This window comes from Elgaria multicarinata, chromosome 5 (genome assembly GCF_023053635.1).
Source record: "Elgaria multicarinata webbii isolate HBS135686 ecotype San Diego chromosome 5, rElgMul1.1.pri, whole genome shotgun sequence".
NCBI classification, from domain to species: Eukaryota; Metazoa; Chordata; class Lepidosauria; order Squamata; family Anguidae; genus Elgaria; species Elgaria multicarinata.
Window position 1 is genome coordinate 77,008,693 of NC_086175.1, and position 72,089 is coordinate 77,080,781.

Below are 72,089 nucleotides of genomic sequence, written 5' to 3' on the forward strand. Positions count from 1 at the left end.
GTTTAAAGCCACATGAGCCAAGAGATTATCTAAATGATTGACAATACGTTTTTACTGTTTTGTTTGTGCAATAACAGGTTAAGCAGCCTGAACAAAACAGTGTATGTCTGGAGGAGCTGGTAAACCATGTTGTGGATCACACTTTTTGAAATTTTAACATTTTTGTCCTGCATTACAGTCCTGATGAAAATCCCACACCCCAAACAGTTATATGCTACAAGAGAGAAGCTGTCATTGTCCCCAATAGCAGATTCATTCCTTTAGCAAATGGCACCTTAAAGGAGAGAGATTTACATCTTGTGGAGGAAAAGGGTCACACACACCCATCCTGCATGATCTGTTCCTGGTCCTATTTAATATAATCTATAGTTTGGCCCTGAATGTGGCACTGGAGCCCTGATGTCACCTGCACACGAAGAACCACTCCACAAATTGAATCACATTTAGGGCCTTGCTAGACGAAGCCTTAGCGTGCCTTCTGACCCGGTTTCTCTGCTGTGCGTCCAGATGACGCACAGGGGAATCTGGTGGCAGGCCGCGCTGAGGCCTCCTCCAATGCGCCATAAGCGAATTTGCTTATGGCACGCCTTTTCCCCAGCTCCTGCCTCAGGCCAGAGCTGGGGAACGTCTAGCAACTTCCGCGGCTTTTTGCGGCTACTCGCTTACTCACGAGTAGCCACGAAAAGCCGCAGACCTGCCAGGCACAGCGCTCATACGAGCGCTGTGCCCATCGGCCCGGGGGGGGGAAGAGAGGGGAGGGCGAAGGATGGCAGGGTGGGTGGCACGGGGGGAGGGCGGGTGAGATCGCGCCACACACCGCCCGAGCAAGCAGCCGAGCGGCGCTTGCCCGGGCAATGCCACCCCATGCCAGGCATTGCATGGGCAAGCGCCACTCGGCTGCTTGCTCGGGCGGCACGTGGCGCGATCTCACCCGCCCTCCCCCCGTGCCACCCACCCTGCCATCCTTCGCCCCCCCCCATACAACCCCCCCAAAAAACACTCACCTTGTCCGCCGTCTTCGGGCCGCACCCGGCCCCTTTAAAAAAATTTTAAAATGGCGGACGCCGCAGGGACCCAACGTCCCTACACGTCCGACGTGTGGAAGCCTGGGCGAGGTGCGCTAACGGTAGCGCACCTTGGCCCTGCCTCCCTGCCAGCATAAGCTGGCAGGTCTAGCAAGGCCCTTACTTTCCTTTCTCCAAATGCTCACAGTTTGGAGCTTTATTTGCCCAATTAGAATATCCCATGAGATATTCTCTTGTCTTCAGTGTGACTTCATGACATCAGTTAGATTCCTTTGCCCTGACAAAAAATTAGACGTTCTTCATAATCACCATTCATGTGTGGCTGAACAGCGTGTGAGGTAATAAAATTCACGTGCCAATAGGATATTCATCCTTCATAAATGTGTCCCAACAGGCGACATAGTTTTCTTCCAGGAAATCATCCACAGTTAGCTCCCAATAGGGTGTAACAAAAATTTGGGATCTGATTTTAAAAAAAGAAAGAAAGAAAACCACCAAGCTGCATTTTTTTGTTTCTTTGTGTCACTGACTATAAATCTGAATGGTTTTCAGAAAGAGACTTTGCATAAAGCCAAGGTTCTCTTGTGAGATGGGGAGGGAAACGATGGAGTTTGACAACAGTTGAGTGCAATTTGAGTTTTAAAATTTTGGATTGTTCACGTTCTGGCATCTGGACGATACGATTGTCCTAGCACAGTGCTGTTTGCAACTAGGGATGAGCAAATGAGTGGTGTTCAAGATCATCAAGTTTCACCAAATGTTGCCTCGCCACTCTTCTCATGCCTGATTCCCGTTTCCCTTTGTGATCACTGCTCACTCTGTGCAAGCAGGAAACTTGTGCAAATTGAGCAGCAATCGAACAGGAGATTTTTACAAATCTCTTCAAATTTGCACAAATTTCCTCCATTGCCTAAAGCAGGGCTGACTCAGTCTACTGAGGAAATTTGCGCAAATTAGGAAATTTGTGCAAATTAGGAAATTTGTGCAAAGCAGATTAGGAATCGGGAATGAGATGAATTCAAGCATGTGTTTGGGAATTTGGGGATATTTTCAGCAGACACCTCATGTTCGGGTCATGCTTGCATGTTTTGTGAGCAAACCTGAAATTCTCATACATCCCTATTTACAGCCACCATACAAGAAGCCACATAAAAACCTACTGTAGTGTACTGATCATGCAATGAGCTATCTGCATAGAACAATTTATTATGCAGATGGGGTGGTTTTACCATTGCACTTTGGAGCATGCTTTCAGGCATTTGGAATGGTTTGGTGGACATATGCACCACAATACATATCGAAGTGTGGATGTCATATATTCACATGACATTGCTTTCAATAAGATGGACATTTCCATCTGCATTCTGGTGCAGAATGAGGGAAGGTTACACCAACTGGGATTGTTTAGCTTGGAAAAAAGGAGGCTAAGGGGAGACATGATGGAGGTGTACAAAATTATGCATGGTGTGGAGAATGTGGATAGAATGTGGATACTTCTGAATAGTCATGCACAGGATTGTGCTGTTACTCAACATCTAAATACCTGTTTGTTGCAATTTTTGATTAATCACAAATATAAGTAAAATGATGTTACAAATCAATTAACATTCAAAGAAGGAGAGAAATAGTACAAGGAAATGAAAGAGTGGAAAGTAGGTTGTGGTGTTTTGGCTCTATAGCAGTATTCAGAGAAGTATGAAGATTTATTACAGAGCAATGGTACAATTAGCATCTTGCAAGCAGTATTCTTCAGCAATGTCTCAATTGTCATGTGAACCAGTGCCCAAAGTGATTCTTAACATTCAAGTGAAATTTTATTTATGCCATAAATTCCCACCCTCACATTACCTCCAAGGGGTAACAGAAGATCTATTAAAATCATGCCTTCAGCTATTGGGCGGTATAAAAATGTAATAAATAAATAAATAAATAAATAAATAAATAAATAAATAAATGCCTTAAAATTTATTTAATTGATGACAGCCTCCAAAAACATCCTGCAAGTGTATGGGCTGCATAGACTCTCACAAAATGAATTCTTGATGCATTTTGAACCCAAGCATTTTTCAAGGGGAAATGGCTTCTTAATTGTCTTTTATATTTCTATCTATTTCTGCACACACACACACACGCACACAATATCAATTAGCATAGAAGGTTTGAAACAAGCCAGAATAGTCACAATGTCTTCCTTCACGCACAGCCCAGTCCCAAATCCCCTTTCTAAGGAGAATACCAAATATAAGACAAAATAACTTTTCTTGAATGAGTGAGCAGATCACCCCACTTAATTCTACTTATGAATCCATTTTCCGTTGAGAGAAATACCAGGAATTTCAAGATGTTTTTTGTCTATGCATTTCATGGTGCTACTGCAGCGTGTGTGTTTTTTGTACCTTTCGCCTGGGGCATGTTGAGGGGTATGTAATATGTGGCGTGTGTGTGAAGAGGGGATCCTAATCTGCATGAGGGTTAATACTTCCAGATTAATCAGGAATAAAAAGTGTAGGTGTACGAATGAGACGGCCTGAGGATGGAAGTGGCTCTGCCGGGGCCCTGCTCGGAGTAGGCCGAGGGGATGGAAGGCAGAGAGGCCTAACTGGCGACTTTGCAAACGCAGCTTCCTTTGGGCCTTAGAGCAGGTTTTTCTGGGCAGGGGAAAAGAGCTATTACGGTTGTGATCGAACTCTGTGAGGGATTTTTCTCTCTCTTTCTCCCCCACCCCCTTCTTTTGGGTCTCCAAATCACAATTTGACACAAACTCCCAGTCTGGTTTATGGGGCTCCTGGTGTTCTCTTCTTTTGTTTTTGTCCCTTAATCCACAAGGCGTGAGTGAGGCCTAGTGCAGGGAAAGGTAAACATTGGCGTGGCAACGGGTACCAGCCTTGGGGACGGCATGGTTGGGGAAGCTCAAGTGCACCAAGACGTGGATTTTTGAATGATGGGTGAGTGTCAAAGAGACTAGGTTTTTTTTAAATTATTATTATTTTAAAATTCTACCTCACGGGACCCCAAATGCCCGCACGTGTGAAGCGACATAAGAAGCAGAACAAGTTGGCAGGCCTAGCTCCACATTCCCATACGGCTCCATTTGTTTCGTTTTTTAAAACGCTCCATGATCCTGGACATGGTCAACCACCCTCACTAGGGAAGGCACTTCGACTTGTGAGGCCTTTATTTTAAACTAAAGCTGTTTTCAGTCATGGGGCAGCCATCATGAGTGGTCCTGCAAAACAAGTGCAGGTGACCATACCTTGGCTGAAGGGTACAACTCTATCGTGTAACATTAAACAGTGGGAAACAGGTTAAGTGAATAAGGGCGCAATCCAATGATCACCAAAGATCACCAATGATCTTCTTACTGCCAAGTCTAAAGGCTTTATTCCATTCTTATTCTCCTTGATCTAACTGCAGCCTTTGACACGGTTGATCATGATCTTCTCTTAGACTCCCTCCATGACCCTGGACTTTGTGGCTCTGTCTATAACTGGTTTGCCTCCTATCTAGCAGGTCGCTCTTTCAGCGTGTTGGCTAATGGCAGCTCGTCTTCCTCCTTTCCCCTTTCAGTAGGGGTTCCGCAAGGCTCGGTGCTTGGCCCGTTGTTGTTTTCTTTATACATGCTGCCCTTGGGTAAACTTATTCAATCTCATGGCCTCCAATATCATCTGTATGCCGATGATACACAATTATATCTTTCATCTCCGGAACTTTTTCCTGATGTTCACGATCGTATCTCGGCATGTCTCTCAGATATCTCAGCCTGGCTGCTTCATCGTCGTCTGAAACTAAATATGGCAAACACTGAATTGCTTGTTTTTCCGCCTAAACCTTCTCCTCATCTTTCATTCTCTCTCACTGTCAATGATGTTACGCTTACTCCAGTCAAGGAAGCTCGCAGTCTTCGCTTCATATTTGACTCATCGCTCTCCTTTATTCCTCATATTGAGGCAGTAGCTAAATCCTGTCGTTTCTTCCTGTATAATATTGCGAGGATTCGACCATCTCTGTCTGTCTCTTCTGCCAAGACGCTTGTTCATGCACTGGTTATTTCTCAGTTGGACTACTGCAACCTTCTTCTCTCTGGCCTTCCTTCTTCTCACATCAGTCCGTTGGTTTCTGTCCACCACTCTGCCGCTAAGATCATCTTCTTGGCTCGCCGCTCTGACCATGTTACTCCACTTCTGAAATCTCTTCATTGGCTTCCAATTCACTTCAGAATCCAATATAAACTTCTCCTGTCAACCTTCAAAGCTTTTCATGGTCTAGCTCCTTCCTATCTCTCCTCTCTCATCTCACACTATTGCCCCGCTCGTGCTCTTCGCTCCTCTGATGCCATGTTTCTCGCCTGCCCAAGGGTCTCTACTTCCCTTGCTCGGCTTCGTCCATTTTCCTCTGCTGCCCTTTACGCCTGGAACGCTCTTCCAGAACATCTGAGATCCACAAGTTCAATCGCAGCTTTTAAAGCTCAGCTAAAAACTTTTCTTTTTCCTAAAGCCTTTAAAACTTGATGTTGCTTGGACTTTATACTGTTAGTTCTACCCTACTCTATGCCTGTTTACCCTACCCAGTGCTTGTTTGCATTCTCTTCCCCTCCTTATTGCTTTACTATGATTTTATTAGATTGTAAGCCTATGCGGCAGGGTCTTGCGATTTACTGTTTTACTCTGTACAGCACCATGTACATTGATGGTGCTATATAAATAAATAAATAATAATAATAATAATAATAATAATATTTATTTGTTCTATTTCTATACCATTAGGCAAATCTCTTTGGATAATTCACAAACAAAACTTAAATCTGTAAAATACAATAACGTAGTAAAAACATAATACAGAAATATTGTGTTTAAATCAGAATAAAACTAAGTGAAGACCAAGTTAATAGCCAGCAGAAGGTCTAAAGACACACACACACACACCTGAAGGACTACAAAGCCTTGGGGGGGGTGTCTTCATTTGGCACTGAAAAGGCAATAAGATTACAAACAATTTTCAAAGGCAACCCAACAGAGAGAGCATTGCAGTAGTCTAAATGGGATGTAACCAAGGAAGTAGTCCAAATGGGATGTAACCATGGTTAGATCGGACATCTTATCAATGGGTGCCATTGGCACACTAGCCTCAGCTGTGCAAAAACATTCCTAGCCACCATCAGAATCTGGGCATACAGCCAAGTCCAGGAATATACCCAAACTGCGAGCCTGAGTCTATGGGGGGGGGGGGAGGACCCAATCTAGCGTAAGTTGAGCCCCTGTTCCCTGATCTGCCTAAAAGTAACCAGGCACACCTTTGCCTTGTCTGGATTAAACTTCAATTTGTTTGCCTTCCTCTAGTTCATTACCAACAGCAGGCACTGATTTAGAACCAGCACAGCTTCTTTGGATTTAGATAGAAAGGAGAGAAGGAGTTGTGTGTCATCAGCACACTGGTGGCACTGAACCCCAAAACTCCAGATAATCTCTCCCAGTCATTTGAAGTATCCACTAAAGAGGATGGGGGATAAGATGTAATGCTGTGGGACACCAGAGGCCAATGGTCATGGCATTGAACAGGAGCCTCCCACCCCCCCCACCCACCCCCGCGGCAGCACTGGCTTCTGAAATTGCCCCTCTAAGAAAGCTTAGAGCTACTGCATAACATTGCCTCCCAATCTCATGTCAGGCACATGCCTCTGAAAGATATCATGGTTGAAGGTATCAAAAGCCACTGAGATGTCCAGCAGAACTAACAGGAACATACCTCCTGTGTGAAATTATCCAATATAGTGGGGTACAGGGAGGATTTTTCATTTATTTATTGGTTGGTTGGTTTTTAAACAAAGGTCTTACTACTACCTCTTTTATGCATGATGGAATCACATCTTGCTGTGAAGATGCATTCTCCACTACTCTTATTCAGCCATTCTCCCCTCTAGCTGTTTTTATAAGCCAGGAAGGGCAAGGGTCCAGGACTTAAGTGGTAGGCCTCACCTCTCCAAGAACCCTGTCCACACCCTTGGGCTGTACAAATTAAAAAGTATCCATTATAACTGGACAGGGTGGTGTAGTGGTTAGTGTTGCTGGGGCTTGGGAGACCTGGATTCTAGTCCTCACTTGGCTGTGAAGCTCATTGGGTGACTTGGACCAGTCACTGGCTCTCAATCTAACCTAGAAGGTGAATAACATGGAGGGGAGGATCATGCATGCTGCCTTGGGCTCCTTGGAGGAAAGGTGGGATAGAAAATTAACAAATAAATAAATCTTAAAACAGACACATGCAAGAAAGTGAATTTCAGCACATTAACGGTGTTGTTAGGACTGCCCCCTCCAAGTTAACTCTATTGTCCATCTGCACTTCCCTATTTATTCAGCTATTCTCTCCCCTGACTGTTTTTATAAGCCAGGAAGGGCAAGGGTCCAGCACTTAAGCGGTAGGCCTCACCTCTCCAAGAACCCTGTCCACATCCTTGGGCTGTACAAATTGGTCTGTACAAAGTGCCAGCACAGCATACAGAAATAGATGCATGGGATTCACCCCCAACAAATGTAGCCCTGCATCTGGACAAATGGTCCCTTTCTACCTGCTAGCATTCAAAGCTGAAGTGGAAACCCAGGCAGATCCTATGCAGGCATGTCCATAATGCAGCTAATGACCAATGCTCTAGTGGCCATACCATACAGTCAATCAGTGCCACCAGATCTGTGCTCATTAGTACTGTATATTTGTCCATGATTATCCAAATTTACAAATATTCCAAACATGAATAGATATACATGGCTTTATAAAGTCATGAAGTAATTTTGTAAAAAATTCTGTCACTGATTATAATCTCATTGTACAGTGGAGCCCATCCAACAAAAATATTCTACTGCCTTGTTCCACTGAAAACCATGTCTATTTAACATCTATTTTGCTAACAAATCTTCATCAGATGTTTAGCTGACGACCATTTGCCACCAAAATATACAGACATTTGCCTTTCCAGGACCACCGGGAAGGGTGAAATTAATATTTTACTTATGAAATATTTACTTAAATAAAATATTTTTACTTTTAAAAAATGCTAACATTCTGGATAGATTTGGGGGTGGGAAAAGTTAAACAATGGAGTGGCTTTCACAAGGGTTGCATTAAAAATAATAATAAGGGAAACTGTCAGTATGTCCATGTTCTTTGGGAATAAAGTACAGATCAATTAATCCAAAATATCTTGTTTAGCTTTTACCACTTGGAAAGAACTGATTTAAAAAAAACAAAAAACTAACAGCCTGCCCTTTATGCACACTATTAGGTACATCCAGTTGTTCCACAAAGACATATCTCCACTCACAGGAGGGTTAGTGATAGGGAAGGGGCGTCATTGCCATGACTCCCTGGGGGAAAGGGCTCCTCATCAGAGGAAGACCTTGAACCTTCAGAGCCAGATGTAACCAGGGAATAGGTCACCTTAGAGGACTACACAAGATGGCCAGGGCTCCTCAGATCTGCCTCCTTGAGAGGTGGAAAGCTCAGCTTCTAAGGCAGAGATAGATGCTGACCCACCGCCTAGCCCCTCGAGAATACCAGTGGCCAAGTGAAGGAGTGCCCACTTGTTGAAAAGGGCTCCTCATGAGTAAAGAACTCCTTTGATAGAAGCCTCTGAGTCCTGAGCTTGGCTCTGGAAGCTGTAGCATCTAAGCTCTCAGTTTAGCTGCTGGAACAACAATTTACCTCAGCACCTAATGCTTTGAACCCTTGTTTGTGATTGGTCCTCTGTGCTGTTGACCTTTGGACACCTGTTAGACTGTTTGGACTATGTTTGTGTTGGACTGTGTATCTGTGTTTTGACCTTGGCCATGCCCTAGACCCTGCTCTTGGACTTCTTGTAATAATTCCCTCCTCCATATTTTTGGCAAATGTAAATTCCAGAGTCATGGTGCATAATGTTTGCTTTATAACTAATGCTGTCTTGCACTGGTACATCTCACTGGTATTTTTGTTATATCCTGGGAACTATAGTGTTGACATAGTTTTTTTTTAATGAACTGCTTGTAAATTCTTATTAATTCAAGTGAAGGAGTCTGGAGTACCAGCAGACATTACAGTATTCCTAAATATGAAACACAGACTAAAGTAAACCTGGAACTAAAAGCTTATAACTTTTGAAATAGCCAATAAAGTACAAAATGCTGATTGAAAGAAAATTCTCTAATATAACTCCTTGCATAGATCTAGGGTACGTTCACCTAAAAATCACAGTGTGCAGGGACAAGTCGTCATCTGTGGCTTGAACACTATAGGTATTAATTATCAATACCAGGATGTTTATCAACAGTACTTTGTGAAGAGTGACTGTAATTATTCTAACACATCTTAGGTATAATGTAATTATAACTGTCTATATCTTACATTTTATACCCCTTGGCCTCACTGCTAACATATTTATATTTCTTCTCTTTACACCCATGTATATATGTATGCCAACTCAGGATGGCATTCCATGCATTGGAGGAAGAGGGCCCTGCCATGGTAAATTTGTTACCTCATTAATGATTACCTCATAAACAAGACTCTTTGTTGCTTTTGCTGCAACAGGCAAATATGGCTATTTTCTCTGGACTTGAAATGTGGAGCTTTTCTGTATCATACAGATAATTTAACCCGAGACAAAGCACTAAGACAAGAAGCCGACTATACCCAACTCCCATTGTTCCCCCTTTTCACACTGAAATATGAAACACGTGGAATTATTCTCTAAATAGAAAAACTCCCCCTTTCCAATAGTCTCTGTACATGTAAGATCACATATACATGCAGGATTCTTGTCTTCTGGTAGAATCCAGGTGGCCTCAAGTACTAAATAAAATGAAGTTCCCACAGTCTCCTTTAGACTCTTTCATTTGGTTTTTGTGGTTCCAGCTGCCTGCCAAGGGTCTTTACACCACCCAGTGATCATTTGGAATGTACGTTCTAAGCAGTCCACCACCAACTGAAAAGGATATAAATATTTCTGACCGCAAAGGGGCACAGTCAAGTACAATCTGACCTGCACGGAAAGCTCTGTAGCCTCATGAGGAGTGCCTCGTGTACACTCTCATTCTCAAGATCCATTTTATTTCCTTTGTGAATGAACCTCTTCAAAGTAATTCACACTCGAGTGATGAAGAAGAATATGATTTATGAATATGGTTTTCTGAATCAGCAAAATGTGAGCTAGCTAAAGTTCTCCAGATTAGATCCTGAAGCTCGTTCTGACTTGAGTCCGTATAAGATTGCTGCCTTTGGGTTTGTTTGTTTTTTCTACATGAAAATGTATGTGTGTTTTCATGCATACATTTCCATGTGCATCAATTCTGCTCATCTTTGAAATGCCATGCATTATTCTCCCATTGATTAAAGCTTATTTGTGTGCATTTTTCAGTGGTATTTTTCATATGCATGGATGCTGTCAAACACATTTGTGGTTTGTGTGTATGTGTGTGTCACATTGCAAGCTCAGAAATGTACAAACTTTGACTTCAGATTGCATCCAAGTCAGTGTTCAGTCCAGAATAATCCTTAATAAAAAACAAACTAAAGCTCATTCCTCAAGCATACCTATTTGAGAATAATGAAGCTGGCTAAATTGGTTAGTGACCAAAACACAAGAAGGAGGCTGAGATGAACATTTGAAAAGTTTAGATACTTAGGTTAACAGTTGAAAAGTGAGTTCTCAGACTACTTTCAGAAACAGTGCAAAATATAAACCATCCGCTATGGGGTGGTATATAAAATAAATAAATATTTGACTGGTAAAGTATATTAGGAACAGGAGCGGGATGAAGAAAGACCAATGATCTCTGATAATACTGAACCAGTGACTGATATATATTGTTATGCATAGTTTCACTCCTGATACTAGTTTGATAACATTATTCTGCTTCACTGGAACATCAACAGACCAAAGGAGGACAGAGGGCTTATGAAATAGCATCCCCGGGAGGAAAAGCTAGGCAACTAATAAGAGATATCAGTAGTGACAAGAAATGAGCAGCATGTCCAGGTAACCCATAGTGGGTGAGCGTAGACCGTTGGAACTAGTAATGGGTGAACTAGGGAAACACCTCTGTGTTAGAGCACCTACTTTGCACATAGAAGGTCCCAGTTCCAATCCCTGGTAGACCTGTGAAAGGCTTCCATCTGAAATCTTAGCTGAATCCTTAGCTGAATCTTCAAATTTATACAGGTCACATACTGGATAATGTAGGGATGTTGAACTTCTTTCAGCCTGAGGCTGAATTCCATTTCAAAGAAACTCTTGGGGCCTGTATTCCAGTGGTGGTGGGGCAATAATAATAATAATAATAATAATAATAATAATAATAATAATAATAATAATAGCATATTTTAGCTTAATGCTCTTACTACCAGTAACTAAGGGTTCAGAAAGGCATTTCAATCTTTGAATAGGGGAAAACCCTGCTTTTGTGCAGTGTTTTCCCCTATTCAAAGATTGAAATGCCTTTCCGAACCAACAGATGATAAGTGGCTGGAGAAAAGGGGGTGGGGGTTAAAAAAGCAGATGTTGTCATTTGGGTAACCCTAGAGGACCAGATTGGGACCCCAGTTCCAATTTGACCCCTGGGCCTGAGGTTCTGTAAGCCTAGTAGAATGGAAGGATCCAAGAGAGAATAAGTGGTAGGACTCCCAAACCAAACCATCTTCATTCTTATTTAGTTTCCCAGTGTTCTGTTGTGGAAAATAGTATCCTTGAGATACAAGGGATGACATATGGCCTGGTTGGCCATCCAATTTATTTGGAAAATGGATTGGCACAAGAAAGCCTTGATGTTGGGGAGAACAGTGAATGTTTCTTTAACCACAGTGCCACTTATCTTCTTCTGAGCAATAAATATTTGACTTGGTGCTCTTGGGCATTTTCCCAACTTGGAAGAAAATAGGTTGTTAAATTTGGAATTAGCATACTTCCTTTTGATGTGTCTTAATCTACTAATCTCCAAACACATTTTTAATTAGAAATGCATGATGAAAAGAATACAACAGCTTGGCCAACAATCTCAGAGTCATACCATTGCTGCTGAATAACATGTATGTTATTTATCATATAAGATCCATAACAAAATATTGTTGCTATTATTCTTTCATGATAAAATTAAAAACATGTGTTCTTTTTTCCTAGTTCATGGCAGCAGCCAAACCATCTATCAAGAAAAATATAGTTGGATGCGTCTGGTAGAACATGGACAGAAGATGCAGCAGTTGGCATGGTGTCTTCCATTCTTCTTGAAACTCTAGTTACCTATGAGGAAAGGTTCCATTCTGTAAAAAACATATCTGTTAGATGGAGGATCCGATTCACTGAACTGCCAAATATTCTAGCAAGAATTTCATAATGCTTTTTTGGCATAGTAAAGCACCACAAGGTCGTTATTTTCACATAGGATTGCTTGCTTTTTTTCCTTCCATCTTTAAAACAAGTCCATACCTAAGTGAGATCTGATATTTAAAATGTCGACATAAACTGGTTTCTCTAACATAATACATACCACCTTTGGCAAAACAATTTGTGTTTCAAGGTTATCTTATGCATGTGGTATGTAACATGATAGACCATCAATCAGCATTTTCTTCAGATTTGATATTAAAATCATGGATTTGTCTTACATTCTGAAAGGCACCATGCACATTGATGGTGCTATATAAATACCAATAAAATAATGATAATGGAAACCAAGGACTGAAGACGCATGATGCAACCTATTGTCTTAAAGAGTGCACAATAACGAAATGATCAGTGACTTGCCATGTCTGCCAATAGATTGCTATTGTTTTAGGGTTCTTTTGCTAAGGTCAGTCAAGATAAGGTGTGATATTTGATGATTGTTGTTGCATTGGATTTACCATTTAGAGGAGGGGTGGGCAAATTTTAAGTGTCCAGGTGTCAAACCCTGAACCCACCAGGGAACACACCCCTCCCTACCACAACCCAAATTGTTGCTGCACTACACTTTGAAAGAATGTGTATAGGACAACACAATAGTCAATGGTGGGTTAATAGTCAACTCCACAATTGATTATCGAGGGGGTACTCCCCACATGACATGATTATAATCAACTGTGGTGTGGATTAAGACCAGTGTCAAGTTAACTATTAGTCAACAGTGTGTTTGATTGACACATCTCCACCCTCTCTCCCCACCCTCAGTCATCCCACTGGTATCCAGCCATTGCAAGTTTTGCTGGCTAGACTAGAGTGGCAGCTACTGCTTTGGTCACTCTTGCCAGAGGACTCTGTAGCTGCTGAAAATAACCAACTGTGTTTGACAAAATAGTCAACATGATAAACAATGGATGTTCAAATCATCAACTCAGTACAGCTTTGGTTATTTGCATTGGTTATTTCAGCTGAATAACCAACTGTGGTGTGAAAAGGTCCCAACAGACAACCCAATAACCAACTGTTGACTATTAACCCACCTGACTATTTAACCCACCATTGGTTATCATGTCATCCAATCCTAGTCAAAATCTCCTTCTTGCATGGGGATGGGGGCAAAAGTAGGAGCTGCATAGAAGGGCAGGGGGCGCATGCAGCCCATGGCCAGATGTTGCACACCCTTGATTTAGAGCTACTTTAACAAAGGCAATGGAAAGTTTGAAAAAATGTACAAAAATACATGAACAAGAGGAAAAGTGAGGGGAATTCCCCATTCCTCTGACCCCAGAACATAACTTCTTCTTTTTTTAGGATTTATTTTTATTTCTCTCTCTGAACATCTGAGCACTGAAAATCAAATCACTCACATGAAGCAACAGCAGGAAATTGTGAGTTTTGTACCGAGCATTTTTGATGGCCAGTACTGTAATTGGCACATTCATCATCGTTCCATTTCCTTTTGGAAAGTATGCCATTATATCTCTGAGCCAGCAGGAATGCCTGCAGCCATAACACCTTGAGCTGCAAGTTTAATAAGATCTCACTGCTGAACAGAGTCAGATGAGGTTAGTGTAGGACTCAGTTTGCAGATTTCCAAGGAAATCCAGATGCTGTGGGAAGTTAGACCAGTGGCATAAGAAAAACAAGTAGACAATTACTCCAGAATGCTACAGAGTTGAATGAGACTTTATCTGGACATCAGAGCAGAAACCAAACACAGAGACGTTGTCTGATTACTGGAAGTACTATCACAGTTTTCAATGCCCCAATACCCCAACCCCCATGAGAAATACTATTGAACAAAACTGGGGGGGGGGGGAAACCCTACAGGATGAAGAGAATTGCCTAACCAAACATGACTATATTTGTTAACAAACACAGTGTTCAGGTCATTGCTAGCTATCATTTGCATCTACTTCCTTCTCTGGTCCCTTCAATACCCCTATGAGAAGTAGACTTTGGCTTCTGAAGCACCATGTTACAATAAGCCAGTTAAGGTTCAGTCCAATAAAATTAGTGGCACCTAAGGGACAAACAAGATACAAAGGCACAGGAGATCCCATACTGGATGCTGCTGAGATCAGTTTTGGATTAGAGAGCATAAGAAGGGCCATGCTGGATCAGACCAAGGGTCCATCTAATCCAGCACTCCATTCACACAGTGGCCAACCAGCTGTCGACCAGGAACCCACAAGCAAGACAGGGGTGCTATATGCAGGGAGCATAATGTTATTCTCCCAAGGAGAATTGTTCCCTTGGACCAGCTATTAGCCACACAGAAATGGGAAATATTAACAGCTTTGGGATGGGGGCAAATTGTTTGGTGAATCACTATGAGGGAAGGGGTTACCCCATCCATACCGTGGTCCTGATCCAGCTTGGGGTCCCCACTTTTAGCAAAGGAAAAAGCTATCAGCAGATCCAAACATGGATGTCCCACATCACAGGTAGTTGGACCCATAGCCTGGTCAAAATCAGTGGCACTCAGTGCTGATTCAACCATGGCAACTCATACAGAGGCCACTGGAAATTGCTTCCATGAGATGGTGCTTCACAAGGATCTCACAGTAGCTGCAAGCCTCCTATAATATGTTCCAGCCAAAACACCTGACAATGGTATGGAGATGTTATGAATCCACTGTCAAGAAGCACTTTTTTCCAGCCCTCCGAAGAATTTGTGTATAATCCTTGAAGCAACTCTTGTCCAGTTTTCTTGGGTGAGTTTCAGTTGGTACAGCTTGAGGATGTTGACAAGGTGCTTGGACAGGTCCACGCAACCACCTCTGCACTGGATCCTTGCCCCTTTTGGCTAATAAAAGCTAGCAGGGATGGAACAGCCGGCTGGGCCAAGGATGTGATTAATGCTTCTCTGAGAGAGGGAGTGGTCCCAGACCGTCTGAAAGAGGCGGTAGTGAGACCACTCCTGAAGAAAACTTCCTTGGACCCAGAAAATCTTAGTAACTACAAGTCGGTAGCAGATGTTCCATTCCTGGGCAAGGTCCTTGAGCAGGTTGTGGCGGGCCAGCTCCAGACACTCTTGGATGAGACTGATTATCTGGATCCATTTCAGTCGGGTTTCAGGCCTGGTTTTGGCACAGAAACAGCCTTGGTCGTCCTGTATGATGACCTATGTCGGGAGAAAGACAGGGGGAGTGTGACTTTGTTGATTCTCCTTGATCTCTCAGCGGCTTTCGATACCATCGACCATGGTATCCTTCTGGAACGTTTGGCTGAGTTGGGAGTAGGAGGCACTTCATTGCAGTGGTTCCACTCCTACTTGGTGGGTCGTCCCCAGAAGGTGGTGCTTGGGGAACATTGCTGGGCCCCGTGGGTTCTCCAGTATGGTGTTCCACAGGGGTCAGTCTTGTCCTCCATGCTGTTTAACATGTATATGAAACCGTTGGGTGCGGTCATCCGGAGTTTTGGAGTGTGCTGTCATCAGTACACTGACGACACGCAGCTCTACTTCTCCTTTTCATCTTCATCAGGTGTGGCTGCGGATTTGCTGAACCGGTGCCTGGCTGCGACAATGGACTGGATGAGGGCTAATAAACTGAAACTCAATTCAGGCAAGACTGAGATGCTGCTGGTGGGTGGTTCTTCTGATTGGATGGGGGGGTCTTCAACCAGTTGTGGATGGGGTTGCACTCCCCCTGAAGGAGCAGGTTCGCAGTTTGGGGGTTCTCCTAGAACCATCTCTGTCACTTGAGGCTCAGGTGGCCTCAGTGGCATGGAGTGCTTTCTACCAACTGTGGTTGGTGGCCGAGCTACGCCCCTATCTGGACAGGGATAACCTAGCTTCAGTTGTCCATATTCTGGTAACTTCCAAATTAGATTACTGCAATGCCCGCTGCATGGGGCAGCCTTTGAAGACGGTCTGGAAGCTGCAGCTTGTGCAAAATGCGGCGGCCAGATTGATAGCTGGAACAGGGAGGTTTGAGCATATAACACCGATTCAGGCCTGCTTGCATTGGCTGCCTATACGTTTACGAGCCCAATTTAAGGTGCTGGTATTAATCTATAAAGCCCTACATGGCTTGGGACCACAATACCTTATGGAATGCCTCTCCCGATATGAACCTACCCATACACTGCGCTCAACATCTAAGGTCCTCCTCTGAGTGCCTACTCCGAGGGAAGCTCAGAGGATGGCAACAAGGGAGAGGGCCTTCTCAGTGGTGGCCCCCCGATTGTGGAATGATCTCCCTAATGAGGCTCGCCTGGTGCCAACATTGTTATCTTTTCGGCACCAGGTCAAGACTTTTCTTTTCTCCCAGGCATTTTAACAGCATTTAACAATGTTAAGTTTGTTGTTGTTTTTAAATGGATACTGTTGTTTTTATACTGTTTTTGTATTTCTGATGGTTTTTTAAATTTTGTATACCTTTTAATGTTTACCATTTTTAACTGTTGTAAACCGCCCAGAGAGCTTCGGCTGTGGGGCGGTATATAAATGTAATAAATAAATAAATAAATAAATAAATAAATAAATAAATAAATGTCCAGAGCATTTACTTCAAAAGGAATCAGGCACAAGTATTTCTGCAGGGTTTCTCCTTGTCACCTGAAATCCGATAGCATTCTTTGTCTTTTCATACCAACAGCTCTCTTATCAGACCATCCACTTGGTTTTATGTAAGAGTCTGGCCTAACATCTCTTATTTGTGTTTTGCTCTGGTCATAGCTGCAAATATCAGTGTAATATGAGCATATGTTTGTTTTCCGGTCACTTCATTTACGGAAGGCCAGATTTTGCAGTACATCTAACAGTTTGTGGCTTTGGCAGGAAGCAAGTCACATTTATTATCCATTCACACAAAATCTTTCGATTTGTTTGCAGGCAAAGCATGTGCACAGATGTGCAATGAAAGCGCAACGTCTTTGCATTTATTGATTAATAGGCATGCATAGGGTTGCATCCACAGGTCCCCTTCTTCTGACAAAGGAGCTTCTGCCAGAGGAAAGAGTCTTCTCGCAGTGGATGATCCTTCCTCTAGCAGAAAGGAGGCAACCAAGGAAGCAGGATTGTAGAACCTCAGGCCTGGTGGCTAAATCTGGCCTTCCTGGGGTCCCAATCCAGCCCTCTGGGGTTCCCCAGATGCCCCTGCCCCCTTTCCCTAACCACCGGTCATTTGATGGTTTCCTGACTTCTGAGCAGTCCCCATTCGAGAAGGCTGAAATGCCTCACCTAAAGCTTAGTTGCTGGCACTAAGAGCTTGAAGCTACAATAGGCTGGTGTTTGGGGCCATGTCCCCCTTTGCCTTCAGCCCCCCTCACCACTGGAATGCGGGGGGGGGGGGGCAAGACTTCTCTGAAATGGAATTGTGCCCTTGGGCTGAAAGAGGTTTTGCCATAAATTTTGACAATGACATTTAGTTGGGAGTAAGTCTGTTACTCAATTTCGTTGGACTTACATGCATGACATTGCACTGCTCAGTTAATAAAACAGCTTCTTAAAACCTTTATACATTTACCCACCCATCTGTTAAATGTAAGGTACAAGTCAGCCCTCAAAATAGATTTTCCACCTATTGTTATTGACACAGTATTAAAATTCTTACCTCACTTTGTTCAAGTAAAATGGAGAAATTAGGCGGCACCACATTTATGCCCATATTGGAGCTATTCGCTCCCCGCAGAACTAAGTCACAAGGGTGAATATTGTTGGCTGGCCTCCTGAAGAAAACAAATGAGGAAGTAGAGGCCGTTCATTTAAATGGAACATTGTTCCACATAAGTACGCTTACAATGGCAACCGAAAAGGACACTGGATTCCAAGGGGGTGGGGAGGTAAGCACAGTGCTTCCTTCATTCAACAGACCCAAATAGCTCCTTTTTTGTTAACAGTCCCTCAAGCATGTTGTGCCAGTGAGGTGGGAATTTATATTTAAGGCTGGTGTTTTGGTATGTTGTTTCCTTCCAGAAGCTGGAAGGCTCAAGCATTTTCTCACAGTCCTACAGTGTCTGGAATCCTCAATTTGCCCCTCTTTCCTTGCAGTTCTTACAATACTTTCATACTACCTGGAAAGACGATGGCAAAACTGCATGGAGAACGTTACATATCTTGCTAAGGACTTGGTCTCCAAGTAAATCTTGAAAAAGTATGACCATCAAAACATTGTAACAGCAATGATCATCACCTCTATTTCTGATGTTCAGGCATGAGGTTATATAGCCAAGATGAAGCTGACACAGATGGCAGGTGCTGGAGGGAAGAAGCAGTCCCCAAAGCCATTGGAAGGCTGAACTGTATGTAGGGATAGGAGCATTAGTGGTGTTAGAAATTGCCAAGAATCTTTCAAGTCCACCTTGCAGCTTGGATCTCCTCACTCCCATTTTTTTATTGTGATCTGTGTTTCTTTTCATTTGTACAGCAAAAGTATGCACTTTGGTAAGGATTTTTTTTAAAAAAAAGTGCACACCCAAATGTACATGTTTCCCCCCATAGACTGAACTATGAAAAGGTTTTTTTTTAAATAAATAAATAAATAAATAAATAATAAATATGCATTTTTGAAACTACATATTTCTTTAACATGAACACAAGTTCAGAAAATGTGATTTTCCCTCAAAAAATGTTTTTGTGTTTGCCTTCACACATGTGAATGGGACATATTCTAGTAAAAAATGAAGCAAAAGAAAATGCTGGTACATCTGTCTCTGTGTGTGTGGGTGATGCAGCCTGCCCTGTGCCCTCTAAACTAGCCATTCATTTTATGGTAGAGGATAGTGTCCCATCACAAGTGCTGGAGCAAGATTCAACTACTATGCAGTTGGCTTCTATAAATGGAATGGAATGGGAGTTCCATGATCTTGTCCTTTGCCTCAGGCAGCAAAAAGTCTTGGGTCAGGCCTACCAAAATGGTGTCACCCACACAAGAGAGGCATCAGTAAACTCAGTTTACAGAAGTTCAAAACATCTTGTGTGTGTGTGGGGGGGGAACCAATAGAGGAATAAATGCCCCCAAGGCCCAATGGGGATTAAGCATGTTCATTGGCCATGTAATAGTGACTGACTGTTGCGGTGGGGAAGGGAGCTAAGGAAACCAGGTGGGAGAAAGAACGCAATAGCATATCCTGAGCAGAAGCACTCTACACTGCAATATTTTTTTGCAGATCACATGTTTACATAAACATTTACAATAGTCAATTGGCACATTTTAAACAGAGAAGTTAATATATATGCAGAATGCTCTTTGCCTGCTTCTAAGCTTCAGTGAAAGGAGTGGCACCAGGAAAAAAAATAGGGGTGTGTGAAAAGAGGGAAACATGCATTTCTCATGGGGTGGAAGTGAGCTTTGTCCCATGTGTTGGAATTATGGATGAGAAAGAATGGTGCATTTCCTCTCACAGTTCACATCCTAAACGTATTTTCTCTGAAGTAATAAGTACTGCTCATTTTGTGGGGATTAACTTTCACTTAAGCAAGTTTAGGATTGTGACCTTATTTTTTAATTTCTAGTTTATGATTCAGTTGTCATTTGTATGTGAAAAGTGCCTTTCCTTCAAGGACCTACAGGGGTCCAGCTATGCAGGGATGTCAGCTATTTATTGGGGGATGCATGCCCCCTTGCTCTCCCTGGTGTCACTGCTGAGTGTAAAAGAGAACATTGACCCCCTCATGGCATCACTTATTTGTACAGTGCCTAAAAATATACAAGGTGCTGTGATTTGATAAAAACAAAGAAGATGTGGGAGCCTGCTTGAATCCATAAAATGGAAGAGATATGTTCCAGTATTGCTTCCTAATAACAATGTTATGTTTGAACAGTAAAAAACAACAACACCCAGTGGTTGGTTATCCATAAAAAATGAATAACTACCCTTTTGTTAAAAGAGAACTGATTAAATAGAATGACATTTTCTGCCATTTCCATGTAAGAGCTTAGTAATCTAAATAAACAAGGCACCATGTGTTAGCCATGGAACCAGATAGAAACTGACCTTCAACAAGGACCTGAACTGCAGATGTAGCACTGTATGGTGTGTGGGGGGGGGAGGCATATACTGTCATCTGTTTATCCAGAGGAAGTTCATTCTAGCTGCTTTTTAGTCTATTGTTGAAAGACCCTATTAAAACACAGCTTGTATCAGCTAGACTTGATATAATTATCTATAAATTAAATCCTATGACAAGATATTGCCACAGCTACAGTTTCTGTAGGCAGCTAAATCAACAGCTTAGAAATTTCTGCTTGTTGATGTAATGTACAGTTCCCTCTCTGGCATAGTTCTTGACTTGCTCATGACTAATTTGATTTTTGGGACTCTTCAGAAGGGTAGTCAGCATACAGATGTGTAACAGTATGCTATAGGTGGGGACCTGCAACATACAGATACAACTTGAAGTCCAGTCCTCAAGAATAGCTACACACTTTAGCTTCTTTTCAAGCCTGGACTCATCCCCAACCCAAAACAAAGCAACCCAACCCAAATATATATCAGAAAAGTAAAAGTGGGCTCCATCATAAATAGGTTCCAGGGGCCTGAAGGCTTTGTTCAATTTTGGTACCATATGCCCATATATTAAACATTTTGGGCAGAACAAAGCCTTGAGTAATTTGAATCATTAAGGGTGAAATGGGCTGAACTTCAGAATAAGGAAGTCGTGGACACCAGACTGAGTCCAGCAGTCTGATTGGTACTCCTGCATCCACCCCCTTCCCCTGGGCCCAGTCAGGTGCCCACAGTGCATTCATGAACCGATGCTCTGAGTGCCCATGAGGCCTGACAAGCTCTCAACAGCTGCCCTTTTCTGGAGCCTCCGTCAATGTAGGATCTGGAAATTATGTATTTCCTTGTGTTGTGTAAATGGAGGCTATAAAGGCCCCATTTACGCAAGATTAAAAGTGGGAATGTCCTATTTACACCCTTACTCTGGCATAAATGGGACCTTTAAAAGAAGCTTGCATGGCCCAATGAGTGGGGGTGGATTGCAGGGGGTGGGGGGTAGCATCTGATGAATCAGACACCAGTGAGTTCATGCAACCCTAGGAAGCTATGTAAATTTCAGAAAAAAATCCCAACCAGTGAGAGCTTTGGCCTTCCCATTTCCTCGAGTATTTCCCAGTTCTAATCACATCTGTCTTGCTTTGTTTCTTGACCAAAGGAAATATTAGTAATTTATGTAAAAAGGATTTACGGGTGTTTTTTTGTTTTGTTTTTTTACATCCAGACTGACTTTATATGGGCAGTTTGCATGCAAAGGCTACCATTAGTCTCTGGTAAGCCAGAAACTTTGGATCCAGTGCCAAACTAAACTTGGCTTCATATTCCCAAACAAAAAGAGAGCCACTGGAGCTGACTGTACATATATGAAAGGAAAATAAGAGATAAACATACAGAAGATTGCAGTGACCATCGGGAATAATGCCAGGACAGACTTTCTGGCCTGGCTGCTCCTGATTTCTGCACTAATTAATGTTGCTTTCCAATGTCTCCTCTCCCAAGGCTGTCCAACCTTACTGTGGAAAAACAAACAGAATGAATCAACGGCTGTATGTGGTATGTATGAAAATGGCTATACTAGCCATACTTGCGAGCAAAGAATTTGAAATTGGAGCTCCAAGGTATACATACCTTCTTCCTCTTCATTCTTCATCCATCAAATGGGAGGACTCTAACAATGTTATATTGATTGCTATTGCTATTATTTTTAGTTCCATTTCTTCTCTGCCACAATAAAAGAGAATGTTAGAAAAGCACCCAGAGGTGGATGAAAGCAGGGGACTGCTAAAGTTTCATGCTAAAAAGGGACATCTCCCAACAATTCATTCACTGTTATTTGTTAACTACTATGGGTGATAAGTATCACAAAATTCAAAAATAGTAGCAGAGGAGGAGTAATTACTGAGTATACTATATTGCATGCATACAGTATTTTTACATACACAATGCCCATGGGCTTTTTATCATAGAGCACCTTGTCCAGAACAACATCTGAGATTGTGTCTGTCTAGGAATATGTTATTTTCTCCACCTTCAAACTTCTCTGAGTGTATCATGTACAGGAGCCCTATCATCTTTTTCATAAGGCCACCCTATTTAGTCTGGAGTTCTGCATTGGCCTTACTGGAAAGAAAATCATTGGCATTGGTATGTAACCCTAAACATCTTCCCCAGAACTTTTCTTGGGTGAGTCAATGGGTTCTTGGGTTACATCGTGGCTGAACAGCCAAATGCCCTTCCCCTTCATCCCTCTCATGTGGCTATGGGGAGGCTGTTGCGGGCAGGGGGAAGGAAGAGACATGCCTTGCCTCCTCACCATTGGAGGAGGCTTCATGGTGCCACTGGCTGGGGGTGGGGTGGCAACACCTGTATTAGGCAGCCACACCCAACCTTCCAGCCGCAATCAGAACCATGTACCACAGCCAGCTTCTTCTGCAAACATGCAGGGACAGCTATACAAAGAAGATTGTGTACAAAGGGGAGATTCATGAGTCTGTCTCATAATGAGGCAAGTGCAGGAGTATCAAATTCATAATATCTAAGCCAGGGTTCCCAGCCTTTTTGGTTGGACAGCACATTTGGAATTTGGAGAGAGAATTGTAGACACTATCATGAAATGGCTACCATGGGAGGCAGCATGGCTGGTCACAAAACACTTATTTCCCACAAGACAAACTGCCGAGACTAACAGAAAAGTAACTTGTTCTTAGAACCTTCGAACAAGACAGAGGTGAGGTCTGAGCTCCAAATCACAAAATCGCTATTTTGAACCCAAATAAAAAGGTGCTGGAAGGCAGCCCTTCACTTTGTAGCATGCCAGCCTCCGAGTTAAAAATCAAAATTAACAAAAATCTTTTTAAAAAATCAAATAAAAATCAGGAAAGGCAGGGAGCCCAGTGGTGTCAAAAGATGTGTATGTGAGCACATGGGGGTACATGGGCACCACACCGGAAACCGCAGATTTAAACAACTCTGTCTGTTTGCCTTATAGTATTTCGCAGTTTCAGCAAAGACTGGTGTAAGGAAAGAATGAATGTACAAAGGGTGATTTTCAGCAGATCTTCTAAAAGCGTGTAATCTCTATGGCTCTTGAACTCAGAAAAGATCAGGTCATAGGGGAGGTGTACAAACTCAAAGCTCTATTTAGGCTCACTCCCATTCTGAACATACAGTGCATACTACATCCAAATTATATGCAAATGCCACATTCCTTCCATGAGAAAACATGGTTGGAATGCAGTTTTCTACATCACTGCCATTCAGCATCAATTTTTCTCCTGGTAGATTAGATTTTCTAGGTTGCATTTCACAAAAGTTCACCATGAAAACAAAATCAGAAACTCTATCTTTAAAAGGGGGCAAACTAAAACTTTAATTCTGAAACACATTGAGGAAAAACTTTTGAATTGATTTCAAAACATTAATAAGAGTGGGAAAGAGTATGTTCAGTGTACTAAAGATGCATTTGCCGGCATCCTCACACATATACCCATTTCATTTTCATGTGGTAGATGAGCATTTTAACTTCCCCTTCTACCATGCTTAACAACTGGTATAAGGCCTTCATCCATAGGGCATTTTAAGTATGTATACTCAGTTTGCAAGATTCTTAGAGATGAATATTTAAGTAATTAGTAGTCAATTAAAAATGCAAGGGAAGAATTTAGGCAACAAGTTTCAGGCACAAAATATTTATGGTACTTGTAATTATAGGTACCAAACTTCCTACATAAAACCATTCAACAAACCTGGAATGGTACACGGAAATCAAAGTGAAGAAAGGTATGGTTAGGCATACGTAAGGGTCCTTTGGGGTCAGATTTATATATGTGATAAATGATCAAGGGAGCCCTACTTGAACAAAGAAGTTGTTTCCACAATTAAATAAAAGTATTGAAGTTGTTTGCATGACTTGTGGAATATAACACAGATATTCATCCTATGGAGAGTAAAATCACTAATATATTTAGGTAACATGATTGCCTTTGCCCATCCCAATATAAAGATTTTGTTTCCACTTTCTACCAGGATACATCTTGACTTTGTTTTGAGATTCATGGTTAGTCTGGAGTTATTTGGGTTGCTGGTTGAGCATTGAAATTGTTTGGACTGGAATTCAATGTTGTCTTGCAAATGACCTAGAACGTTACTGAAAAGTCCCAAAGGAACATAGCTTGTATTTGGGAGGATAATCATGCATTTGTTTGAGACAACTGTAATAGTCATGAGACGGGATATCTTAGAAACAACTTTGGCCATCTTCAGAAGGCCTGGAGAAAAGGTCTCAATACCAAACTCCCCTTTATTATTATTATTATTATTATTATTATTATTTATTTATTTATATAGCACCATCAGTGTACATGGTGCTGTACAGAGTAAAACCGTAAATAGCAAGACCCTGCCGCATAGGCTTACAATCTAATAAAATCATAGTAAAACAATAAGGAGGGGAAGAGAATGCAAACAGGTACAGGGTAGGGTAAGCAGGCACAGGGTAGGGTAAAACTAACAGTAGAAAGTAACAGTAGAAGTCTGCACAACATCAAGTTTTAAAAGCTTTAGGAAAAAGAAAAGTTTTTAGTTGAGCTTTAAAAGCTGCGGTTGAACTTGTAGTTCTCAAATGTTCTGGAAGAGCGTTCCAGGCGTAAGGGGCAGCAGAAGAGAATGGACGAAGCCGAGCAAGGGAAGTAGAGGCCCTTGGGCAGGCGAGAAACATGGCATCAGAGGAGCGAAGAGCACGAGCGGGGCAATAGTGTGAGATGAGAGAGGAGAGATAGGGTATGTCTTCGAACCATACCAGGAAGTACATTGAAAAAGAGATTAGAAAGCAAAGAATCTCCAATTTTGCCATACTTGAGGAACAATTGACGGAACCATCCAAAGTGCAGCTAGGAGAAATCTAGACACTCAATGGGCTGGTGGAGCTTTAATCCCACAAAGCCAACTGCATAAATAGATAAAACAAGGTGATGAACAGCTCATCAAATCACATTAGAACAAATGCCAGCTTTAAAATACTTTAGATCAGGGGTCCCCAACCCCTGGGCCATGGACCGGTCCCAGTCCGTGGCCTGTTAGGAACCAGGCCACGCAGGTGAGCTGCTTTCACCCACCCTGACCCCAGCGTACCTGGGCACGGGGCGCCATCTCGGCTGCCCAGCCGAAGCGAAGCCAGGACGCTGGGGTGGGGTGGGGCAGATTCGGAACAGCGCGCCCAGCCGGAAGCCGCTCTGGGAGAGCAACTTTCAGGCATTCCATTCCGAAGCTGCCCGCCTGCCCCAGCGTCCTGGCTTTGCTTCGGCTGGCGGCCACCCAGCTGAAGCGAAGCCAGGACGCTGGAGTGGGGGGGTGGGGGGGATTCCCAAAAACATCCCCTCAACCACCACCACCCCGGTCCATGGAAAAATTGTCTCCCACGAAACCGGTCCCTGGTGCCAGAAAGGTTGGGGACCGCTGCTTTAGATGTCTATAGTATTGTGACTGAACTCTATCAACAACTGGCATTGTTGTCTCCCCTGCCATCCTTTACACAATTCCATGTAAAAATTAGTGTTGTGCCAAAAATTTCAATTTCTGGCATTTCATGGGGTGGGGAAGGGAATGAAAACTTGGGTGAAAAAGGCTGGGAGAGGGAAGAATTTCAGAGAATTTTCTCCTTGGGGAGGGGGACAGATTTTTCACAAACCTTTTAAAATGTAGCCAGTTGTTGTGAGATCTTCTTTCTTTCTTTTTTCTTTTTTAAAATACCCCCAACATTTTCAGGAGCCCAGGAGTGCTTACTGGATGCTTATTGGAGAGGCAGAGGTCTCATGGTCTCCAATAGGCATTCATTAAGAACTCCTGGGCTCCTCCAAGTGCTAGAGGAAGGGGGTGGGGTTGTTGTTTTTTGAAAAACTAAAAAACAGGAAGAAGCCCCCTCAGCAACTGGCTACACTTAGAAAAGGTATACCCTATCGCCCTCCCCAAGGAGGAAATTCACCAAATTTCCCCATGTCCCTGCAAAAGAGGCAGAAAAAAAATGCCTCTTTTGCAGGAAGAGAGACAATTCCTGAAAATAGGGGGCAGGATTCAACCCAGCACTAGTAAAAGAAATTACTTCCCTGGGGCAACTTCTTTCATAAGGTAGTAGAGAGTGTCCTAAGAGACACTGATTTTTTTTAGGACAAAAAATCAATGTCTCTTACACAATAGCAACAGCATAGAGTCATTTGTCTCTTCCAGCATCCAGTATTATCTGATGCATATTGCCTCTGAACACAGACATTCTATTTAAGGGCTCCATCACACCAGCGTTTTATCTCACTCTTGTCATGCCTGGCTTGTGGTTTTGCAGCACTGCACTCAGATGACATCATGCCTGTCCTGCAAACACCCCACCTGCAAACACTCCTGCAAACACCCCTTTTTCATGTTTTCATGGAGCAGGGAAATCTGGATTATTTTCCCCAAGCAGAATTAAAGCGCCCTTCAGCCCTCGTGTAGTGCTGCCCTCTCGCTATTTTCTTTGTTGGCGGGGGGTGCACTTTGAAGGGAGAGCTTGCTAACAAAAAGGGAGGGTGGGGCAGTTCTCCTCCTCCAGCACTGTGTCGAACCAATGGACTTGTGCTGAGCCGGTTGAATTGACTTTTACTGCTCCAACCCCACTCTCATTAACTGTAGAAATGGAGCCCAGCCGAAGACAACAAAGCCAGAGCGAAGGGGGGAAGGAGCCCATCCCCATTACAAAGTTACAACCAATGAACTGGAAGTGGAAGGAGAAGGGGAGGGGAGGGGTGGAGTGGGAGAGTGAAGAAGCAAAAGGGACGCTTCATCAGTATACCACAAACCCACTTGAAAGGGGCCATTAGCTTGATGCTCTAAAGAAACGGAGCTAGAAATTGTGAAGACAAACCGGGGTGGGGGGGAGTAGGTGTGATGGAGCCCTAACTTGTATAGGTGATAGGAAAGGCTCCCATAGGTGAAGCTGGAGTCAAGGAACTCTGGAAGTGAGGAAGGTATGGTGAGGAGCGGCTTGACAGGATGAAGTAGGACTTGCTGCACCCCAGTCTTCGGGAGGAACCAGTTGCCACTGATCTTTCCTATCTTACCCAAGGCTCCATTATCACCACCATTATAGCAGCCCTCCACAACCTAGGGTTGTTTCCAGTGTTTGTCCTACTTATGTAGACCCATTAAAATGTATGACTAACATTAGATTGTAAGCCTATGCGGCAGGGTCTTGCTATGTACTGTGTTATCTGTACAGCACCATGTACATTGATGGTGCTATATAAATAAATAATAATAATAATAATAATAATAAGTATACAACCACTATGTCCCCAGTTGTTGTTGGACTACAACTCTTATCACCCCAACCATTTGCTATGTTGTCTGGGGATGATGGGAGTTGTAGTCTAACCACATCTGGAATACAGGTTTTCATTCAGGTTAGGAAAGGCCTTAACCCAGTCTTTAAAATATTAACATCAGAAACATCTGTGTTTGTGTAGGTTGCATATTCTCTAGTATAGCAATACGCAAACTGGTGCCGTCCAGATATATTGGTCCCTTCAGCATGGCCAATGGTCAGGGATTGTAGGAACTGTGGTCCAAATCATCTAGAGGGCACGGGTTTGCTTACCCCTGCAGTATTATTATTCACTGAAGGGATAGAACCAGCACATCATGAAGCTGTGGGCTGTTCTGTGTTTTACTTGGTAGTATTTCACAGGGCCTACCTAAACATTTGTCACTACTTCAACTATTACATCAATCATTAAAAATAATGACTTCAGAAAGACATGAGCTCTTGAAAAGGTAGGGTGCTGCTTCACACAAAGATAAGAGCTGGTTTCTGGATGGTTTTGATACTTCAGTGCTTTGAAAACATGCAACACTGGCCATATATTTATTCAGTTTGTGTTATGTTTTTCCAGCAATTATTGAAAGGAATGTGAGCATTGCTGTTGTACAAAATACACTCCCCGGTGATCACTTGCACTCCACAAATCATTCTAATCGATGGATCCAAACCCCTGTGGTTTTCTGTTATTGGATTATTCAGCTTTTATAAGTGCAGAGCACCAGATTGTTCTTATAGCATACATCACTATAACTAGGAAGTGATTTTAAAAGTGGTTCTCTTTTGGGTATGTGAATGCACAGGCAGGGCATATAAACCAAGACCTATGTATGATTCTAGGAATAAAATAACCAGAGCCATGAAACTAAACTAAGATATTGATATGAGCATAGAAAAATTAGGGAATATGGTAAGTTTATGGATCATTTATTACATTCAGACACAATGCCATTGGATTAAACAACAGGCTCCAGAAACTTTGTTAAAATAAATATGGACATTTTAGAAGGTTTAGGGCTCCAGAAAAGGTACTGCTGCAAGGGCCCCTAAGGCCTGTATGGTATCTATTAGGCGTGTGCAGAGCGGGTCTGCTCCTCCCTGCAATTTGGGGTGGAGCTCCATTGAGTGGGTTCTCTGCTCTGATTTCTGGTGGTCATCCGTCTCTTCACACTGCTGGATTACTCATCAGAAAACCACTCCTTTTTCAGGAACCACACTATTATCCACAATGGAAATTAATAAAAATGCATACATCTCTGTCATTTTTAAAGATAAAGAGATGAAACTTGGCACTCTGATAGCTCATAAGTAGGGCTTTAGCCATGCCATGTTTAAATCAGATCCCGTCATGCCTTGATTTTTAGGATTTTTTAAAAAAATCCCCCTCAAAATATCCCTCCCCATACACACACACACACACATCAGAAACTGCGCAGGACCTTTTATCCTTTACTTTGCTGATGCACAATTGTGCATCTTCAGTTTATATTTATTTATTTATTTATTTATTTATTACATTTCTATACCACCCAATAGCCAGAGCTCTCTGGGCGGTTCACAAAAATTAAAAACATTCAAATTATAAAACAACAGTATAAAACCATCATATAAAATACAATATAAAAGCTCAACCAGATAAAAACAGCAGCAATGCAAAATTACAAATTTAAAACACCAAGTTAAAATTTATTTATAGACAGTTAAAATACTGGGAGAATAAAAAGGTATTCACCTGGTGTCTAAAAGCATATAATGTAGGTGCCAAGCGAACCTCTTTAGGGAGCTCATTCCACAACCGGGGTGCCACAGCAGAGAAGGCCCTCCTCCTGGTAGTTTATAAAAATAGAGATCTGCTGCATTCCCTGACCGTTTTCTCTAATGGGGTCAAATGAGGGGGGTGCTCTCCCTATGAGAGGTCTGACAAGGACAAACAAATTCATGTATATTTTTTCAAAGCATATAAACCTGAGTCCTGTCTTCAAAACAGGAGATATACTAGTATGAGTAATAGCAAACTTTTCTCTCACCTCTCCTTCTTCTCTTGACTTTACGCCCAGCGAAGTTGTGTCCATACTTGCAGTACACAGATCAGCCTTTGCCCCAAGATTCTTTTCCTTATCCTAATATTGGCTTGTGAGACTGTATGGATCTACACTGCCTGCCAGTCATCATCACTTCCTGGGACAACTCATTTACATGGAATGGTTTTCATTATATTCATAACGTGAGCCATTTTTCCTAAATCCTTTCTGTCAGCCAACACCAATTTTTTAAGAAATGAAGAAAATTGTTGCTTCATTATTATTATTATTATTATTATTATTATTATTATTATTTATTTATATAGCACCATCAGTGTACATGGTGCTGTACAGAGTAAAACAGTAAATAGCAAGACCCTGCCGCATAGGCTTACAATCTAGTTCAGACACAGCTCCCATAATTTAAACATATGGTACCAAGTCAACACACATGGGGCACTTCAATTTTTGTAGGAGATTAGTTTCTGAGAGTTCTGCAACCTCTCTTGAGAGAAGATGAAGCGCATATGGGGAGTGGAACTTGGACTGTTTCTCGATCTATGAGCTAGCAAACGAATAAGTTCCAGGGTGGGTAAAATGGCTTATATCATTTGTAATCCCTCCCCCCATGGGCACTCTGATTGGTGGGACAGACAGGGAGGAGACTATGGCTATTGGTTAGCCACAGATGTCAATCTCAAAACTACCCCTCCCTCACCCGACAGCAACAATGTCTTCCAAATATGGAAGTGTTCAATTAGTTGTCCATCAACATGAAATGAGCCCTCATGTCACCTAAAAAACCTTCGGATACCTACAGATCCATTCGATGCTCTGAACAATCTTCTTATCTCACAGCGGGTTTCCAACAGTTTTAAAACCTCCCCCTAATTGCACTGTGATTTTGGAGGTCTGTTGATGGTCCATTGGACCCCCAGATTTTTGGTGCGGAACACACATTCCTAGTATCTACCCTTAGGCTACAAAGTAGAGTTCTTGGCTCTAGAATCACCTTGGTTGAATTTTGATATAATATTTCATTTTATCTTGTTTCTGTATACCTCAGCCCTAAACAGAGTGCCATATCATTAGGGAAATGAGTGAAGCCTATTCTCCATGTGGTGTTTCCATTCTGATACAATTATAGCAAATTGCTACCATATACAAGTACACAGTTTTATATCAGTGTCAATGACTTCAACCAAACAGCATGGAGGATGGAACACAGTTGTCCATAGCCCCATACCATCAGGGGGTGCTCCCATTAGGGTGGCCAGGTGTCCAACTTTACAGATGACAGTCCTCTATTTTGGAGAACTGGTGGAGAACAGTTCTCTTTGTGAAGGCGTGAGTAGCCACCCTATGCATAAAGAACCACTCTAGCTCCCATACCACTCCTTATCAAAACATAACAACTCTGAAAAATCTGCTAAGGTTAGCAGCCCTTCCTGCATCCACAGTGTTGCGTTCAGCTTGTGAAGCCAGCCTGCCTACCATGACTAATAAAGATTGTAGATAATTGCAGCTGTTGTTTAATCTCATCACTGACATTTATTAGGTGATATACTAGTTTATTGGATTAAGAGAGAAAGAAAATGTGAAATTTAGATATTGGTGGATGCTTAGAAGAGCCAGCACAAGAAGATTATCTAGTCCAGCACTCCATTCACACAGTGGCCAACAGGGACCCACAAGCAGGACACACTACATAGGATAGGTAACACAACTGCAAAACTAGAATTCATTTGCATCAGCAGTTCCCATTCAAACCAGTGGGTCAATCAGTTTACAGACTATTCCCCGCATGAGTTAGAGGGGGCTCTGCAGGCTGAATCTGCCCCTGTTGCTGGTACACACTGTGACCATACTCACCACACGTGCAACCTGGGGCAGATGCTTTCCTGCCATCCGTGCATCTGGCCAGTGTGGGAAACGCCACTACATGCATACTAACATATGTGCATAGAGTTCTTCTATATTAAGGAGGGCCCTGATAGATAGGGAAGCATTTCTATGGGGGTGGGCAGTAGGAGCCATAGCCATGGCTTGCATCAGTGGTGGCACCTGTGAGGCTCCTGCATTCTTTCTGCACATGGAGGTGGGGTCATGTGAACCTTTCTATCCATTCTATATACAGGCTGGGTCGCTTTATGAAAGTATTTCAAATTGTAGTGTTGTCCCGTCCCCGTTCCCCCCCCCCCCGGGTTGCCTTTTAACTTCTCCAGATGCTGTTCTTCAGCTACTATTATATCACTTCGTGCATTGTTTACATTCTCAGAAAGCATAAAATTCTTTGTGTTGAACTAATGAATACCCATCCGTAACAATAAAATTCTATGGCTGCACATTTGGCTGCAGTTGATGGTTTTTCGACTCTCCAATAACATTCCACTTCCAGCTTACCAGCTTTATTGCAATTAACAAACCAGATTCAGCTCTTCTTTAAACTAATATAATGCCATTGTCAAAAGTCTTCTAGAAATGTAGCAGTTAAAGAAAGCAACCACCAACTATATTATAGAGAGGTCAAGGGCAGTTAAACATCTGATTTTGAAGAAATTCTTCAGCATAGTACATGAAAGAAGATCTCTAGAAACAACCGCACAATATTTACATAGGAATAAGTGATACTCCACCACATGTACAATCTCTGTGGTTTATACGAGAAGCTTAGGAAAGAGAGTGTTTAAAACTGGGCCATCAATTCAATGGCATGACAAGTGAGCCAACATAAACAAGGATAGTAGGAATCTTGTATATAAACTTGAGCAGCAGGTTTGGAAAAGTAATAATTTCAAAATGAAGTGTATTATTGAGTGAGAAACATGCTGGTCACGAGAAAATAATATAGGTTGACTTTTCTTGGTATGAGGCCATTCTTAGTGAGAAGGTGTAACTCAATTTTACCCTCCCACATGAGCCCGAGTTAAATCACATTTTACTCATATGAGAGATCCAGGAGGTTTATTGTTATAATTATTATTAATCCAGTATCATTGTTGACTGAGCCACATAATGATACTGTCAAGTGGAATATCTCCAGGGTATAATGCAGATGAGAAAGTGTTAATACAACGATGGCCAATCTGGTCTCTGTACCCAGGGAGTGAAAACAAATTTGAAAGAGGAAGAATGTAGATATGTAGCAGTAATAACAAATATGGATGTGAAGGATGGAGCTTAACATAAACACCAAATACAAAATGAGTGTGTGTGTTTTTAAGTCTCTCCAGCACAAGCCATTGCCTTCAATAGGCAAACACAAACTAAGATCACTACTTAACAGGATAGATAATGGGTGTAGTGCAAATGATGTCCAAATACACTGGCAACCATTAGGTGGAGCTATGTGCATCTTGCTCCAGCAAAGTGCAATATGTCTTACTCCCCTCCTCACCACACACTCTCCAAAAGCTTGATGCCTCAGTTACAGTTCGGCACTTTGTTTGGAAAGTCCAGCTGGAACAAGGATGCACCTGGATAGAATCACACTTGGGAGACCCAGAAGTCACCATGCTCTGGTAACCTCCAAGTTAGATTACTGCAATGCGCTCTACGTAGGGCTGCCTTTGAAGACGGTTCGGAAGCTGCAGCTCGTGCAAAATGCAGCGGCCAGATTGATTTCGGGAACCAGAAGTTTCGACCATATAACACCTGCTCTGGTCCGCTTGCACTGGCTGCCTGTATGTTTCCGAGCCCAATTCAAGGTGCTGGTTTTGACCTATTAAGCCTTACACGGCTTGGGACCACAATACCTGATGGAACGCCTCTCCCGACGTGAATATACCCAATCACTACGTTCAACATCTAAGGTCCTCCTCCGGCTGCCTACTCCGAGAGAGGCTCGGAGTGTGGCAACGAGGGATAGGGCCTTTTCGGTGGTGGCCCCCAGACTGTGGAATGATCTCCCTGATGAGGCTCGCCTCGCGCCAACACTGCTATCTTTCCGGCGCCAGGTTAAGACTTTCCTCTTTGCCCAGGCATATGGCGGCACATCCTAATTACCCACATGTTTAGTTTTTAATAGTTTTTAATGCTTTATGTATGTATGTTCTGTGTTTTAGAGTTTTAAATTTTGTATACTTGTTTTTACCTCAATTTTAGAATTTCTGTAAACCGCCCAGAGAGCCCTGGCTATGGGAGCGGTATATAAGTTTAATAAATAAATAAATACAATAAGTCACAAGAGGGAGCAGGCTGGGAAGGTGGAGGTTCATTCTCCTTTATCAGGGCCCATGATTTACCTCTCGCATGATGAGAAGAAGCAGGATGCAACGGCCTCAAAAGAAAAGGGGCCTGCTGGGGCTTCCTGTAGACTGAAATGAGATTATTTATTTATTTTTTTATTTATTACATTTATATCCCACCTTTTTTCCTCCAAGGAACCCAAGGCTGTGTACATAATCATCCTCCTCTCCATGTTATCCTCACAACAACAACCCTGTGAGGTAGGTTGGGCTGAGAGTATGTTACTGGCGCAAAGTCACCCAGTGGGTTTCCATGGCTGAGTAGGGACTAGAACCCGGATCTCCTGACTTCCCATCCAATACCTTAGCCACTATACCACACTGGCTTTCAGTTGCAGGAATTAGGATGGCATTGCATACCTGAGGTTGCTGTTCACACAACACACTAAGCCATAATGTTTAGCTCAAAATACCTTAGCCACTTAACCACCATGGCTTAGCATGTTGTCTGAACAGGATCAATGAAGGCTCTGTTGGAATACTTGCCTCTCATGGATTAGAACAGGCTGAGGCCTGTATTTTGGGGGCTCAGTATTATTTATTTATTTATTTATTTATTTATTTATTTATTTATTACATTTATATACTGCCCTATAGCCGAGGCTCTCTGGGTGGTTTACAAAAGATAAAGCAATAAACATTAAAAAAGTATACAAATTTTAAGAATCATCAGAAAAATAAAAACAACAATATAACAACAACAGTATCCATTTAAAAACTGAATGGGTGATATGAAGGGCCATAGCTTAGAGGTTACACAAACGACTGAGATGCAGAAAATCTTAGGTTAAATCCCTGACATTCCCATTAATAGGAACTCCAGGAGCAGGATGTAAAGGCCTATGCCTGAAATCTTGAAGAGATCCTATCAGTCAAAATAGGTAACATTGAGCTAGATGATGTGACAGGACCGTCTCCTTTTCTCTCCCACTGTGCAACCACTAAACCACCTCAAATCTGTTCTGGGGCAGGAGGTCCTTCAACCCTTTGGAGTAGATTATAATAGTATTTATTTCTTTATTACATTTTTATATTGCCACATTGCCCAGGTATTGGGGGGTTGCAGGGGGGGTAATTTGCCTCCTCCCCATTCCTCTCATGGAAGCCATTCTGTCAGAAAAAGGGGTAAATTGTGTACAACCCTAAGATTTTAAATGTTAACATAGACATTTCCATCTTTAATGCACCATCAGATGTACACATACATCTCTGCAGCAATTTGCATAGTTTAATTAAGGAATAGCAATATATCAAACTGGGGATTTTCTGATCAGCATTTATTTGATTTTAAAATGCAAGCCGCTTCCTGCTGTTCTCCATGAAGTTTTATTTTAATTCTGTAGGGTCCCTTGGACATTGGCCTTAAAGCTGGTTAATCTTTGCTTAGAGGTACAAAGGGGAAAAATCTTTTGCATGCTATCATTTATAACTTCTCAGGAATTTGGAGCCTCATCTAATGTATCTGGATTATATCATTGTTAGAATGCTGTAACCCCTCCTGGGTAGGAATTGTGGCTTCCTCTCTAAACAGAACACTGCCAAACAGGCTATCCACACTCAATAAAAAATAAAAATAAGGACACATTTTATGAGGGAAACAGTATTTGGTTGCAGTTATATCAGACTTCATTTCTATCAAAATGAGCTCTATAGGATATTGAGGATAGTACATAGTGCTTTTTATTGTAGTATACACATTCCATAGCTTGTATTTGAAGGAGTTTAGTAAAAAGAAAGAAGGAAAGAAAAGAAAGATTTGTTTTTTTCTTTAAAATTAATAGAATTGATTTTATATTATACATCAGTAAATTAAAACAAATAGGACATATGTTTTTGTTGAACTGCTGGTGGAACGGCTAATCTTATGATCCCAGCTATTCCAAGTTGCCACTACACCAGTGAACCTTGATACAACTTAATTGTGATCGTACGCTCTTCTAGCACCAACTAGACAATGTAGCGATGCCAACAGAGCCTTCCAACGTGCCCCTGGCAACTCCAGTGCCACACCTCTTATGATGCCACATGCTAGGAATGCCTTGCATTAGGTGTACAGGCAAAACTCCAACCACTATGAAGTGATGGCCACAATGCCATGATGACCTCACCCTATCCTGTGCCCTACCATCACGAAGACAAAATGTACAAGCCAGATGCAGGGAGTTGTAGGTTGCTCAAATGTCCTACTTTACTTCTTCTATTTTGGAGAGATGGCAGAGGACAGTCCTCTATGCAATGGTGTCTCTATTTAATGGGCTGCCCAGTCCAAGCCTGGTTTAAAGTCAAAGAACCATAAGGAGAGAGAGGAGGGGCCTCAAAGTGGCCCGTCAACATTTAGCACCTGGATGCCAGACTTAGCAGGGACACAGATCACATTGTCAGTATTCTGAACTATGGTAAAATGGACAGTATTCCTATTTAAATTATATTTATTATTTCCAAATTTGCCCATATACATATAGTTTTGCATATGCAAATGTTATTCAAATTTTGCTTTCTTTTTTGCCCTTTTTTGATGATGCAACTCCTTTCTTTTGGCAAATCTGAAAGTTAGAAAATGAGAAATAGGACTGTAAAGCAGATGTTTAAAAAGCCAGCAGCCAATTCTATTAATCATGACAGATATGGGAAAAAATGGTTTATTGGAAGAAAGGGGGTTCTTCACTGTTATTTGGTAAAAATGAAAATAATGACATCTTTATTCTGCACTAAAGAATCCATGTATATATGAATGGCCTAGATTTCACCACACTGATATACTCCAAAAATCAAATTTACAAGCAATGGATATCAGATACTGCAATGAGGAGTTATTAAGCAGCTGCTGTATACTGACCCAGACCTCTGGTTCATCCTGTTTAGTACATACTATGACTGGGAGTCAATAATTAAGGTTTATCAAAGAAGATAATTTCCTGACCAATAAAAAAACAAAGGAGAATGAGAGATTAGGACAAACTGCAAATCTTACACAAGTAACAAGAATATAACAATAAGATTTATAAAATGCTATAAAACATTACTATTATGTTATTGTTACTTGTATGTAAGATTTGCAGTTTGTCCTGATCTCTCATTCACCTTTGGGTGCCAGTAGTCACTGAGCTCCACTATCTGAGACTCAGGCCTAATCTACACCAAGCAGGATATTCCTCTATGCAAGCGGCATGAAAGCGGTATATAAAAGGCCACAGTACTGCTTTATAGCATTATTGAAGTGCACTGGGCCCATTGACAAATACCATATACCACTTTCATACCACTATATCCTGCTTGGTGTGGCTCCTGCCTTTTATATACCACTTTCAGACTGCTTTGATAGTGCAATATCCTGCTTGGTGTAGATTAGGTCTAACTGGAAATGCTAAGGAATAAACTTGGTCCTGCTGCTGGAACTCTTATCATTTAAAGCAGCTAATAGCTCACTGAGCCTTTTATGGAACTTGTAATGTACCATTTTCTGTCCTAAGACTAGTGAATATTTATCTTAAAGCAAATGTAATTCTTTAAGTCCACAGCGTGGTTTTCCAAATGGCTTTACACCTTTGGCTGACTCACATGTCAACCTTCTGTGAAAGAGCCACCTTGCCCTTCAATATTCACAAAGTAAAATTCTTTGGGAATGGGCTCCCATGTGGTAAAATTGTAAGTTACCAGGCCAAGAAAACATTAGAAAACAAGAGGTCACACAACCATTTTGCCACACAAATATTGAAAGAGAACGTTGTAGGCAGAGCAACCCAACCGGTTGAGGTAGATTGCTCTGACATTGAAGCCTCCAAAGAATCCAAATCCATACTGGACTCACATCAGCAAGGCAGAAGGGGAGGAGGAGGAGGTATCTTTCCTTTTCCAGCTTTGTTTTTCTTTCTCTTAACTGTTTCCCTTCCATTGACATTGACGTAAGACAAATGGCCTACACCAGCTCATAAGAACATAAGAAGCACCATGCTGGATGAGCCCAAGGGTCCAGCATTCTAGTCCAGCATTCTGTTCACACAGTGGCAACCAGGGACCCACAAGCAGGACACAGTGCAACAGCACCTACCCACCCATGTTCCCCAGCAACTGGTGTAAACCAGGCTTACTGCCTCTAATACTGGAGATAGCACATAGCCATCAGGACTAGTAGCCATTGATAGCTTTCTTCTCCTCCAGGAATTTATCCAAATGCCTTTTAAAGCCATTCAAACTGGTAGCCATCACTACATCCTCTGGTAGTGAATTTCATAGTTCAACTATCCACTGTGTGAAGAAGTACTTAAAGGGCTGGCATGGTTCTTCCACTTTTCTAGAGCATGCAAATGGCAGGCAAATATGGTGGATTCTAACAGCCTCCTCCAGCACACACATGGAATGCCCCCAATCTGCCCTTTTTTTTGTCTTTATCAATGTTGGAGAGGGCTGCTGAGGTTTCCATGAGGCAGTGAGGGAGCATCCAAGGTCATAACTCCCCATCTGGGAGCAGACCTCTCTTCCTGCCTCATAGGGGGAGATCCAAACAAACAAAAACCCAATGCCCCCTGGAACATGCTCCAAGAGACAGTAGCTTTTGCAACTGCAATGGAAAGAGCACCACTTCATTTGTTGTTGGCTTGTTGGTTTTGGTGTATAAAAACTAAATATATAATGCTAAAGATGTGGATAAAATCTGACACACTCAATATTTTGCTCATCCAAAGAACTATTCCTTCCTGAAATGCTAATTTGCATACATTTACTTTTTGAAATCTCAATATGATCAGAGAGCTCTAAAGCAACTCAATATACAGAAATAGAAATGAAGTCAGAAGATAAAGTTTTTAATAAGAATAAGAATAATAACTAATGCATATAATGAATTTCTCGGTTCAAATGTCAAATGGGGGAAAAAATTAAAAAGCTGCTTTAGAATGTATTTACCAGAAGTGTTCATTGCAAGGGAATAATTTCTGGCTGCTTAAAATCAATAGAACACCATTCTTTTCCTTAAAATAAATTTCTTCATGATCAATTTTGAGGAATTGGGTGCAAAATTCAGAAACAATTTCTCCATAGATGTCTCATTACTGAAGCAGTTGAACAAAAATGTTGAGCCAAAAAAGGCTTTTGTAATACAATGAGTTCATTTTCAGATTTCTTTTCTTTTTACAGAATGTCTACTGCTTAATGCAAACTGAATCCTACAGTACATGTGTTCCATTTGTACTTCATCTAACAAGGTAGTTGAACTAAGTGTAGCCTTCTCAAATGTAGAATCATGTCCTACTGTCATGACCCCTGAGGTCAGATATGAATGTACCCTTTGTCAGTCCACTTTTGGATCGTTCACAATGCTACACCCATTTTCATCAGGATCCACAGTGGATTTCTTAGATATATTTGCCAAAATACCAATTTGCCACCAAGAATGTCTTCCCTTCCCACCCCACCCTCACCTGCAATACATTCTGTCAAATGCAGAGCAGTTCTAAAAATCAGCCCTATGCTAGATGGCAATAAGTTGGTCTTACTTCTGAGTAAATCTGTTGAGAATTGAGTTCCAACCCACTAGCTATATCATCCAAAGCCTTGATTTTTGAGCACTTGCATTCAAAATGAGTTATTTCTTCCTTACACGCCAACTTACATACATCTACTTTTTGAAATCTCAGAATGATTGGAGAGCTCCATAGCAACTTGATATGCAGAAATAGAGATGAAGGCGTCAGAAGTGAATATTCAGAGATAGGAAGGTGTTGCTGCCTCTAAACTTTCAGAGATAGAAATGTGTTGCACTTTAGTTCAGATAAGGAATGTTGGAGAAATCCAGAACGGAGTCAGATGTTTGGGTTTCTATGAATTCGACCTGCAGATTACATAGAATAGCTTTTCCTGAGTTTCATGGATTATGTGGGTTTACAGAGCAGCTTTTTCACTTTTTGGAACTTTACACAAATTTAGTCATAGAAAAATACATTAAAAAAAGAAACACTGGCTGAAAATGCACATTTCCTTCGTAGGCAAAAATGCCAATTTTGAGAGGGATTTGTGTGTTTGGAGGAGATTTACACATTTTTGCACGTGCAAATTTGTGCAAATTCGGGAACAGGGGCAAAATCCAGTTCTGCCAATGAGTGGAATGAAAAGCACCTAACAATCCACAAAACACAGGCTGAACAAGCACATTATGGGCAGGTAGATGTTCCAAGTTCAATGCGTGACTTCTCCAGTTTAAAACGGATTGGGAATGCGAAAGACCTCCACCTAAGAACTTGGAGAGCACCTGCCAATAAGAACAGACGACACCAAGCTAGATGGACAAATACTCTCACATAAGCCTTCATCCCACCTCCACGTTTGTTCTTGTTCTTCCTCGAATTATCCCATTTCAGATATATAGCATTTATATATCATATGAAAACTTGCAAACTTACACCTGTGCACTTGTAAATCCCCAGCCTCTTTACACGTCTCCTGTAGCGTGTTGCTGTTATCCAGCTGAGGATAAAAAAGTGTTGTTGTTTTCACCATTGCCTCTGCCCACTGATCTCCTTTGCACCTCCTCCTACAGTTCATAGGTTGGTGGTAGTTGGACAACTCCCCCTCCATTCACCCCGTTGGAAAACCTCCCTCCCCCCTTCTGTGAACTGCATGCAAAGGTGTGATAAAGCTCGGAGAAGCAGCAGCAGCAGCATCGCTTCTGGCTTAACACTTCCATTCGCCCCAAGCCTTCCTGATCCCTGCTGTCTCCTTGTGATTTCTTGGAAACCAAGCAGGGGATCTAGCCTGTCCTGCTGTAATCTGCATGCCCAGTCTCTTCAATTTACCTCGGCTGCTGCCCCACATGCAGGAGAAAATGCTCTTTTGCAATCCCCCCCCCATAAAGGTTTCTTTCTTCTTTGGCTGAAAACTGTAAAAGCTTACCAGCCGGATTGGTATATGTGTATGTGTGTGAGTGTGAGTGTGTGTGTGCAAGCACCTGCCCACAGCAATGCAACAGCGCTCCTCCATTCCTTCATACTAGTTGACTATAAGATCTGAAGGGCTTGATGGAGGAAATTTAAAAAATCATAAAAAATCAACGGATGACCCAAACTGGATAAAATTTGGTATGCTGAAAGAACTACTTAAGACCTGCCACTGTGCCAATTTGGATCTCTTTATCTTTAAAAATAAGGGTGCTGCTGGCAAGGAGGGTGGATTTTCCACATTTCTTTTAAGCTGAAAATGCCTACTCAGGAGGAAGCAGTTCTTCCATTGTTAATACAACCTGGGCTCATTCTCTGGGATTGCAAAAGAGAATTTATGTTGAAGATGGTGAAAAAGAGTTGAGTGGCGTGTATAGCACTGGACTCCCAAAACAGGCAAGAAATCAATACAATGAATGATCGGGAGCCGCACGGCTTCCCCCCTTGGATGTGTGTAACTGCATGCTCCGGAGCTGCCTGCTGTGCAAAATGGTTTAAGATTCCAGAAACCAGCAAGTTGTTTTTTTTAAAAGTTGTGTGCTGCCTACTGTGACTTCCACATGCTTTGAAGCAAAGGCTCAGTTAAAAACACACACAGAGCTAAAGAGTCTCTCCCCTCACCTTCCTTTCCTCCCTCACTGTCCTGTCTCACTTGATTTTTTATATGTGGGTGAGGGTTGTTGCTTCTGCTTTTTGCTTGTTCAACTGGGGGATTTAGCTGCTCCTGTTTCCCTGCCAGGAGGGAGCAGGAGAGTTCAGAAGGAGGAGGAGGAAAGGATTTGAATTGGCACAACCCTCTCCTTCGTCATCAATACTGCCCCTTGAAAACATGCCCACAGTACACCGCATTGAAAACGATGGATGAAAACACATGTTCAAATTTGAGCGACGTGCTTTCGCATGACCGGAAGAACCGTACTTTTTGTGCACCAAAATATTTCACTTCTTTTGGGGAAGGAGCACAATCAAAGCAGGATGCATCAGAGTACTTCACAATAAAAGCAGATTATAAAGTAGAAAACATCAGAGTTATTTATTTATTTATTACATTTCTATACCGCCCAATAGCCGGAGCTCTCTGGGCGGTTCACAAAAATTAAAACCATTCAAAGTATAAAACAACAGCATAAAACCATAATATAAAATACAATACAAAAGCTCAACCAGATAAATGAATGCACAGTATAACGCTGGTGTGATGAAGCTCATAGTGTAAGGTAGGTTCCTATGAATTCATGTAATCCTTGTATATCATCTAAAATCTAATAACCGTATTACAGACTAATGAGAACAACAAGTAGACATTACAGAACTAGATGGTTCAGGAAGTCAATACTTTGAAGTCTGGATGCATTTTTAACTAAGGGTGACTCATGTAGATCAAGTTGACCAGTGAAAGGCTAGATAGCAAAAAAAGTGTAACACCCTTGTAATCACAGCACTGAAATAGTTCCCATAAGAAAATATCTGCATAAGTAAAGCACTTAGGAAATTCAGAAACAGATAGATTAGATTTGGGTGTGGGAGTTGGTAGCGGGAGGGCGACTCCTTGGAATATAGAAAAATGGTGATGGGTCATTTATCTCCCTCCATACTGAATGCAGCCACTGTTGTTTTTCATTTCACTTATGGTTTTAAATAGGTTTTAAACCCCGAATCTGAAGCAGAGCAGGCCGATCTGGACCTCCTAAGCCCGGTCCATGCTCCAGAGCCAGGTAAGTGGGGAGGCTACCTTACCTGGCTCCCCCGTTCACCACTGCCGCTGCGGTCCGTGTGGCAACAGCGGCAGAGCCAGGTAAGTGAGAAAGAGGGGATTACCTGGCTCCGCCACTGCCACCGCAGTCCATGCAACGACAGTGGTGGAGCCAGGTAAGGGGGAGGGGGCTTACCTGGCTCCATCGTCCACCACCGCCACGGTCCGTGCGGCAGCTTCAAATGCTGCCCACGCCTAAGGCTGAAAATAGGCTGCGGCCTATTTCTGGCCTTAGGTGTGGGCGGCAGTCGAAGCTGCTGCACAGACCACAGTGGTGATGGTGGTGGAGCCAGGTAAGGGGGGAGGGGGGCTTATTCAGCGCCCCTTCCCCATCTGCCGTTGAGGCAGGGAAGGAGGGAAGGGGGCAAAATGGTATCCAAATATCGATCTGGACCTCCGGATCTGGTTCTGGAGCAGATCGGGGGAGGTCTGGATCGACTCGAACTGGTTCGGGGATCCAAAGCAGTCCGGAGAGGGCATGCACAGCCCTAGTTTTAAATGTTTTCCACTATGTACATAATTCATTATCTATTCATTAAATTCAATTTTCATCTCCTAAAATTGATGCAATCAGCCCTTCATTTGCACTGTAACCTGCCTTTTTTGTAGTCTCCACCTTTCAAGTGTATTGGTTTTTTTTAATATATATATATATATATATATATATATATATATATATATATACTTTTGTAAACCGCCCAGAGAGCTTCGGCTATGGGGCGGTATATAAATGCAATAAATAAATAAATAAATTATTTTTTATTTATTTATTTATTACATTTTTATACCGCCCAATAGCCGAAGCTCTCTGGGTGGTTCACAAAATGAATAAATATTACTGGGATATTTGGGGATATTAATTTTAATATACTTGCAAAACATTCCACTATACTGAACTGTGCATTTTATTTCTGCATCCTTTCCATAGTTCTTGTCTGGCTTTAGATTGTAAAATAAAAATGTGGAATACATTTTTGGCACAGCCCTAGTTATTTCCCCCACTTCCTCTGCCTTTCCCTTCCTCTATGGTAGGGGGAAGCCGACTTTATGATTGCCAGATCTACTTCATTTTCTACTAGAACCCCAAGATCCGCAAACCCAAGCCAGGTGCAAAAGGCAGCTACTAAGCATTGAAGGACAAGGTGCTTCTGAGCTCATTCTGAGCCTAGAATTTCTTTTCAGCACCAGAATTGAAGCTCACTGTCCTTTCACACAAGGGGCCAGTTACCCCAAGTTTGATTCAATACAGCAGCCTAATTTACATGGGAAAAAGTAATTTTATTGTTGCCACCATTAAACAACTGGGAGTCAGAAACAGCATGTCAATAATCTACCTCCCTCACCCCACCCCCACCCCAACGTCCCTGCCTTTCCTTGCTCTGCCTTGTCCTGCTCTAGACCAAGCCCTTTTTGTTTTTCAGGTTTCGGTCCAATGGGGTTCAGCCTAAGGCAGGAGTAGTCAAGATACAACCAAAGGCCAAAGCACACTTAAACAGAAAGTCAACATACACCATCAGGAAGAGAGTCAAGAAACAGTCCAAGGGTTTGTAGCATGGTGCAAGGCAAGGAAGCAAAATAACAGCCACTGGAGTTAACAGAGACATTGTTTCTAATGAAATTTCATTCATTTCATTTGTAAGGATTGTGCAGCATTGGTATTAATTGGATTGGACTCCTTTATTTACTTCTATGACCTCAACTTGAACCTACTTATTTAAAATTTATTCAGATGCAGTGATGTAGTGGAGCTCATCATGACCACCTCTGTAGCTATCTCTGTCTACCTATATATCTATCTATCTCTTGGGGCCAGGACAGTCCTCTGTTTCAAGAGTTGCCAGAAGATTATCCTCTGTTTTGAAGTCGTCTTCTGTTTGAATAATAATAATAATAATAATAATAATAATAATAATAATAATAATAATAATAATAATTTTATTTCTTGCCCGCCTCTCCATTTTGATCGAGGCGGGGAACAACAACAAATGATAAAATACATAATAATTATAATATGTTAAAAACATCCTAAAAAACACCCTAAAAACATTTTTAAAACATCTTAAAATTCCACTGGATAGGCCTGCTGGAAGAGATCAGTCTTTATAGCTTTCTTGGAAGCTACTAAACTGTTGAAGGACTGTCCAGTCCAGGTGTGGTATAAAGAAGAAGAACTATCAGACAGAAGAGCTGGGACCTTGAAGTTGCCCATCAACAGCACCTAGATAGCAGGTCACCTGGTGACAGTTATTCACATTACAGTGAGATGTCCTGTATTTCTATTGAAATTATAATTATTTCTAAATTTGCAGCTATACATATAAGTTAGCATATGCAAATGTTATGCAAATAGATATCCCCTTTTGTCCTCTTTTTGGGCACAAGTGGCACCATAGGTGTGTGGCTAGTGGAGCTGTTATATATCCTGTTTCTCTATTCTTTATATTCAAATGAGTTAAAGCTCCATCATAAAACTCAGACATCCAAAACAAACTAACAAACCACCAATAAAATCTCACAAATGGAATGCCTGAATAGGGCTCAAGCATTAAAAGAAAAAGGCTTCATATTTCAGATAGTAGATGACAAAACGGTCAGAGAGTTTGGGATGACAGGTGGAAGTCTCTTCTGGTTTAATGTTGCAAAAATAGCCAACGCTTTTCATGGCATGTGGATGATGCGATAAAAATAAACTCCATTTTTGTGTGTGCAAGAACTCCTCCCATTGGCATAAATTAAAATCGAAGCTTCCTGGTTGAATATTTGGGACATACAATGGGATAAAATCAAATTAAACTTTGATAATGATTGTTAGTGAACTTCACCCAAGCCTGACTTTGAAACAAAGGCCAGATCTACACCTTGTGTAAAATCACTGTGATTCCATCATGATAAACTATATCCCTCTTGTGCATTTATACCTCATAGGAAATCTGTTGCAATATTTTGGATCATGTGGAATAAAAAGCAGGAAATAATACTAATGCAGTACGTGGAATGTGCCCCAACAGTTATCAGTGCACTTCAATACTGCTATAAAGCAATAGTGTAGATCTAGCCAAACTTTCTGGCTTCCTTCCACACTGAAGCTGCCAGGCCTCTGCATCCCCAAGAGCATAGCCCACCAGTTGCCAAATCACTCTCCACACCCTTTCCTTTCCTTATCCAGCAAATGGGTACAATAGCAGTAGTGGTGACTGGAAAGCTAAGTGGAGGAAGATTTCTGTGCCTTTCTGCCAAGACTAGTTCCCACATTGTTTTGAAAATAATTTAACAGCATGATGTCTGCACAAATGCCATTTATTGGTTGGTTATAGTTGAGCCAGAAATTATGACAGACAGCTGTCCCTTTAGCAGTGATCTGTGACGCTTTCTGTGCTGGAGTTTATGAAGGAACTGGTTAGCTGTATGTAACTAGGGTATCATTTGGTACCTCTTTAGCCTCCTTCAAAAGTGATTCCTCCAAAGCAGGGGTGTTTTACCTCAGGGATGAAGCCCACTTGGGGTCCCAATATGGCCTTCTGGGGCTTGACGGAAGGCCATCTTGTGCCATATTGGTTGACACAATGCAACAGCACCCTCCTACCCATGTTCCCCAACTAGTGTATACAGGCTTCCTGCCTCTAATACTGGAGGTTGCACATAGGCATCATAACTAGTGCCCATTGATAGCCTTCTCCACCAGGAATTGATCCACCCCTTTTTAACACCATCCAAATTGGTGGCCATCACCACATCTTGTCCCAGGACAACTGACAGAACAAAGTGTGTGTTTTTCTTTTGTTTTTCTCAAAAGAAGTTTACCAAGCTCCCTGCAGGTGCCCCCTTCTTTGGTGGATGGATGTTGCCTTGATTTTTTTTTTCTTGGGCTACAGGGGGTACAAATTCCTGGTGGCTTTTAGTCCCTTGGCTGATGGCAGAAACCAGAGAGTGTGCTGCCCTTCCGTTCTGCAGTCCCAGGGCAAGCCTATGAATGCAGGGTAAATACATAGTGGCATATTTTATTCTTATAAATGCAATCAACTGGATCCTGCATTTTATTCCTATCATAGTAACTGCTGCCTTTTGCTTCCTCTCGCATGAGCCCATCAATCCAAGTAGTTGAAAAGCTTTGTAAAGCCAAAGAAAACTTGCAACAGGTGGTAGCAGATGTGTACATCTAATTTCAGCCAGTAGATATTCCCCCACCCACCAGGACTCCATTCTTGGAAAAAAGGAATTCCGAAGTGGATTAGATCAAAAGCAATATTCAAAGGGTGTGAAGGATTTGCAACCTTCTACATCCCATATGTGTTATTTGTAGCTTGGCTCTGTCCATTTTTGCTGATCCTTAAGCTAAAAGAATAGATCCCAATGTGTGCAGAAATTAGGCTAAATTAATCTTCATCTCTGTAACCTAGGGATAGTAATGTGAACAGTTCCTCTTCAAAAAGAGCGAGGGAGGAATTGACATATGGGTTCCACTTTGAATTTTCCACAGACTTTGATTGATAAGTTCTTCCCAATATTAAGTCTAAATATTTTTTCTTGTAATTTGAACCCAATTTGGAACAGGCCCTACTTTCTGGAGCAACAGAACAGAAATTGGCTCCATCATCTACATGACAGTCCATCAAAGATTTGAAGATGGCTAATGAGTCTATTGACCCAAAATGTTTGGGGACCCCTGCTCTATGGGTTTGGGTCATGTTGTTTATGATAATTTAGAATAAGGATGTGCTCCGCTTCTAATCGGACCGGCGAATTAGAAGCGGAGCGGGGTGCTTCGCCTCCCCTTAAGGCGGAGGCGAAGAGGATTGGGGGGCCGGCGGAGCGTGGCGAAGAGGATTGAGGTGAAGGCGGATCCTTCGCCTCGATCCGGAGCTCTGCAAGAAAGGTAAGTGGGGTTTACCAGGCCATGCCACTGTCGCTGTCGCCCATGCGGCGACAGTGGCAGGGCCCGGTAAACCCCCCTCCTCTCCCTTACCTGCCTCTGTCCGCGGTCCGTCGGCTTCTTCAATTGAGCCCACGGTTCAACCAGGAAGTCTAGGCCGCACTTACACTATCATTTAAAACTGGGCACTTGCAGCCCAGACTTCCTGGCTGAACCGCGGGCTCAATTGAAGAAGCCAACGGACCGCGGACGGAGGCAGGCAAGGCCCCCCTCTCCCTTGGTCCCTTACCGGGCTCTGCTGCCGTCACTGCACGAGCAGCGGCGGCAGCAGGGCCCGGTAACTCCCCCACCGCCCTCCTCTCCCAGCTTTACCTGGCACCATTCCCCTCCACTGCGGAGCTCCGATTTGGAGCCGGAGCTCCGCGGCGAAGAGGAGCGGAGTATGGGCGGAGCGTCGCGGAGCGGAGCGGGCCGATCTAAAATTTTCGGATCGGCCTGCAGGGCGGAGCGGGGGGTCCGTGCACATCCCTAATTTAGAAGCTTATATCCTACCTATTTTCCTTTTAAAAATCAGACTAATAAGCAACAGTAATAACAGTAATAAGAATGATTTATAAGAATAGCAGTTAACTATGAGTCCTAAAACAACAGCAAAAACATCCAAGGGCTTCTAAAAATTTTAACCAAATACCTTCTTAAAGAGCCAGAGTTTTGCAGACTGCTTAAAACGGTACAGTATCAGTGCTTGATGAATATCTATTGGAAGAGCATTTCTCAAGGTGGCTGCAACCACCAAGAAGCCTGTAGTATCTGTGGTTGCCTGCCTAGCTTCACCCACCAGGAGATCTGAAGAAGTGCCTCAGATACAGTAGAAGGAGGTGATCCTTTAAGTAACCAGGACCCAAGCCTGATCTACACCAAGCAGGATATAACACTATGGAAGCAGTTTGAAAACGGTATATAGAATGTGTCATGGGCCCCAACAGATGTCAGTGCACTTCAATACTGTTATAAAGTAATAATGTAATGAACAGAGTAGCTTTTAGGAGATCTAGATCAGAATCAGAAGAAGACATTTTACCATCAGTGGTCTGCATTTCTGAGATAGGGCAGTATCCAATGCTTTCCATGCACTTCAACTGATTGTGTTGTGCCAGTGGGACCCACTGCTAGTGCAACTAGAAGCTAATACTTCCTAGAGCCTGAAAATGAGGAGAAAAAATACTCATTTCCTGAATGGGACAGGCAGTTCACCTCTCTTTTTTTTGCTACCTCTGCTGATCTGTTCCATTCCAGAAACAAGCATTTTGGCTTGTTTCCAGTTGCTTCAACTAGGGCAAGATCTACACTACTGCTTTAAAATGGTCTATAACTGTAGTGACAACTGTTTGGGTCCAGGACACACTCAATGTACAGCTTTCAAACCATTTTCAAAGTGTCATATCCTGCTTGGTGTAGATCTGGCCTAGCTTCCTATTACACCAGGGGTAGGTTCCACTGGTGCATGGGGCAGCTTTGGATACTACCCATAGTCTCCCATGATCATTTATGATTGCTTGTGGTCTATTATTTTACTGCCCTGATCGGAAATCCACTAACCTTCAAAGGAGGCCATATATTAATATTCCTATTAATCCTATTCTCAAAGCTGTCATTGTAAACTTACGTTATTTTTAATTTTTTGCTCTTGACCATACGGATACAATGCAAAAGCAATTGGTAAAGCAGGATTAACTGCTAAAAAGAGCCCCGCAGAGAAAATGTTCTGTTATATACTGACTGTATTTATTTCTATGGTATTTGAATACCATATATTTAAATACAGGAAAAAGTAATCACTATCATTTGAAACCAGAAAAGCAAAGGAAGTTATGCACAGTGAATATGCTTAATGGGCAAATTCATACTTTTTCCAAGTGTAAATTGTCCATAAGCATTTTGGGGTTTTTTAGTATTTATTTGTTCTGGACTGGTAACGCTCATAGATCTTGGCAGCTATTCGTCAAAAACTGATGTTCTGCAAATATATTTTGATCACCTGCCTAGTTTTGATCATATAGAAGCGTAAGCTGGAAGTATGAAGAGCATATAACATTTCTTCTTTCAATGGAGTAGAAGGACGGATACAATTAAAAGCCAATGTAAAGACACAGTTGAAAATATGCAATGCAATTTCATACATTCACATAGATACATTCTTAAAAGCTCCTTAGATTTTTTCCTCAGTATGATCTTTCTTAATCTGTATCAAACAGCTACATCATATACTTGTGTGTGTGTGTGTCTGTGTCTGTGTCTGTGTGTTTACTCTGGAGCAGATGCAGGAGGCCTGATCCAAGTCTATGCTAGGGCCTCAGTCTGGATTGGGTCCCCCTATGCCTATTGTAGAGTAAAAATGATGTGGGGGAGAGATGTAGCTCCTAGATATAGATTTAAAATAGTGTCGGTTTTGGCCCTTAATGTAGATCTTCTATTTTCTCATTTGTGGATTTATACTTCCAAAATTTGCCTGTTGCATGAAAAACTTACATTCACACTGATTACAGTGGGAGGTTCAGATGAACACCCTCATCCATTAAAAGCACACCGGGGGACATGGGGGGGAGGGTCACAGGGCCACACAGGTCACTCCTTCCCCTGTCACCGCCAGTGTGTAGGTTGGCCACACTCTTGTCGGCTATGAATGTGGTGACTGTGAAAAGGGTCCCTACACATATCCTGAACTCTGCATGCATTAGGCCTACTCACACAGTCACCAAATGCACAAGAAGCATTATTTATTTATTTATTTATTTATTTATAATATTTCTTGGCCACCTTTCAAGGCAGAAGCTCTCCCAAGGTGGCTTGCAGCAATATTCCACAGACACCTAACACTGAACTCTCCCCTCCCATATGTTGCCTGTATAATACAGGGGTGGGCAGTTTCTATAGGTTGGGGGCTGCATTGCCGTCCCTCAGAATGCACTGGGGGCTGCACCCACACACCCATTGAATTGGCTGCCACTGCCAAATTTGCTGGCCTTGTGGCAAAAATTGAACCAATTTAGGAGGGAAAGAAGGCCCATGGGGAGTATGCACCTTGTTTCCAAGTAAAATTGCACTACTGGGACACCCTGCTTTCCTGCTAAACTGGTGTAGTTTTTGCCACAGCAGCAACTTTGGTGGCAGAGGAACACAGTAAGGAGCTGCAAAAGTGGCCAGGGATGTGTGTGGTCCACAGGTTGCCTACTGCCCATCCCTGATATTATATAATGTAATCCACTCGCAAACATTTGACTACAGCCAGCTGTGAAACCAGAGTCCAAATGAATTCGCTTACAGAAATGATTGCAGACAAGGACAGTTTTCTAGCTACGGTGCAATGTTTTCATCAGGTATCTCCTCTCTGTCCACATATTCACTAATATGGGGTTTTGTAATGCATGCAATATATTAAAATGAACGGTAAGCAATTAGCCTTATATAGAAAACAGTGAGGTGCAGCAGTGTGGTGAAGATTGGCCCTTCTGTGCGCACACTCACAGTATTGGATTCATATGTGGAATGTCTCCAAGAACTCAGATTTATAGAGGTCACCACATGGCTATTTGTCATTTGAAACACTATTCCAAGTTCCTGTCCAAATATGCCCCAAACTAAACAGCTTTCCTGGATTAGGAGACATCCTCCTTTGCCTTTGTTTTGTGAAACCAGCTGCAACATACATACATTTTCTGCAACCATCATCAATGTCCCACCCTACCTGCAAAAAAAAGTCCCAAATAAAATTATTATTATTATTCCTTCATCTACAAATGAATGCCATTGTGTCTCTGTGTGTTTTCCATTATATTATTAAGGGTACCAGATAAGCCTCATAAGCCCTACCCACTTTTCTTTTCAACACAACTGGCAAAAGCTCTCCTTCAATTTAAAGAAGCTTGCTTGCACTCAGTGTTCTTTCATGGCAACACGGAAGCAAAGAAATGCCAACTCTATACATGGGCTGAGTATTACATGTGGATAAATCTACACAATGAGTATTTGACATTGGCATATGCTAGCTATTAGGAATGTGACCCTCGCTGAATCATTTAAGGTAGCAAGAATAAATTTGACCTGCTATTGAAGTGACATTTTAAATGTCTTGTTACTCCATCCTTAGGGGTCTATTCCAGCCTTTAGTGACATAACTTAAACTGATTACATATTATTTTCTTGGTTTGTGAAATGTCTTCAACATATTTTCTTAGGGCCTAAGAAATGTCATATTCTGCACTTGGGGTAGCCCTCTAGATGTTGTTGGACTCAACTCCCATAGCCCCAGTCAACATATCCAATAGTTGGGGACGATGGCAATTGTAGTCTGGCAATATCTAGAGGTTCACAAGTTTTCCACCCATGTGGAAAGTTTTTCACATTTTTGTGTAGCATCATTATTGAGCATGCCTGAAAATGTGATGAAATGGTCCACAAAGCACAGATGAAAATGTTGTTAAAAACGTATGAAATAAATCAATTTTCACTTGAATGAAAGAATCCAGTAACTGTGAAAAGAACCGCAAGGGTTTTAAATCATGAAGGCACCTTACAAGTATTGACAGTGCAATCCTATACACATCTACTCAAAAGCAAATCTCACTGCTGGAAATGCTGTCTTAGCTGTTAGTCTTGCTTCAGGGAGGCTGTATGCCTTTTAAAAATTGTTTTAACGCTGATGAATATTTGCACATTGATCCATTCATTCCTCATCTTAATTTAGAAGGGAAAACATTTTGGAAGTCTAAAGCTACTCTAGTGTAGAGGCTTCATGGTGACATCACAGGGCTGGCCAATCAGGGCCATGCACAGCCAGATTCTCTTCAACCTTGGAGAGGAATAGGTACCTCTAAACTAAAGATGGGTGATAAGTTCATTTAATTGAGGGTTTGTTTGGTGTGTGGGTGTGAGCGTGCGAGCGTGCTCCCAGAGTGGAACATGGAAACAGATGCAATTGAGAAATCCATATGTATTCAGGCTTCCGATGCGTGCCTCAAAAAACATTTGAAAAATACTCCCAAAAAAAATCTAAAATGTGCACAAAGATGCTTGAGTCAGTGAGGGAATGCATCCATTAATACATTCATTAATATGTCAATTTGAAAGATGCACACCAACATATGTATGAGCTGATTTATTTATTTTTACTATAAAAAACATTTGGATGAAACCATCATGGGATGGACTTGGGAATGGGGAAAGGGAGAGTTGGCACCTGCCCGTTCCTAATCTGAACTGTGGGAGGTGAAGGTGTTTCCAAACTGGTCTCATTACCCTAAAATTGTTTCATGTGCCTTGACTCAAATCCACTTTAATTTCAGGGGGGAGGGGGCAAGAAAAGACTGTGCAGAAAGGCCTTTATTTATGTATTTATGTATTTGTTTATTTATTTAAACATTTGTATCCCATCCTGTATTGTTGGGATCTCTGGGCAGCGTACAAGTAAAATCAAGTCAAACAGTATAATACAATAAATAATGTACAGTTAAAATGTATACTAAATGCTAAATTTAATAAGAACAATTTAAATTATCTGCAGCTTTAGGCAAATTTAGCCCTCAAAGGCTTTAACTTGGTACTGAAACAAAGGCAGTGTTGGCATCAATAATGCCTCCAAGGGGAGGGCATTCCACAACCGGGGTGCCACAACAGAGAAAGCCACTCTAATCCCTCACTTCTTTGTGGTGGTTTCTTTGTCCTGTCTCAGAAATCCAATTCTACAACACAATAAGCATCTGGATTAACAATAATACTACTTTTCAAAACACCACAATGATAGAATATCACCTGGGTCATGGCTAGACTGAAAAGCCAGTCCTGAGATGGAACCAGGTGGAAGACCTGTGATATGGGAACAACCACCTTTATGTTCTCTATGTTGAGTTTTAGAGGAGCCATGAAGATTAAGCTGGATAGGCACACTGATTTTTTTTAAAAAATAAACAAAAGACTGTAGTTTTATAGCACTGCAAAAGCCCCAAAACATGTACCTCAATCCATACTCAACATTATATTTAGTCCAGCCAGTTTAAATGGATTTTGGATTGCAGCCTAACACTGATTAGAGGCCAAAGCTGTTTGCCTTCTTTTCATAACCAACGATCTCAACCTACCTAATTCTATTAAGATTATACCAGCCGTCCCCAACCTGAGGCTCTCCAGACTTGTTAGTCTACACCTCCCCATCATTCCAGCCAGCATACCAACGTCAATTGTGGTGTGGATGATGGAACTTGTACTCCAACCCATTGGGGGGGGCAAGTTAGGGAAAGATAGATAGATAGATAGATAGATAGATAGATAGATAGATAGATAGACAGATAGATATGGAAAACAAATTATATTGTGAAGGGACAGTTTGATTAGGAAGGGGCAATTTGAAGATGTTTCCTTGAGATCATAAAAGCTGATGTTATGCATGGAAGGGTGCATAAGCCTTTCAAAGTCTAAAATAAGCTTTTATTTACTATAACTGAGGATGTTTATAGATTGTATACCATGTTTAAACAAACAGCGAAAGCGTACTTATGCTAACTGTACAAATAAAAGTATAATTCTCTCTCTCTCTCTCTCTCTCTCTCTCTCTCTCTCTCTCTCTCTCTCTCTCTCTCTCTCGTGACACTCTTTTAAGTAGCCCAAACCCAATGCATATCTTGACTTCCTTGGCAATGTTGATGCCAAAGCAACATCCTTAATGCAGGACGCATCATATTCTTATGCAATATGGACCAAACCCCACTAAAGTAAACTGGGAAGATTCCTGTTGATTTCAATATGACCTTTCCACCCCCACCCTCTCCTGAGCCAAGAGATCATAAAGTAGTGAGTTTGGCCCATTTGAACATTGTGACTGAATGGTCAGGGCAAGTAAGATTACTTACCCCCAAATAAGATTACTTAATGCTTGTAAGTCAGTCAGCCTCAAACTGGTGCCATCCAGGTACAACTCCCAGCAAACTCAGCCAGAATAGCCAATGGTCAGGAATGCTGGAAGTTGTAAACCAAAATATGGGGGAGGGAGAGTGCTGTAGGTGGTTTTATGAATGGGCCATTCACCTGCCACCTATGTGGCTGAGAGAGTGGGAGGAATGGACTGTCTGCTGTCTCACATTTGGAAAAAAGTTCAAATGCTGTAACTGGTGGAGTGATTTTTTGGAAGCTTGACATTTGCAGTGATTTGAAAATTTCTAGCTGTATGCAGAAGAATATGTCAAGGTGTTTCCCTAATTTGCCCTCATCATTTACATATCAAAAGAGTTCAAGGAGTTCTTTTTAGTCCACCAGTGCACGGAATCTATGCAATTCAGGAAAATCTGGTCCACTGCAGAAACTGCAGGTTGGAGTTCTAGAGAAGTATGAACTTAACTGATTCCATTTCAGATTTTTCTGACATCCCGACCCAGAGTTGAATTTAAGACTTCCATTTCCAGCTGGCCATACAGCTGGTGCTGAATATGTGCTACTCAATTCTAATTACCTGAGTCTTTTAGGTAGGCCATTAAAGGTTTAAAGGAAACTCCCAGAATGAATTCAGCAAATTGCCAATCAATGGATGTAAAAAGAAAACAAAGACATGGCATCAAGAAAAACTATGAATATGATATGCGAAATGAAGGAAGCATACAAATAAACATCTTATAGCAGGGGCAGGCAATCTGTGCGCCTCAGACCCCATAGGGTCCAACACGTGGACCCAGTTCCCCCTCCTGCTCCAGAGAAGCATGATTGTGCTAGGGAAGGGAACGCATAGACCTTTCTCTCTCCATGAACCCTCTTCCACAGACAAATTGGGGTGTTGTTGTTTTTTGACAGCTCACTGTTTAGTGGGCTGTCAGGAGCCCAAGGTGGGTTCTCTTTACACCACCACAATTGATCCTGATGCAGCCAGTACTGCTTCTTCCATATGTGTGCACGTATGTGTATGTATGTGCACATGTGTGTGCAGTCCCTGATCCACCATCCCGCACTGCATGTGGCCCTTAGGGTGCAGTGGTAATTTTCAACGTGGTCAGCATGTCAGGCCGCATAACCATGCCCCCAAGGAGAGTCCAAAAAATGGAAGACATTGTCATGATCCATATCAACAAAGAATACCAGCAGTTTTCATTTCTGCCAGGAACAGGTCTTCCATAAAGCTTAAAGGGATATAATTGTCCATTCAAGGCCAAGCCACCCCAAAACACTTTGAATCTCAACTTGTTGAGAAAATCTATTTCCCCTCACCCCGCCTCTCCACCCTAGCTCCTGTGAGGATTGCAACTAAGGTCAGAAGGATACAGGGAATCCTGGGAGGGGACTGGCAGATGACATCAGTGCCCCTGCTAATCAAAAAGTGCCCACATTTCATCTCTATGAGCCCTGGCTCAGGGCCCAAAAGTTGCCCACCATCCCTGTCTTAGAGGTTTATTGAGAGCCCGTCTTGTTCTGTTTTTTAATAGTGTTAATTTAAGAGCAGCATTTCGAAACACACTTCCCTGCTCCCTTTGGGAGATGTGAAGTGAACAGAGTTCAACTCCAGGAAAGGGTGCTCTTGGAAAGCGGGAGTCAGTCCCTTTGGTACTTTTATAGAATCATAGAATTGTGGAGTTGGAAGGGATCCACAAGGATCATCTAGTCCAACCCTCTGCAATGTGCAGGAAAACCAATTTAACCATCCATGAGAGGTGGCTCTCCAGCCTCTTCTTAAAAACCTCCAGAGATAGAGAACCCACAACCTCCACAGGTAGATTGTTCCGCTGTTGTACAGATCTTAAAGTCGTGAAGTTTTTTCCTAACGTTTAATCAGAAACTAGGTAGCTGTAACTTATGCCCATTATTTCGGCTCCTAATTTCTGTGGCCATGGAAAATAATTCTTGACCATCTTTATTGTGGCATTCTTTTATGTATCTGAACACTTTCCTCATTAAGGAACTCCTGGTCAGCTTCCAAGGAACTCCAGTGTCCCTTGGAATGTTTTTTTTTAAAAAACCAAGAAAGTAGAACAATTCTGTTTCACAATGAGAAATTAGGGGGAGGTTTTAAACACCTTTCTGCATAGTACATTTTAGCAGGAAATGTCAGCCACTGTCACCACTTCTGTGCAGCAGAACCATATTACTGTGCCACAAACCATTCGGCAGCCTTAAAAATGCATGTGGATTCACATCATGCTGGACATACTGTATTCACCATCAAATTCTTAATAAATTGCTAACAGAACAAGCACGATAAACTGCAGCTTGAATTTCTTTTAGTAGTAGAGATCCAATATCTTTAGGATATTTGTGGCAAGAAGACATGATCCAAGTTGTCATTTTGTCAGATTTCCATGTGTTTTGCTTTTCTTTGGAGGATGTTTCATAGTTTGTCTATCTTCTCACTGAGCAAACAAAGCGGTTAGGTTTTACGAGAGAACTGGGCTACAGCACACTTCTATGTGGCTCGTAGAGAGCTGATGAAAGACATAGACGTCTGTGACATGCCCCAAATTCTCCATGCTCCAGGTTCTTTGATTTTAATCTGGTAACCGCCTCAGAGTTCCAGCCACTCCTCAAACATAAATAGGAAATGCCATTAAATACATTTTCGTAGATAAACTGGAAGGCTTGGTTGATCCTTTATTTAGCCAGAGGGGCTTATTGAGCTGCTGAGTACATTTTTTTCCAGCCTGCTCAACTGATCTAGAAACCTTAGGGAGAGTTTCAAGAATGACTTAAGTGCAAGTGGAAGATTAAAACCCACAAGCCACCTTCCTTGGATAAATTCTTTCATCACTTATTCATTGGTTTCTCTTTACATCCCATACCTTCCATCTGAAATGCAACTCTTGGAGCAGAGCACAGTGCAATATGAAAAAACATAAAGCAGTACTAAAACACTGAAAGCAATGAAACAATCCAGCAGCACACCTCACACACACACACCCCAAAAAAGTAGCAAAAAAACCTAAGCCATTTTGACATGCCACCTGAATGTGTCCAGTGAGGTGGGGACTGGGTAGCCCAGGCAGTGAATTCAGTAGTTTAGTCCATGGGTGGGCAACACCTCCAATTGTTTGAGACTACAACTCCCATAAACCCTTAGCATTGCCCATATTGTCTGACACTGATAGGAATTGAAGTCCAAAAAAGCTGGAGGTCAATGGGTTGCCCAACCCTGGTCTGAGAAGGCCTGCTCTTCCATTCCTGGTTGTCACACGTCAAAAGGCAAAGGGACACAAAACAAGTCCTGTATGGAGGATAAGGCTATCCAAGGCTTCTACTCATGATAACTATAGGCCTCAGGTTTTCACAGTGGTACCCATGGGTAGTGATGTGCCCACCAGGCTCCCTGTGCCTCCTGATTTTTATTTTATTTCTTAAGGTGTTTTTTTTTTTAAAAAAAAAAAAACACCCTGAGATGCTGCCAAATGAAGCATGGCCCTACAGTGCCATATTTTATCAGGTTCAAAAGTGTGGCTTAGCGTTTTGGAGCTCTCACACACACACACACTTTCTATTTCGGTTCATAGACAAGTTGCTTTTCTTTTCAACAGTTTACCTTCTGCATTTTGTGCCTTTGCCCACCATGGCAGCCATTTTATGAGTGGGCAAGGCCCCATGGAAGCCATTTTGTGAGAACATCCACAACTCTCTCTCAAAATTCCAACTGTGCCCACTGTCCCAAAAGGGTTCAGGACCCCTGGGAACACAGGCAGTAAACATCTGACTCTCAATACCAACCATTAGGAAACATCAGTGGGAGAGGCATGTCCTTCTTGTGGGCATTCCTGTGGGGATCTGGTTACTGCAAGAAACAGGATGTTGGACTTGATAGGCCTTTGGTCTGATCCAGCAAGGCTTTTCTTATGTCCTTAATGGAAGAGGAGGAGTTGGTCTCAGTTACACAGCTCCCAAACCAATCAGGGCTTTGAAGGTGGAACCTAGAAGCTTGAATTGAAATCAGAAACTAATAAAGAACTAACACAACTGATACCAACTTGGTATAACATGTGGTCAAATGACTGGGCTCCAGTCAGCAAACTCACACTCGCATTTTGTATCAATATTCAGACATTTCCCCTCCCCATCCCACAGATAACCATTGCATGAAAGAGGAGAGTAGAACTGAGTCTGTTGGCCCATTCCCATCCATCACATTCAATTAATTCAGTGGGACTCACCTCTGAGTGAACATGTGTATGATTTCTTCATAAGGTAAAAGCTCTGGGTTCAACATAGTCCAAACAAAACAAAAGAGGGGGAGATACCTTTGTTCAGAGTGGACAATAATATCCAGTATCTATTGTTTATTGTCCTGGCTATTGTCCAGAGTGGATTAACAGGAGAGAAAACATGGAAAACCCTCATGTAAAAGATGTAATGTCCCATAAAGTTCTCTGCTAAACCTCACCACACCGAATGGTACTTGGCTAAGTAAATACCCTTGTTTTAAGAATGAGAATAGTTAAAAGAAATTAGGAGGATTTGCAGTGCACTCTTAGGCATGTCTACTCAGAAGTAAATCTTATTGTGTTCAAAGGGGCTGATTGTGACTGTTCTAGAACAGTGTGCCTCCCAGGACTGTAGCCTAAATCTTGGCATATTATCAAATTTTTGACTCTGATATCTTTAAAGAGAGAGGGGAGAAAGGCCAGTGAGAATCTGTGTCAGAACTGCTGTACATTGGTTTTTCTTGGTATGTTCAAAGTCATCAATATGCTGTTTCTAACAGAAAGAAAAGTAGTCTAATGGTAGAAAAGTTGCCTCTGAGCAATGAAATCTACTTTCCCTTCCAACCTATATGCCTTATCTTGCTTATTCCAGGGAGCCATTTGCTGGCATTTTTTATAATCCTGCGGGAAATCACATTCAATTCAGGCCACATTTTTACATTTAAAAAGTTGCGTCAATCCGGTTTCCTTCTCTTATAAGTGATCCTTTGGTATTCATTGGTTATGTAAGACTCACATGTTGCCCTTCTCTGTCAACTCAATGTTAACGTGAGGAATGCAATATTCCACGTGCCACAGCTCCAATTCAAGGAGAATCCTGCTATTTCTTTCCTCTCTCAGCTGCCAATATGTAAAGTATATTGTTAGGTTCAGAAGAAGACAAGAAGTTCACACACACACACACTTGAGGTTGATTTGATATCTGTTCTACTTTGGCTCAACATTTTACACTGGCCCCGTTCAGAAGACATCTTAAACCATGGCTATAACCGTGGTGACTAAGGCAAAAAGGCTTAGTCTGAAGTAAGATTCTCAATGTTTTTGAATGGATGCATTTGGCCTCCTGCCTATGATCTGGAACCCTGCGTCATCAGATTTCCCGATCATAGGGAGAGTCTTAAGCATGTTCACTTGAACATGGCCACTTCAGACCTTCACACTGAACCTGTGAAGGTCTCTATCTGGGATAGAGATGTAGGGGGTAGGGCTTTCACCTGTGGTCCCTCAGCCCTGTGCAGTCATTCTCTATTAATGCCTAGAGACACATTTACAGACGTAAACAGTGTAACCTTTCAACAGGTTTGGGGAGGAGCTACACTTTATCAGACTGTGTTTGCCTTGTAAGGTTAAAGCAGGGGGGAACATTTGTGGGAAGAGATTGAGGGGGGGATTGTTTGGGAGAGGGAATACAAATCCCCACTCCTGGCTATGTTTAACCTACTTTTACCCAGCTTGTCTCCACAACCATATATAAACCAGGCTGAGAAGAATATCAGCCCATGGGATGTGTTGTGGGGAATAATGGGCAGGAACCAGAGGGTTAAATACCCCTCCCATCTGTCTCTCAAACCCTGAGAAGGCTTGATTGTCTGAATCATCCAGCCAAGAGTTGAGGAGGAGTTTACTACACAACAGGTGCAGATGTCATCTAGTAAAATGTGTGAGGGAATGTGTGCTGAAATGGAAGTCTCTATCCAAAGCGAGTACTGTTTTGAGGTTTGTTAGGAAATGATATTTGTTTCTTTGACAAATGTTCAGATGTGAGTAGTAGTATGTGAGTCATATAAACTTCAACTGCCATCATTCACACTTATGGGAATTATCTACTCCTAACACCTCTCCAGATGCAAATTACATATTCCCAAGTAATGAATTCAAGAATGAAATGTTAATGCAAGGTTTGTAAGTGTAGGGAAGAGATTTAATCTAGATTCTCATGTGGTGAATTCCACAGATTCACAGAGTCCAAATGTTTATTTGAATATTTGTTCAGTTTAAAAATAACATTTACAAGTTACATGGGATATATTTATCAAGGACTTGATCCAAAGTTCAATATGATCAATGGAATCTTTCAGGTGACTTCATGGCTTTGACATCCTAATGACTTTTAATGCAATTATTATTTTCAATGTGTATATTGCAAAAGAAGAAGTGATGGAATGGAAGAATGCTTTTAAGAATACCACTTAGCCTGGTGTCTATATTAAAAACAAAATTAATTTCACTGAGTGAAAACTTTGTATGCATATTTTACAAAGCCAAATCTCCTTTCTGTGGCTTCCCTCCCCCCTCCTTGTCGTCGTCGTCGTCTTCTTCTTCTGAAAAGCAGGAGATGGAGATTTTTCATCTCTAGCAGGTGAGATGCTTTTTTTGATTTGAGTGTTTACTTTAGCAGAAGTCTAACTTTTATTCAAAATAGGATGGTGCAGAGTTCAAAAGGCAAAACCATTCATCATGTTACTAAAATACCAAGGAAGTGTTTTTCTGAACTTGCTGCTCCCTTCTGGAAAGGTAGGGTTTAAAGGGGGAGGGGGCATAAGTGTTTTTAATGGATGGTAGGGGGAAAACTGGCATGCATAATTCATTTTTGATCACGAACATATGCTGCAGTTTGAGAGAGAGAGGGGGGGGAGGGTGGAATGTATGCATGTTCTTTTGCTTTATTGTATCTTTCCAAATAAGCTTTTTTTTTCTTTAGCCAAAAGAAACAGTTTGCAAGCCAGCCAGCCAGCCAGCCAGCACAAAGCCAAATTGCATACTATGGGTTTAATCCAGACAGGCAGCCCAAGTATAAGCCCCAGGTACAGCTAGTTGGAAGGGGTTAGGCTTAACTGGAGGTGCATCTCTAGCAGCCTTTGCCAGCAGAGAGGAGCTCTGCAAGGGGAGGGGAGCCTGTGGCTATGGAAGGCCTGCAAAGCCAAGGGAGAGCTCTGTGGGTGAGGCTACGGCTAGTGGGCTTTCTGCCAGTGGAAGGAGGGACCAGTGGAAGGAGGCCCCCAAGCTGGGCATTCTGGATGCAGGGTGGCAGCGGATCTAGCAGATCCAAAGCCCCTCCTTTCTCCAGAGCGGCCCTGGGATAAGGCTCTTCACCAATGACATGATGAGCTGGCATAGGAATTTTCCCTCCCCTTTTAAAAAGGATGCACCACCAAAGTTGGGGGCTGGGGGAAGAATGCATCCACCGTGCCACCATCTTCTGCCCTGGCAGTGCAAGCTAGTAGAGCTTTGGATGAAGGGCAAGATCCAATCTTTTACTCCCCCCACCCAACGTCACTTTGGATTGCACTGCAAGTTAGTTGGATCTACTTCCCATGGAAATTAACAGGTCTTCCATTTAGTCATGACTAACCTGTTCCATCGATTTCACTGGGACTCCAATTCAACTCGCTTGCTCTTCATCCAGCTCTTTGACTTTTGTGCCAGAGCTAGCTTAACCTGAAGGACAGGCATCACCTGCATTTTTAAAGAAATGCCCCAGGTGTGTAATGAAACATATGATAAGCAATATGATAAGCAATACAATAAGAATATAAAACCACAGTGACCTTTCAGTGGTAAAGATTTGAAATAAGAATGTTTTTTTAAAAATCAGCTCACTGACCCAAAGACTGCCGAATATTGGTTTTCAGCTGCCTCTGACTAACTCAGATAGGGCTTACAGTTCTTGCCTAAGTCTGCACCAAATTTTGGAAAGGAGGACAGGGCTCTTGTATCTTTAACAGTTGTATAGAAAAGGGAATTTCAGCAGGTGTCATTTGTATGTATGCAGCACCTGGTGAAATTCCCTCTTCATCGCAACGGTTAAAGCTGTAGGAGCCCTGCCCTCTTGTTTCTGGTCAAGAGGGCAGAGCTCCTGAAGCTTTAACTGTTGTGATGAAGAAGGAATTTCACCAGGTGCTGCATACATACAAATGACAACATCTGTAATAGATGGGAGGAACACTGTACGGATGGGGAAATCAGTAAGGTTGAGCTCACCATTGAGTTCTCCGAGTTTCCCTCATTCCTAGTCCCAATTCTGAGCTTCAAATGGGGAAAGTACATAGTTGGGGGGCACATTTTTTAAGTGTGCACCCAAAATGTGTAGTTTTCTCCCATTATGCCTAGTTTTAAAGTGAGCATTTTTCTATAGTACACATTTTATGAATGACCATCACAAGCTCAGGAATGTTGTGGGCACTGGACACAAAAACAGGCCCACCTTCACATTCAGGGGTGCGAACAGGATCAGTTTTTGCCTTAAACCAATGGAAACTAAATTCTCAAACATCCCAACAACAGTTATGCTGATCTCCTCCCCCCCCTTTTTTTTTTCTTTTTTTTTTTTGAAAGCCACCTGAATGTTTCTTCACACTATAAAGCTAGAGAAGTCCCATAGTTGTCTGGTAATGGCTTCAGATGGGGACATTTGCTATATCCACATCAAGGGCATAGCCCAGACTTGTGGGAGAGATGTAAGTGACGTCATGTGTACAAGGTTCTCTGGCTGTGGAAAATCAATGAAATTGTTTAGATTAATGATAGGAAATAAGATAAGTAATGCCTCTAAGGAGTGTTTTAAATAGTACTGTCTCTTTCCAGTAATGTGCTTTGTATGAACTAAAATTAGAGAAGCCACCAATTTCCATTATAGGTGGAAATCTGCCAGAATTCTGTGGTTCCACATATACAAAGCTTTCCTCTGCTGAGGTGGTCTAATAATGCATAACTTCCTGGGGTCCTAAATTTGTATCAGAACTATTTTTGTGTATGTGCCATGTTTTCATTACTCTGTGTGTGTGTGTGACCTTTGTCCTTTATGAGGACAAAGGCCCAGAAAACTGACAAATTGCACATGTGTACATTATTAATCTCATGTTCTTATTTCCAGATGCCAGATACCAGATGCTGAATGCTAAATCCTGGGGGACATGCAGTGGGGAGGGCTTTTGCCTCATTGACTACTGTGGGAAGCAGGAAGATGCTGAACCAGAGGGAGCTTTTGGTATGAACCTGTGGAGATTTGCATAGATCCAAATTATCCCTTTCCCTTGAGTTGGATCCAGGATCTGCCATCTTTAAAAGGAAGGGTTCTGCTTGTGGTTCCTCCTAATTTTGGAGGATCCCCCTCCCCTATTCACACACCAAGCCCACCCAATTCAGGAGGATTACCTGATGCTCTTTGTAACCAAGCCTGGAAGAGCAGCCATGAGAAGAAGGAGATAAGGGAGTCCACTTCAGCTAACACAGTTGATCCAGCTTAAATCTGGATGTAACCCAGGGCCAGGACCTCAGCTGAAAAAAAGACATCAATTTGCAATGATAAGGAAGAGATTACCTCAGTCCATGTGCAGAGTGTAGATTACAAATTAGCATATCTAGGGAGCATTTTCTCAGATCAAAGTGTGTGCGATCTAAGGCTTAAATTGGAGGGGGACTCTAATTCTCCCAGGAGTTGTACTCTGGCACATCTGGAGACCACCAGGTTGGGGAAGTCTGGTAGAGAACCTCAGTTGTTGGGCCAATGTGTCAGCTGGCCCTTATTTTCAGTGATTCAGTTTAAAATTGTACCCTAAGTCCCAATGATTCATGTATGTTTTCTCAGAATTACATCCCACTGTGTATAATCTGCTTATTGTCAAGTAAGTGTGAATAGAAATATTGCAGCAATACTCACAACTAAACCCCTATTCAGAGTTTACCCTCAAATGATTAATGCATCTTCATTGCCCAATCCTTCAATTTTATTCAGATAGGGCTGCCTTCCTTAACCTGGTGCCCTCCAGATGTTCTGGGCTTCAACTCCCAGCATTCTTGACCATTGGTTATGCAGGCTGGGGCTGATAGAAGGTGAAGTTCAAAATTATCTAGAGGACACCAGATTGGGAAGGGCTGGTGTAGGAGGTGAATCTCTGAGTAGGGCTGAAGTACTGCTGGATTGTTCTGAGTATAGACAAGGTTATCCTGGGTCACATACATTGGCCTGGTTTGGATGATCATATCTTGGTTTATTAAGCCCAGATATGCATGAGCCTTTTGTCCATCCACACAGCTCTGTTATCCTTTCTTTCATGTGATCCACAATTAAACCAGTAAGTTCCCCATGATTTTATCCAAACCAGGAAACCATGGTTACCAGCTTCAGAACAAGCCAGGATCCTAAACTAACTTCATACTAGGGTTTAACTTCATATTGATTTGTTCTAAAGCTGATAACCACAGTTTCCCAACTCAGATGAAATAGGGAACTGATTAATTAGAGACTTCCTTGTTTAACCATGGCTCATATGAAAGAAGGAACAAAGGAGTTGAATGCATAGGCAGAGGACTTGTGCATTTCTTGGTTTAATAATCTGCAGCAAGATTGTCTGAATGTAGCCGTACTTGTTTTCTCCATGTCAGTGCATAAAGTTGGCCAAGAACGTTTTCCCCCCACTTTCTTTTTGTGGTCAATATGACCTATATCTATGGAAACAAAAACAAAAACAAAAAAAAGATATTTTGGCTCCTTATTGAACAAAAGCTGGTGAGCAGAGTCTGTTTTGGAGCGTTGGAGTGTTACTGTTGACTATATCGTAATGTCTTATACAAGCATTTACTTAGAACAAAGATGTTGGCATAAACAGCAAATCACCAAAAAGAGGAGGGGAAATCAAGATCAAAACATATGTTTACTGGAAAGGAAATAAGGTCTTTGAGTTAAAACCTAAAACAAAACAAAACAAAAACAGCCAATCAGCCAACCTCAAACACCACAACAGTAATTTGGGAAGAGTAAAACAAATGCACAGTTCCTTTGCTTTTGTTGTATAGAGCTGCTGGTGCCAGCGTCTGCACTTCTTTCTGGGTTAGCTGTTATATAAGGCTTTATTCTAGCCTCCAAATATTCAGGTCAGGAAGAGGTCAAGCTCAGGTGGCTGGCACATGTGATGCCAGCAAGAGTGGCTCAGCAGTATGGCAGAAATCTATGATGCTCACATCCGTGCTTGGCATTGCCTCATTTTTCAGCACAGGAAAAAAGGAAAGATCCCAAGCGCAGCTTTCTAGGGCAGACAAGGGCCTAGCAGAATGCCTGGGCAACATACCATTGCCACCAGTTTTCTGGCCAGAAACAAAATGCATGAAGTTTTCCCACTATTTATCTCTGTACCATGAAAAGCTTCTGCTCCTTCATTTATTTAGTTCTATTACTTTCTTTTCTTTCTTCTGTTACATTTACATTTCACTGTTCCTCCAATGAGCTCAAGGCATCATCCATAGCTTTCCCCCACAACGCTATGAGGTCACTTAGGCTAAGACAGACATACACACACACACACACACACACACACACACACACACACACACGCACTAACATACATCATTATTATTATTATTATTATTATTATTATTATTATTATTATTTCCTGCCCTTTTCCCAGTACTGGGACTCAAGGCAGTTTACAAGATTAAAACATGTACTCACACACACACACACACACACACACACACACACGTGTGCACACACCCCCTTTATACTCTACATCTTACATTTTATGCTCTATATTTTGCATTCTCATTATTTCATTAGATAGTGATTATTTGCTTAGGTTGTTTTACTTTAATTGTTCCACAAGCATTATCGGTGGTAGACTAACAATTATAATTAGTGAGTTACTTTATTTCTTCAGAGACATTCTTTTGTTGTTGTTGCCTTTATTAAAGATTAGGGCTCTGTTGCCCCCTTCCAGATGTCCCTCCAGTCAGGAAATGGAAAATGGCCACAGATGCCCCTGAATCATCATAGTGGCCTCTGGGCTTATCTCCTTTTCCTTGGAGAGAAGAGTGCCTGGAGTGGAGCAGCAGGATGTTCCTCTCTTTTGTCCTGCTGCTTCTGCTGCTGCCAGATACTTTCTCTTCCCCACCTCACTAGGAAATGGGAGATCGGCTCAGTCTCTCTGGTCAGCAGTGGCCCCTCTTCTGGCCATGGACCTCAGCAGGTGCCCGGCCGTGCTGACCGCTAGCACCACTCCAGCTGACAATAACTCTTTATTCATCTTACTCTTAGCCAAACAAAACATAATTAGTTTATTAAAGGAAAAGAAAAGAAATCCCTCTTAACATTCCTTAAATGTCTGTAGATGAGAAAACTCACAATGCTCAATTCTTGAGTAAAGCTAAAGTCTGGAATGTATGAGAATTTTGTGTGTGTGTGTGTGTTGGAATAAAGTCAGTATTCTTATTTAGTTTGCTATCTGGAAAATGCATCTATTAACTTTTGTAATGGCTGTTTTTAAATTGGCATGTTATGGGACTTTTTAAAGGAGCCCTATAATTTCAAGCAACTTTCTGCTCTTTTCCATCATAGTATCATTCCATTTGAATTGCTGACTCTGTACACACAAACATCTGATACAATTCAAGGGCTCTGTTCATCAACCCTGCTAAGTTTGAGTTCTGTCTACAAATTCCACACAAAACAACAACAACCTACAGACACTTCCTCCTTCCCTCCACAACCCATGCACATACACTTTTCAAAATGCTGTGAATTTATGTATTATTATTATTATTATTATTATTATTATTATTATTATTTATTTATATAGCACCATCAGTGTACATGGTGCTGTACAGAGTAAAACAGTAAATAGCAAGACCCTGCCGCATAGGCTTACAATCTAATAAAATCATAGTAAAACAATAAGGAGGGGAAGAGAATGCAAACAGGTACAGGGTAGGGTAAGCAGGCACAGGATAGGGTAAAACTAACAGTAGAAAGTAACAGTAGTGTGTTTGATTGTGATACTTCATGCACATATGCTGTGGTGTGACTGACCTTTTCTGCTTTGGAATCTACCAGGCCCAGAGACTGGGCCAAAACAAATATTACTTTAAATTTGTTTTCTTTTTTAATTAATTTTTTTATTTTTGCTCCAGGTCATGATTGGGAATTGTGTTTGTGCTTTGTGTATGTGGTTTGATTTGTGTTTGCAGGCCAAGCTGCTGGCTTTTCCCCAAACACTGGGATTTCTTTTGTATATTTTTTTTCAAGTTCTGCAATTTGTGCAAATTTCTGGCAATTTACCCAATTTATGGCCAATTTTTCACAAATTGCTCAGAAATTTGCACAAGCTAATCAGAAATTTGCACAAATTGCAGAACCTGTGGGGGGCGAAATGCAAGAAATACCCAGAAAATCCACAGACTGCTCAACTTTCTACAGATCAATTTGGGCACCACAGCAGTAGCCAAAATGAAGTCGGGGGGTGGGAGAGCAAACACAGGAAATCACTGTCGAACACACACACCCAATGGTTTCCTCTGACATCTCAAGTTGGAGGACAGATCTCTGTGTGTCACATGACTTGTCTTGCACTTCCTGAACTAGGCCTCAGGTAAGGAGCAGGACATTGTCCTGTCGTCAGCGTTGAAATCTAATTCAACTGCCAGTCAGGTGTTCTTCTGCACGTGGTGCCATCTTGTCCTTTGCCCCAGGAAGCAAAACATTTTGGGCCTGCCGCGAAGCTAATCTCAGAGAATTTTGGAAGTTATTCTGGCCAATATGTGCGATATGAGGCTGCAATTCTTTGATAGCACATACAAGGGGCAACTCCTATTAAGCTCAGTGGGGTTTACTTCTAAGAAAACATGCATTGGACTTAGTGCTGAAGCCTTTCATTCAGTGGTTTCTAGACTGTAATCCAGCACACAGTACCCCCACCCCCAGTCCCATTTCCTAGTGTCAATGAGTCCTGGAGCTCAGAAAAGGACACAGGTTTGCAGCCATAATGTATTTCAACTTTAACTAGTTTTGCTACAGAAGGGAGATGTGCATAATTTAAAGACAAATAATTTATTTAGAGGCTTGGGAGGGGCATAAGGTACACGGTGCATGACTCCTTTCAAAAAATATACCCAAGGCCTCTCTGCTAAGGCAAACTGTACCTGCAGTTTTAATTCAAGGACTCTGTCAATGTTCCAACATTCTTGAGCCATTACAAATGGAAGCTGGAACCCTTGAAACAGATGTGCATAGCAGGTGATGTAATCAGTCCATGCCTGGCTCCTGAATACATGACATTATTATTATTTCACTGCTTCGTACGAATCAGAGATGCTAGGCCTGAATTCAATCAGGAGCAATTGCAGAAGAGGTGCTCGCCTACATGTACCTTTTTACAGTCTTTTGATTAGTTCTCACTTTCCTAGCCCTGGTCACAATAACTATTCGCCATGATTGCTAAATTAAACCTTAGAGTACAATGGTAGTCAAGGATAAGAGAATTCCTTCTGTTCAATGCCTTTATTTTTTCTCCAGTTCCCTTTGTCCTAAGTTCCACTCCTCTGAGATTCTGATTTAACTACGGGCATTTCTAAAATTAGTTCCAGAATTGGAGCATGCACAGTTTGCACTATCTTTCAAGACTTTCAGTTCATTTGCAACTTTGTTCCTCTCTGTGTTAATAACTGCATATGCAGATTGGTATAAATCAGACCTTGCCATCCTGGATCTCCCCAGATGTGTTTGGCTAAGTATTCCTACACCACTAGCTGACAGGGTCATTGCTTACGATGGTTGCGATGACGGGAATTGTAGTTCAATATCCCTTGTTGTATTGAGATTCTTTTTGTGTGGTGTTTTACCTATGAATATCAAAATTGTTGCAGATTAAAAGTTGTTTAAAAAAACAACTGTATTAATACAACAGTGGGTACAATCGCATCAAGCTTACTTTTCTGTCATGTTTTTATCAGTGCCACAGAGGGGCATACGTGCCACATGCAAAGAACTTGCTACAGTCATGCTGCAATCTCATCAACATTGCCTTTTTCACCATGTTTTATCAGTGTGCCCATGTACATGAGGGATGTAGTGTGGGAAATGAGGGGAAGAGACATCAATGGACCAAGAAAAGGGGAGTGCAGCAGCAAACTGAACAAGAATGATGCTTCATGCAACATTCAGAAATGCAAAACAGAACAATGGAAAACTCCTAATTAAATTGGTTCAACTTTTGAAACAAGACCAGTTAATCTGGGAAGCTAAAATCAGAATTTCAGAAGAATCCTTAAGGGTGCGATCTTATTCAAGTTTAGACACGGTTGGGAGCCTACAGCTCACCATTCTCACTGGGACATGCTGAGAGCTGTAGGCCTTTTTTTTTTTGTCTATACATGCATAGGATTGCACCTTAAATGTATTATATCTCTAAATGCCCAATGCTGGGGACAAGCACCAGGGAGGCAGTGGCAGCCAAAAGGAATCCAGTCAACATGCAGGCGTGCAGCAGCCGATTGGCCAGGCATGCAAGGCAGCAGCAGACAGACATTCAGATCAGCACAGCATTATGTGAAGTGCTATCCCATACTGGCCGAGATGCCCCTGTGCCACTACACTGTTGGCAAGAAGGCAGGTGACCCCATCACCACACCAGAGCAATAGTACCTTCTTCAAGGCTGTATCCTCTGACACGCCACTACTGCCCCACAGGCATTGGGGTCTGGCAGGGACCAGTGTGGTTTGAGGCATCCTATGTGCTTAAAACTACAAGCTTCAGAAATTCTGTCAGTGACCCCCAAATTAAGATTTATCAGGTGTACATGCAGGAGGGGCAGTGTCCGCTAGACTTGTTTCATGAGCCCTTTAAGGATAATGCATGTATTGTTTTCTAACTACAAAGATGACACTTCTAGCTATGTGGTATAAGAAGAGCAAAAGAAGTTTCACTACACCGTTTGGTTGAGCATTTTGCACGTGCCACATAGTCCCTTTTTCCTAGCATCCCCCTAACCTGGCGCCCTCCAGATGTGTTGGACTACAACTCCCATTATCCCCAGCTAGCATGATTGCAGCCCATGATGGCTGGGGGTACTGGGAGTTGTAGTCCAGCACATCCGATGGGCACCAAGCTTGGGAAGGCTGCAGCAGAGATTCCGTATAAAGGGGCATTTTCCAAATTGCCCTGTGAAGTTTTCCTTCCACTTGGATTTGGGCCAACATAGCACTTTAAGGCAGAGTCTTCCAGTTTATTGCCAAAGACGAGTTCTGCTAAAAGCCAGTTCGGAAAGCAACAGCAGATGGGTGTTCAGTCTGATATCTAAATGTTTGCCAACTTTATGGTTATTGGTTATGATGAATGAACACTGTTACTTCTCTGTATCTACTATTTGACTCCATAGTTCATTATAGATGGCATGTGTACATAAGAGCTGACATACTGAGACAGACTAATCCATTTCCTTTGGCATCATGCTTCCAGGGGTGACAAATGCTTTTAGATTAGAGGAATATTTTTAATTTATCTGAAATAGCTTGATATTAATAACATCAACATGTTGAAATTCAAAATGATTAAAGGAGATCTATAGTGGCCTTGATAATCACAGCCTCATTTGTACAGAGCCATAACATGTGACACCTGCAAAATTCCCTACATTTCTTGTGTGCTGAATCATAATGAATCCTAGTGAAGAAGGAGACCCTTTATAGAGGCAGGTTTCCTTTATAGACAGGCCAAGATCATCCGGTGTAATTTAATTACTGCCTCAAATGTTTAAGGCCAATCTCCAAACCATCTTTTGGGACCATATAATGCCATATTTACTAGCCATTCTTTTGGTCAAGATATTCTTGGAACACTCTTCAAATACTTAAAAGGTTGTCACATAGAGGAGGGCCAGGATCTCTTCTCGATCATCCCAGAGTGCAGGACACGGAATAACGGGCTCAAGTTACAGGAAGTCAGATTCCGGCTGGACATCAGGAAAAACTTCCTGACTGTTAGAGCAGTGCGACGGTGGAATCAGTTACCTAGGGAGGTTGTGGGCTCTCCCACACTAGAGGCATTCAAGAAGCAGCTGGACAGCCATCTGTCAAGTATGCTTTAGGGTGGATTCCTCGATGGCCTTTTAGGCCCCTTCCAACTCTACTATTCTATGATTCTATGATTATATCTCCCCACTCCCTGGCCTGGCATCTGAGTGATTTCAAATCCAATTTGGCTGGCCTACTTTTAAAATACATATTTTTCTCCTGTTTTATTTTGCCTATGGTATTTGATTATTATGAAATGGTTGTATGTGTTTCAATTTATATATCACCTTTGGGGGTTTGGAAGGTGACTAATAATGAATTTTATCAATACATGCATCAAAAAGTAGGTAATCCAACAAAGCCTCTTAAAGCTTTATACAGCGCATCAGTATATCTCAACCAATAGGCCTCAACCAAGGGTAGTCCTGCAAGTTCCCATTAAAGGCAATAACGTGTTATACTGTCCACAAATGATGGCTGTAGATGACTGTTGATTTCTTCCCCCCCCAAAAAAAAAGGTTATATGATGTGGGCTTTACCAGTGGCAAAGAAGAACTGCT